We start from the raw sequence: 72,089 nt of genomic DNA, 5'->3' as shown, positions 1-72,089 counted from the left end.
CAAAACAGTTAAGTCTTGGTAGAAGGCTACTTTAATAGAAAATATAGGTTTTTCTGAGAGATTCAAACTTTTACAAACACTTACATACATTTTACAAACTTATACTTGAGACACGTTCAAACGTTTTTGATAACAAACACCGACACTAAAATACTTATGAACTCACCAGCTTAATGCTGATAAACTCTTTCAAAATAACTTGTATTCTCAGGTCATCGGTAGACAGGTACCGAGGCCAGCTTTTGAGAAGATGGAGCGCATCCAAGACTCATTTCATATTATTTTGTTTTACATTATTTTGGTGTCTATAACTGTACAGAACACGCTTGTATTAAAATTATATATTTAATGAAATGGATGATGTTGTTTGCTTATTTACATTTACTGTGTTGTGATACTTTACATGACGCCCTCCGCCCCAGAACGTTTCCGTCGTTCTTGGTTTTGGGGTGTGACAGATTGGTATCAGAGCATTGTTTATAGTGAATCAAGTATATCAACCCATAAAAGATATACTAAACTATAAACCCAAAAGGGATTAAAGCACTCTGACCCAGAGTCTATACTTTAAATAATAAAATATTTAATTAAGCATACTAGTCTGCATTCATACTAAAATCAGTGTCACAATGACAAGAACAAAAGTATTACGATTGTTAAATATCACAAGTGAGCTCGGGGATGTATGGTCAGTCCTGGGAATGGCATAGCCTGATCAACTATGCTGGTCCTAGGAGTGATTAGCATATGCCCTAGAATGGTTGTGATAGGTTAACAAGTCTAAAAACTTACCAACAATACCACAAGAAGATCAGTAGAACTTAAACTTAAAATACTATAGGTGTATTTTGTACTACTAGTTACACGTATACTATATTCTTATACCTCTCTTCTCGCGTAGATCTAAATGGCTGGATTCCATCACGACGACCCGTACTTTCCAAATGAAGGCAATGCCGGGTGGATCGATGAAGAGCCCGAAGATGAACATCCAATCCCTTTGGATGATCACCTCGCAGAAGGCTTTTTGTTGGGATTAAAATAACTATTAATCTATGAAGATCGATTAGATCTTGAACAAGTATATGAATATAAAACAGTAAGGACGCAATAATAAGAACAAGACAAGATGGAATCAAACGTGTCGAATGATTTAAACAAAATCCTCAGAAGAGATCGATTAAGAACATCAACTGTAGAGGATTGAGAGGTTACAAGAACGATTAAAGAAACCTACTTTGCTCTAGATGAATCGCTAATCGTAAAATCTCTAAAAACGTAAACCTCTATCTCCTTACCCTAATATGCATGCAAGCATTAACTTATATACAATACATAAAAGGCTCTCGGTTGGACAGGCCCAAACTGGAGTGTACATGGCTAAACTATCGAGCCCAAAAGACGCAACATCAAAATAATCTTCATCCCAACAATCTCCCCCTTTGCGTCAATTTGGAGCGAGACCTTCACTTTTTACTTGGGGCGGCAGCTGAAGCTGGTACCTTCTTCTTCACGGTGCTAAACAGACACTTGGTTATGGAGAGGATGGTCTGTCTAAACCGGATGTACCAATTGATCATATCATTGAAGTACTTGATGTCATCAGCCGAATTCTCTTTACACCGCTTGATAACTGATAAGACGTGCTCCAAGCAAGCTGTGGTGTAAAGGTGTTTGTCAGCTAAAGCGAAGAGACATTTCTGTCCTTCGGCTCTAGTGAACATTACTGAGTTACGCCTCGGATCAATCTTGCCCATTTGCATTTGGTTTAGATCACTGGCCGATCCCACAGGTGCTATCTTCGGTTTCCTTTTGAAAACTGTGGCGACCTCTTGATCCATTAGGGCAACCTCCATGATATAGCAGGCCAACATCCATTTGACATGGTCTATGATGGGACCATATTCGGTTTCATCAGTCAAAAGGATATTGTATAAGACAATCCAATCATGAGGATTTAGATTGGGCAGATCCGCCAGGGAGATAATGTGAGCAGTTCTTGCAGATCCTCGAATGAGCTTGAACTTAACGTTTTTGAATCTCCCCACGGCATAAGGCTTCAGCACCCGAACGTTTACAATCTTCTGGGCGCTCCAGGTAAGATATTGAGGACGAGCAGCCTCCAGGTAGAAGTCAATGAGCTCCCTGTCAAGCTCATCGTTCGGATGCGGGACTTCAAAAATGTTAGAGAAGGCGTGGAAGATGAATGCCTTTCGAGTCAACGGCATATCAAACTGCGAATCGACAGTGTTGTTGCAGTCGAATGATATAACCGGCTCGAGCCATAATATGCTTGGAGTTTCTATGGCCTCTTTTATCATACGTTCCCTGGTCCATGCAGGGAAGAGCAGCTTTCGGCTCTCAAGGAGATCGTGGGCTTCTTTTTGCTTGCGTTTGGCTTCTTCAGCCTCACGCGCCACACGACTGGCATCGCCTTCAGCATTGCGACTGTTCTTTCTTTTTAACATGTCGGCAATGGTCTCCTTGTCTTCATCTTCATCTTCATCTTCCTCAGCTATGTTTTTACCCTTGTTCTTCACACCCGAACCCGAAGCATGATCAGCAGAGGGTGGTTCGGTTGCGTGAGTAGCTTTGGAGGAAGGAGGTGGTTTCGATCCCTTCTTCTCATCTCCCCCTTGTTTCGGAATGGACACGAAACTCGGTAGGCCTTCAATCTTGCTTAAAAGGGCCATGGCTGGAGAGAGCTTTTCAGCGAGGGTACGCCTCACCGAATGGTTTAGGATGGGGTCGTGTGCTTCCAGGATGTTTGATAACGCTGCGTGGACATCCGAAACACACGTCTTTATTACCTCCCTTTCGGATCGAAGAGCTTCCAATTGTTGTTGGGAGTTGGAAAGTTGCGTGCTCTTGACCTTGAGGGCGGTTGTTTTACTCGCCAAGACGTCCATCAGAGAATTCTCGGCTGCAAGATCCTCTTATAGCTTTGCCAGGCGGGCATCGATGGAGGCACGAAGTGCCGAGTTGTCATCGCTGATATGTTGTCGGAGTGTAGCGAACGAAGACAGCTCCGTCGAGACAAACTTGGCCAATTGTTGAACAATCGGTTCTAGAGTTGTCTTGGTGGCGTCGGCGCTTTCCTGCAAGGACTTCAGCAGGACGGAAGCGTCGGTGAATAGTTTATCGACTTTTTCGGTCGCCGCCTCACAGGCTCGGTTGGAGGCATCGATTGCAGCAGTTGCTGAGGCCACCGAATCATGTTGAGTCCTTGAGAAGGCGTCAACAATCTTCTGAAGGGCAGCTTCAGAAAGGGATGACTGCTGGTTGGTGGAGGAGGCGAGAAGTAGATCAACCTTCTCGTTTAGCTCTCAGAGATGCTTCTTTGTCACTGGAGCATCATCCTCCTCGTCACTTTGAACTTGAAACGGACTATAGTAGACCGAATCGAAGTTCATGTGATCACCACCAAGGTATTGGTTGTCGCCATCGGAGGCGTCTTCTGGAGATGGAGGGGGTGGTGAAGCTGGGGGTGTTGTGGGTTTGGTTGGTTCAGGTTGAGTGGGTGGTGGGTTAAATTTGGGTGGTGGTTGAGTATGGGTAGTTTGGGTGGTATGGGTTTCGGTTTGTGGTGGTTCGGTTACTGGAGGGGTTTCGGTAACTGGTGGTGTTTCGGTTGATGTGGTAAAGATGGGTGGAGGTATAGGGAAAGAGGTTGGAGGAATAGTGGGGTTTATGGTGGGAATGGAAATAGGAATAGTTGGTGGAGGTGAAGGAACTCGAGATTGATGAAGTTCCATCTCTGGGGTTGGGGACCGAGGTGGTGTGTTGCCTCGTTGAGGAGATTTGTCTCCTTGAGATCCTTCAGAGTCCGAATTTCCACCCTCAGATTCGCTTGAAGAGGAGGGAATAAGTAGCTTTCGCTTCTGTTGGGTCTTCCTTCTCTTCGGCTGTGGGGATGAAGCAGCCTTCGGTTGTTTCCTCTTTTTGGGAGAAGGTCCCTTTGGAGCTTTGGACACTTGCTTCCCCTTCTCTGCCTTTTTGCCCCTGCCCACCGGTTTGTCGGCATCATGAATGGACCTTAGCATGTCCGGTGTCAGTTCCCTCGGACCAGTTGGCCTAAACTCCTTGATCGTCCGGATCAGTCTGCTGTCGGAGGGCACATTACCATACATTGTCTCCGGGATGGAGCCAATGAAGGAAAATTTTGATGCATCTGAGACGATGATCTTCTTGGTATGGAACGTACCGATAGAAGACATCGATGCACCATCAGCAGTTGGAACATCAAACTTGTCCATGGCCCATCTTGTTATCAAGATCCAGAACCGGGCCAACGACACCTCAGAGTGTCGGGATGAGGAAGAGAGGCTCTGAATGAGCTGTTGCCATAAGACAAACACATAGTCCAGGTTTATCCCGTTGTATACCCCATACATTATCGACAGGAAAAGACGACTTGCACCGTCAGATCCTGAGCTCCTCTCCGACAGGCCCTTGAAAAGGACTGTAAATAGACCATTCCACTGGGGCGGCAGGCAAGACTTCTTAAACTTGGCGACAGAGGTGAGAACCTCTGTGTATCCCATGTTGTAAAACATGTTATACAAATGGCCGATCGGAATCGTATCCGGATGAACTCTTGAAGGGTCAACGGCAAACCCCAGTATAGTGCAGAACCTTTGGCGTGAAACGGAGGTCTTGTGTTCTGCAAGCTCGAAAAATACCCTGTAAACAGCCTTGTCGTAGTAAGCCGTCGCGTAGACCTGCGATAGGGCCACCATTGGCACAGTTTCAATTCTGGATAGTGCAGGTGCAAGCTGGGAATACTTCAGGCATTCAATGACCGGCGACATGTAGGAATCATACGCCAGCGGGTTAAGATCAATGACTAGACATTGTTGAGGTCGGATGGGAAGAATCTGTGAAGTTGCATGAACAGAAGAAGATTAAGCCATTGTTGCAGGTTTGGAGAAGAAGATGAACGGGAGAGTGTTTGGGAGTATTTGTGCTTTGGAAATTTTGGAGGCAGTAAAAAGGTAAATGGTGGTGTAGACGGCTTTTTATAGTGGGTGATAGGAGAGAGAAAAATCGTTTCAAATCTCTTATGGAAATACGAAACGGGTTTTTGAGTGACTGATTGGTGACAGTTGGGGCGTGCGATGATCACGTAGGAGAGAGAGTGTCAGTATCATAGGATTACGCCGCCCAATAAGCGCCGGTTCAGAGAGAGGAACCGTTTCCATTTCCACACGCGCCTTTAATGCCAGAGAGATGACGCTTCGATATCGCACACGCGTCCATAAGTGTCAGGAAAAGCGCGGCCGTTTCAAATTCACGCGCGCCCCCTTTTTACCGTCGTTTGAATTTTTATCCCTTTAACTCCCGCCGAGTCAGCAACTTTTCGTCTTATCCCTTTTAAACGGCAGTTTTGAATTAATGACCCACGTGGATAGTTTTTTGACCACAACTTCATTATTAACCATCCAGTAATAATCCAGCCTGTAATTAATTAGTAACGGAATTTTGGAAAATCTAGGATTTTCGTGCAAAGAGTGTAAAAGAAAAAGAAATAAAGCAACTCTTTGAAGGATATTCTGTGATGTCAATGATGACACGAAACTGATGATCCCGGGCACGAATCTCTTCCTTCAAGGTCAAGAGAGACCTCAAAGTGTTAGTGTGGAATCCCGTTGAATTACGATCAAACACTTATTAATAAATGTTGAAAGGCTTCTTTTAATTAGGCTATTTAAGGGTGGTTTCGCTTTGATTCATCAATTATATTCTTGATATAAGAAAGAAAATGAACAAAGTACTTGTGAGACCGGTGTAGCCTGTTGAACAAGTAGGTAGGAATTGATTTTGTATTGGCTTGGATTAATATAAAATCTTAGATAAAAATTTAAAACTGGATCCCTTGGGAAGAAATGTTATGGTGTGTAACAATTTCATGGGAATCACGCAAAAGAATAATTGAGATATCATGAAGGTACATTCGTCAATTCATTGGTGAAAACTTGAGCAAATTAATTGGTCACCGTCAATTCGTTGGTGTTGAATTTTGGGTTTCACTCAGCTCGTAGTGGCACGAAACTAAGATCATAAACACAGATGTTGTGTAACCATAAACCTCAGTGGTAGTTTCTGAGAGTCTCAAGGGTTACGATAATGAAACGAATGTAGTGGAGAAGAGTTATGGAGATGGTGTAAGAAAACATAGTACCTCTGCTGTGAAAATAAGGACCAAGCAGGAAACTCTTGACTCATGTGAGAAAAGAGTGAGGTAGCTCACGATGTGAATAAATGTGTTAGCCTTATTGGGAAGACAAGGTTTGTGTATACCAGGTCATGAAGGCTATTATTCAAAATCTTATGAGGCTTGGGACACATACAGCAGCATGCTTCTAGGGACGTTTAAGTAATTCAACAAATATATCCTCACAAACGAAAGACCACACAAAAAAATAAATAAAAGATTTTTGGAGTTTTTGAAATGTATAATAAAAATAAAAAATAAAAAAAAATTAGTTAGAAAAAAAACTGTGGAAAAAATATGAAAAACCGAACCCGAACGTTCGGTTGGGAAAAAGTTGAAAACCCGAACCCAAGCGTTCGGTTGGTTTCGGTTCTAGAAAATTTTGAAAAACCGAACCCGAACCTTCGGTTGGTTTCGGTTTAGGAAAATTTTGAAAAACCGAACCCGAACCTTCAGTTGGTTTCGGTTCCACAAAATTTTGGAAAACCGAACCCGAACCTGCGGTAGGTTTCGGTTTTGGAAAATTTTGAGAAACTAAGGAATTTAGACATACAAGAGATAAATACTTTTAACACGAAGAAAAACAAAATTGTACAAGAAATATACAACAAGAAAAACTACCTTTGAAGTAATGAGCGAGTCAGATGGTTGAACCGAACCCGAACGTTCGGTTGGTTTCGCTTCTTACGTTTGAGGTTGAGAGGTAGTGTGAGGTACTGACTCTGATTCCATCATACCTAGCCCTTGCAAAATTTTATTGAATGATGCTTCAGGAAGAGCTTTGGTAAAGACGTCGGCCAGTTGATCAGTGGTTCTTACGAAGTGAACTTCGACGTTTCCATCTTCCACATGATCTTTGATGAAGTGATACCTCAGTGCTATGTGTTTGGTTTTAGAGTGTTGCACTGGGTTATGACAGATCCTAATTGCACTTTCAGAGTCACAATATAGTGGGATCTTCTTCATATTGATTCCATAGTCTCGAAGTTGACTCTGGATCCAAATCACTTGGGATGTGCAGGATGCAGCGGCAATGTATTCCGCTTCAGCAGTAGACAACGACACACACGTTTGTTTCTTAGATTGCCAGCTGACCAACTTCCCGTCAAGGAATTGACAGCCACCAGTTGTGCTTTTACGGTCGAGTCCACATCCTCCAAGGTCAGCATCAGAATAGGCTTGAACGAAGAAGCCTGAGTTGGATGGATACCATAGACCTAAGGAGGTGGTTCGCTTGAGATAGCGTAAGATGTTCTTCACTGCAAGCATATGAGGTTCACGTGGGTTTGCCTGAAATCGAGCACAATAACACACTGAAAACATGATATCAGGCCTGCTAGCAGTTAGATACATCAGTGAGCCTATCATTTGACGATAGAGCATGATATCGACAGCCGGTTTGTCTAGAGATGGGGTAAGCTTGGTGCCGAATGCCATTGGGACTTTGACTTTTGAGTCTCCCATCATGCCAAACTTAGCTAGGAGAGTCTTTGTGTAAGCTTCCTGATTAATAAAGATGCCTTTGGGTCCCTGTCTTATGTTTAAAACAAGGAAAAAGTTAATAGGACCCATTGAGCTCATTTCAAACTTAGTCTCCATCAACTTTCTGAATTCAGCTGTTAAGCTGGGATTCGTGGAGCCAAAGATGATGTCATCGACATAAATTTGAACTATCATAAGGTGGTTACCTTCCTTTTTGCGAAAGAAGGTTGGGTCAACCGAACCTTGTTTAAATTTAGACATCTTTAAAAATTTTGTAAGCGTTTCATACCAGGCTCTCGGAGCTTGTTTGAGGCCGTACACAGCTTTATCCAGAATATAGCAATGATTTGGATACTTTTCGTTCACGAACCCAGGAGGTTGCTCCACATACACAATTTCTTCGAGTTCTCCATTGAGAAATGCACACTTGACATCCATTTGGAAAACCTCAAAGTTTTTGTGAGCAGCATAGGCCAGGAATATTCTAACAGATTCTAGCCTAGCTACTGGAGCGAAAGTCTCTTCATAGTCTATCCCTTCCTCCTGACAGTATCCCTTAACAACCAGACGAGCCTTGTTCCTTATGACATTACCTTCCTTGTCCATTTTGTTCCTAAAAACCCATTTGAGACCAACAACCGAAGCATCTGGAGGAGTTGGAATTAGGCGCCAAACTTTGTTCCTTTCAAATTCGTTCAGTTCGTCTTGCATTGCTTGAACCTAATCAGAGTGATCGAGGGCAGTGTTCACTGTCTTCGGTTCAACTTTTGATACGAATGAATTAAACATACAAAACTCAACCTTTGAAAATAAGGATGTCTGTTTTGCCTTCAGTTGAGATCGGGTCAGAACCTTTTCAGATACATCACTAACTACTTGAGAGATTGGATGATCTCTGGTCCATTTGGTAAGAGGAGGGTAATTCGGATCAAAGGTTGGGTCTAGTTCAGCGTTGATCATTTCTTCTGGATCAGATTGGCTATCGTAATCAAGCGTCATATCATCATGCTCCCCCTCAATTGATGAGTCTTGAGAGACATGAGGTTCAGGGGTTTCTTGTGGTGCTGGACTTTCAGGCGTTGAAGCACCTTCGTTTGGAGGGGTATCTTCGGTTGGAGAAGCACCTTCGGTTGGTGAAGGACCTTCACTTGAAGTTGTAGAGCTTGGCTCCCCCTGGACTTGTGAGCTTGGCTCCCCCTCGACATGAGAACTTGGCTCCCCCTCGACTGAAGCATTGTTGGATGGAGATTCATCAGTGGGCGATTTTCCTTCATGCATTCTTCTTGCAGCATCTTCGACAATCTGCTTCATATGATCAACTTTGTTGTCAGCTGCACTTTCTTCTGAGAGAGAAGCTTTTTCCGGTTCGTCAAAGAGCTCCAGAAATTTCTCGTATAAATTGGCGATCGAAACTGTGACTTGGCCAGTTTGAGGAAAGATTTCCCCGGCAGTGTCTTCTTTGGCCTGTAGCTTCTTGACATAGCTATCGTCAAAGGTCACGTAGTATGTCTCTTCAATTCTTCTCGAACGCTTGTTTAGGACCCTGTACGCCTTGGATGTGAGCGAGTAACCCAGAAAAATTCCCTCGTCGGCTTTGACATCAAACTTGTTGCGGTGTTCTTTAGAGTTAAAGATGAAACACCTTGAGCCAAACACATGGAAAAATTTCACATTGGGCTTTCTATTGTTTAATATCTCATATGGTGTGAGCGTGAATCGCTTGTTGAGATAGGACATGTTCTGTGTAAAACAAGCAGCAGAAATAGCATCAGCCCAAAAATAAAGAGGTAAGGAGGCGAAACTTAGCATAGTTCGGGCAGCTTCACACAAAGACCGTTTTCGCCTTTCGACTATTCCGTTCTGTTGTGGTGTGTAGGGAGCTGAGAAATTGTGACTAATTCCCTTTTCTGCAAGAAACTCTTCAAACTCCCTGTTCTTGAATTCAAGACCATTGTCGCTCCTGATGTTGCGAACGACCTTCTTGAGCTGGACTTCAATTTGCTTGATAAACACTTTCAGCTTTTGAGTCGCTTCAGATTTGAGCTTTAGAAAGAACACCCATGTAAATCGTGAAAAGTCATCAACAATAACAAGAATATACTTGCTACCACCGATGCTTTCGATAGATGAAGGACCACACAAATCGATATGAAGCAATTCAAGTGGTTCAACAACTTTTGTGTTGATTACAGATGGGTGACTTTGACGACTCTGCTTCCCCATTTCGCATGCAGCACACAAATGTTCTCTGTCGAACTTGAGCAATGGAAGACCCCTAACATGACCTCCAGTGACAAGTCGGTTGATATCTTTAAAATTGAGATGAGAGAGTCTTCGGTGCCACAACCAGCTTTCGTCGGATTGAGCTTTTGATAACAGACATATGGCTGGGTTTCCTTTGATGGGTTTCATGTTTAGAGGAAACATTTCACCCTTTCGCTCTGACTTGAGAATCACTTTCTTTGTCTTTTTCTCTATGATTTCAGAACCTTCATCATCGAATGTGACTTTGAGACCTGTACCTCCAACAAGCTGAGATACACTGATGAGGTTGTGTTGGAGTCCTTCCACATAAGCCACCTTCCTTATAGTGAAGTCTCCATTTGTTATCATTCCATATCCCTTTATGGTGCCGAAAGAGTTATTTTCAAACTTGACGTTGCCACCATTTGCAAGAGATCTGTATTCCCTGAGCTCCTCTTTCCTCCCAGTCATGTGACGCGAGCAGCCACTATCGATGTACCATTCTTTGTCAAACTGCTCGTCACTTATAACCTGCAAAAATTAAGCAGATTTAGGAACCCAAAGTTTCTTGGGTCCATGTGAGCTTTTCATGGGAACGGGAATTGTAAGAGAGATGTCAACTAGATATGTTCGTTTTATGAGAGTTGTTTCATCTTTCTTTTTAATGGTAAAGACTTTTATTTTGTTAAGATTAGGAATGTTCGTTTTGGACTCTGGTTTGGATTCATTGACCTTCTGCTTTCCCTTTTGTTCAGCTGATGAATGAGATTTTTGAGAACAAGCGGATTTAGCTTTAGAGCAAGATGGAGATGAATCGGAGGAAGTAGAGGAATTAGAAGAACGAGAAGAATTAGAAAGAGAGGATTTGGATTGAGACGACTTCCTGGCTGGTGACTTTAGGTGACCCTTTTGCTTTTGATCATTGGAGGGACTGACCTTAAAGTCTTGTTCTCTTTTGACTTCAGAATCGAACCTCTGCGTTCGGTTGGAGTTGTTCTTGGAACCGAACCTTTGGTTTCGGTTGAAGTCCTTTTCAGAACCGAACCTTTGCCTTCGGTTGGTATTTTCTTGTGAACCGAACCTTGGCTTTCGGTTGTTGGAACATTCAGGCTTTCTTGCAGGATTGTTTTCATACTTCAGATTCTTGTCTTGGTGTGAGTAGTATGCATTCTGGGAGTGCCAGAATTGTTTCCTTTCAGAAAGGTTTTTCCTGTATCTTTGGTTACTTTCTATCTTCTTATTCCTCATCTGCTTAGGTTGATGATGAACGTTCGCTTTCGTTTTCGTTGTCTCCTTGGCTGGTTCCTTTTGAACTTCAGGAGTTTTACTTTGAGCCGAGGGATCAGAGGGAATATCTGAAGAAGATCCAGTTTGCACTGAGGGAGTAGAAGGAATATCTGAGGAAGTTCCACTTTGAGCTGAGGGAGTAGAGGGAATGTCTTCTTTTCCCGAACGATCATCTTCCTAAGGAATATCTTTCGTACCACTGGTACTTGGCTCATTGAAATTATCCGGCTTGTTCAATGGTTCAGGGATGTATCTTCCTTTGCTCATCCAGGAGGTTCTTTCAGACAATCCAATGGTTTCGTTTGCATTATCAATTGGAGCTTCCCAGAAGTACTCATCACAGCCATCAGCATTGTCTTCGTTAACAATAGCTGTGAGTTCAGCTGTTTGATGTTCGGTTACTCCAGTCACCTTGTATACTTGATTCGGAGTGGTCCTGACCTTTTGATACACAACAACTTTCTCTACTAATTTCGGGGACTTTTGTTGGGACAATCGAGCGAACTCCACGGAATTTTCAGAAATTAGATTTTTGTGGTTTTTAGCTTCGCTTTTAACAAATTTTGAGCAGTCAACCGTGTCCTCTACAGAAATTTCACTCATGTTTTCGTCCTCGTTAAGCTCAAATGAATTTTCAACATCGATTTTGTTTTCTGAGCTTACGTTGGCGTTTAAAGAGTCAAATTTTTGCATGGTTTCGGTTCTCAGTTTAAGTCTGTCATTTTCATCCAAAAGATTTTTGAGCATGTCCTTGTGGTCTTTGGATTTAATGAAGGACTCAATTTTGTCCAGTCCATACATGTAGGTCGGATTGACATCATCAGACGATATCACACTCTCACAATTGTAGGCTTCGGCATCGATTTCATCCTCCTTAAACTCTAGGAAGGGCAAAATCATGCGATGGATCCTTTGGCCTATCTCACAATCCAAGTGAAGTTGAGTAATATTAGAATATAAACGTTTAGCAATTAAACAAAAAACATTTCGCTGTTTTAACAATTTTAAATTGTCTCTCTGCAAATAAATGTTTTCGTCTTTAACTTTAACTAATTCCGACTCCTTTAACTCAATCCACATTCGCCGCTCCTCACTCTTCGACGCCACCCTGCTTAATTGATCAGTCAGGTTAGAATTGGTGACTCGAGTTTGAGTTAAGCTACTATCAAGATGAGAAATTCTTGTATTAACGTTTTTTAGTTCTTTCTCATATGAGGATGGTGGTACTTTAGATGAAACAAAAACAGATTGTACCTTCTTTATCAGTTCATCGAGCTCATTGAACTGCTGGCTGAGTGGTTTGGCCGTAAAGCACATATCCTCCTGTACCTTCGGTCCATCGCTTCCTCCATCGGTGTTGTATCCCCTCATTTGAGATACGTCAGTCACCATGAAGCATTTTCCATCACTGCTTTCCTCCTTAGCCAAATATGCCTTTCCATGGGTAGGCTTCCTCACTTCTTCGTCTTCTAAGTCGGTAGACCAAACTTCCGTGCTACCGAACTCGTCATCATTAACCGAACCCTGCACAATAAGAGTATTAATAGAAGGGTTAGCGGTAGACTTCTTCTTTCTTAACTCATCCAATCTCTTCTGCAGCACGGCTTCCTCATCATTTCCATCGTCCTTTTCAGCCATCTTCTTAAGAACACAGTCCTTAGCATAGTGGTTTTTGCCACCACAGTAGAAACAGCTTACTCCGGAATCGCCATCTGCCTTCGGTTCCTTCTTGGGCTCCTCAGCCTTCGGTTCATTGTTCACCTTTTCAGAGCTGTAACTCCCCTGCCAGTTTCTGTTTTTGTTGCTGGGGAATCTCTTGTTTATGAACCTCTTGGGATTGGACACCATCATGGCATAATCCTCAGACGTGAGGTCATATTCCTCCAAATTGAGCTCTTCATCCTCCATTACAGCTTTACTCGCTCATGCATGACGTACGCGTACGCGCTGCGTACGAGCGTACGCCCCGCGTACCGAGGCTTCTCAGACCCCCTATAAATAGAATGCGAGGGTTTCCGGAAAAATTGCTCATTTCTCTCCTTTCTCTCACGATCTTGCCTCGATTTCCGTGCCCGTTCAAACCCGAAGCTCTGGTCTTTTTGCTCAAGTCCCAAGGGTCGATTTTACTCCCGAGATTCCTGAGAATCCCGAGAAAAATCCGTTTCCCAAGACGAAACTCTGCCCGGTTTTCCATCTTGCTATCTTCAAACTTTCAAGTGAGTTCATACCCCTTTAATCAACCTTTGAAATGATTTTAAATGTTTTAAATACTTATGGGGGGAATACAAGTTAAATACTTATAGTTATTGCTTCAATCACATGTGATTGCATTAATCACATGTGATTAATAACTAGGGAAACCAGTGATTTTATCACTGTTCAAACTGTCTATCAAACTGTTTTACTTCAAAATGTTTTACAAACCCTTTTACTTTTCAAACTTATTTACAACTGTGATTCAAACAAATGTTCCTTATACTTAAACTGTTTTATCAGACCTATGCCTTCAAATTGTTTTATAGATTGACATCAAGTCGATCTTTTCTTAAAATAATACTTATGTTTCAAATGTCTTATAAAAACTTATTTATGCTTTTATATTATAAATTGCATGCCCATATATGTATAGATGTATAAATAATGTTTAAAGGGCTTAGGAAGGCCATCCGCCCTATTTCCTTTTTCTCGATTTGGATGTGGTCTGGTGGGATTTCGGGTGACCATCCGAAGGTCGTTTCAATATTAATTATATATCAAATATACATATATAGACATAAAAGTACTTCCATATTCATACGTACTAGACACACCATTAGTAAGTTACCATCGGGGTAACACAATATCATACTATTACAACTGCTAGATCAATGAGTCAGTTCATTCATGAGTCCATATACAACTATACTAGGAAGAGAACATATACAACTATACTATGAGAACATATACAACTATACTAGGAAGAGAACATATACAACTATACTAGAACGAGAAACATTACCCTTACATTAATACGTTAACAATTGTGATCCACTGTATCGGAGCATGCCTTAAATGTCATGGCCCGAGTTGTAGCCAGAATTCTATCGGAGGGAGAGCGTGAGTTTGCGTATAGATCTATACTGGATTGACTATCCTACACCTTGCTGCTAGCTACAGCCGGACCTGCGGGTCTGCGGGTGCCAAACGTCATTCTGTTATTACGACCATTCGTATGTCGTTGTTACCAGTCGATAGCATGGTGCAATTATCACATTTTACCTTAATATAAATCCGGTTTAAGGTAGTTAGTACAGCAGTAGTTACTATAAAACTAAGCTACAGTACTACAATGATTTACCCATTACATATTTTTAGTGATAACTTCACTTGAACTTTAATGTACAAACTATATTTTGTTAAAAGATAGTTGCACTTGGGAAATTACACACTTTTACAACAAACGAACATACAAAACAGTTAAGTCTTGGTAGAAGGCTACTTTAATAGAAAATATAGGTTTTTCTGAGAGATTCAAACTTTTACAAACACTTACATACATTTTACAAACTTATACTTGAGACACGTTCAAACGTTTTTGATAACAAACACCGACACTAAAATACTTATGAACTCACCAGCTTAATGCTGATAAACTCTTTCAAAATAACTTGTATTCTCAGGTCATCGGTAGACAGGTACCGAGGCCAGCTTTTGAGAAGATGGAGCGCATCCAAGACTCATTTCATATTATTTTGTTTTACATTATTTTGGTGTCTATAACTGTACAAAACACGCTTGTATTAAAATTATATATTTAATGAAATGGATGATGTTGTTTGCTTATTTACATTTACTGTGTTGTGATACTTTACATGACGCCCTCCGCCCCAGAACGTTTCCGTCGTTCTTGGTTTTGGGGTGTGACAGATTGGTATCAGAGCATTGTTTATAGTGAATCAAGTATATCAACCCATAAAAGATATACTAAACTATAAACCCAAAAGGGATTAAATCACTCTGACCCAGAGTCTATACTTTAAATAATAAAATATTTAATTAAGCATACTAGTCTGCATTCATACTAAAATCAGTGTCACAATGACAAGAACAAAAGTATTACGATTGTTAAATATCACAAGTGAGCTCGGGGATGTATGGTCAGTCCTGGGAATGGCATAGCCTGATCAACTATGCTGGTCCTAGGAGTGATTAGCATATGCCCTAGAATGGTTGTGATAGGTTAACAAGTCTAAAAACTTACCAACAATACCACAAGAAGATCAGTAGAACTTAAACTTAAAATACTATAGGTGTATTTTGTACTACTAGTTACACGTATACTATATTCTTATACCTCTCTTCTCGCGTAGATCTAAATGGCTGGATTCCATCACGGCGACCCGTACTTTCCAAATGAAGGCAATGTCGGGTGGATCGATGAAGAGCCCGAAGATGAACATCCAATCCCTTTGGATGATCACCTCGCAGAAGGCTTTTCTGATGGATCCGACTCCGAGCCTGAAGTCAACAACCTACCGCTCTTAGGTCAAGCCCCGAACAACAACCCTCGACCAGCTTTTCCAGGTCCTACTCCCCTGTGGGCAAACAACTTGAATCGTTGGAGTGATGAACAGGGTCAACCCTTACCATACTTTGGGGACCGAAGCTTTTACAATGTCAGCGATGGTGGCTCTGCTGACCGAGCTCTGCCTGTCATTATCCGCAGAATAGCTCGTAATGTCGAGCAAGGTCGAGCAGCCATCGACCGGGTCATGGAGATTGATGCCAACTCAGGTGTCAACACAGTCCGCATCCGCCGTCTTGAAGAAGACATGGAACGGACCCGGAGAACCAATGAAACCCTGCAGCAGCAGCTGGCTGCCTCACGAGCTGAAATCTTGGAACTTCGAGCTCATCAGAGGGCTCAGGATCGACACCTTCAAGAGGTGTTTCGTCAAGTGTCCGACCTCAGGGCTCGCCCGGGGAATTCCCATCGCCGTTAGATGATGTCTAGTACATCTCTGTCTTTTGATTAAAGAATAGCCTTTAACATCTGTGCTCTAAGTAGCACTTGTCTGTAAAATATTCCTAACTTTCAGTACTCTAATTAGGAATCTAAGAACTGTCAAACTTTTCTATATGGTATGATGTAAGACCTACTGTTAGGTCGATTTTCCCTGAACTTATTACATCAGTAATACCAGTATTATTGAAATCTATCTAATCTGTGGGAAAAATCTATACACTTGTGCTTCCCTACTAATATTTCTTATTGTGATTTCAAACACTCATTCAACTGTTGGGCTATGGTTAGTTAGTCCATGTGTCACTCTCACGTTGCTTACAAATTGATTCTTACCATTTTTCTTATCTTTATAAACTTATAGCTGAAAGATGCCTCCTCGCAAATCTCCCAGGAATAACCCTGCACCACCACCTCCTCTGCCTCCGGTCATCGATACTGTAGCCCTGAATGCTGCCGTAGCTGCAGCAGTGGCGACTGCCATGGCTCAGTATCACTCAACTGATGCCAGCAGAGGTGGAACCCCTGTGGAATCAACCCCGGTTGAAACCCCTGTGCGCTCGAGAGAGTGATCCTATAAGGATTTCACCAATTGCAAGCTGAAACCTTTTTACGGCACCGGCGGAGTCATTGCCCTCTCGCAATGGCTCGAGAAGACTGATTCAGTCTTCGAAATTTGTTCATGCCCTGCGGCGAGTAAAGTCAAGTACGCCGCATGCACCTTTGAAGGAAAGGCCCTGACATGGTGGAACGGCCATGTCAAGGCACTAACTCTCGTCGTAGCCAACGACATAGGCTGGGAAATAATGAAAGACCTCATGACTGAGGAATACTGCCCGAGGGGCGAAATCCAGAAACTGGAGCAGGAACTTTGGAACCTGACGATGAAGGGCACCAATGTGATCGCTTACATTGCCCGATTCAGCGAGCTGGTGGCCCTCTGCCCCAATATGGTTCCCACCGAGGGGAAGAAGATCGAGAGGTACATATGGGGGCTAGTGCCTCCGTATCAGGGGAGTGTTCTAGCATCAAACCCCGCTACCTTCGACAGTGCCAAGCGATTGGCACAACGACTCATTGACCATGGAGTCAAAACCCCTGCAACCACAACCACCCTAGCCATCCCAGAACCCTCCAAACCCGCTGATACTAAGCATAAATTCTGGGATGAAAAGAAGAAGCAACAGGCTGCCAAAAAGCAGCAAATTGTGGCAATGCATGTCGCAATAACCCCTTCTGCTGCTACTACTGTTCCGGTGGGTCGGTATGCTGGAAGTTTGCCCAAGTGCAACAAATGCATCTTCCACCACAACGGCCCCTGCCGTGAAATGCAGTGCTCAAACTGCAACAGAAAAGGACACACCGTCCGTTTCTGTAAGTTCCCGGCATAACCTATCAACCAAGTCCCTGGCTCTGGCGCGAGCCCAACCTGCTATGGATGTGGCGAAGCAGGCCACTTTAAGAGGGACTGCCCCAAAGCAAGGAATGTTGGAGGAGCAGGGAGGGTACTAGCTATAGGCCACGGGGAAGCAGTTGCTGACCCGACAGTGGTGACTGGTACGTTCCTCCTCGATAACTCCTATGCATGCATTCTGTTCGATAGTGGAGCGGAGCGAAGCTTCGTAAACCATAAATTAGCTCGCATGCTTAATCAACCACCGCACGCACTCAAAGAACTATTCACAGTAGAAATGGCTAATGGAAAAACTAAAAGTACGAGTTGCATATACTTAGGTTGTACCCTAACTCTAGATAACCATTCATTCCCAATCGACCTCATGCCAGTCTCAATAAAAAGTTTCGACGTTATCATTGGCATGGATTGGTTAAGCCTTCATCGCGCCGACATCATGTGCTACGAGAAAGCAGTCCGTCTAAACCTTCCGTCTAACGAAACCCTTATAGTCTATGACGACAAACCCGGTGCAAGTCTTCGTATTATATCAAGTATTCAAACATAGAAGTATCTGCGTAAGGAATACCATGCATTCCTTGCTCACGTCGTCGACATAAGCCTCGAAACGAAAGAACTAAAGAACATCGTTGTAGTGAGCGACTTCCCCGACATTTTCCCAGAAGAACTACCCGGGTTACCCCCGCAACGACAGGTCGAGTTCAGAATCGACTTAGTCCCAGGAGCTACCCCAGGAGCCAAGTCGCCCTACCGTTTAGCACCAGCTGAGATGCAGGAACTCTCTGGTCAACTTAATGAACTGCTCAGCAAGGGCTTTATAAGACCAAGTTTCTCACCTTGGGGAGCACCGATCTTGTTCGTTAAGAAGAAAGACGGATCATTCCGTATGTGTATTGACTACAGAGAACTCAACAAACTGACGGTCAAGAATCGTTACCCTCTGCCTCGCATAGATGATCTATTCGACCAACTGCAAGGGGCGAACTATTTTTCTAAGATTGATCTAAGATCCGGATATCACCAGTTACGAGTGCTAGGGGAGGATGTGCCGAAGACAGCCTTCCGAACTCGTTACGGACATTACGAGTTCATGGCGATGCCATTCGGATTGACCAATGCGCCCGCACTCTTCATGGATCTGATGAATAGAGTATGCCGACCTTACTTGGATCAGTTCGTCATCGTTTTCATTGACGACATCCTGATCTACTCCAGAAGTAAGAAAGAGCATGGCGATCACCTGCGACAAGTTCTAGAGACATTACGAAAAGAGAAGCTTTATGCGAAGTTCTCGAAATGTGAATTTTGGATCCGGAGAGTCGAATTCTTAGGACACGTGGTAAGTGAAGAGGGAATCCACGTGGACCCATCCAAAATTAAAGCCATTGAGAACTGGTCAGCACCTAAGACGCCTATAGAAATTCGTCAATTTCTAGGTCTCGCTGGCTACTACCGCAGATTCATTCAGAACTTCTCTCGAATAGCGAAACCTCTTACAACCCTAACCCAGAAAGGCGTGGCCTTTGACTGGGAAGAGAAACAAGAGAGAGCGTTCCAAACGCTCAAGAGAGCCTTGTGCACCGCGCCAATACTATCCCTTCCCGAAGGAATAGAAGACTTCGTAGTCTATTGCGACGTATCAAATCAAGGACTCGGATGTGTTCTGATGCAGCGAGGTAAGGTCATCGCCTACGCCTCGAGACAGTTGAAGACACACGAGGTTAACTACACGACCCACGATCTTGAACTAGGAGCAGTAGTGTTTGCTCTGAAGATCTGGAAACATTACTTGTATGGAACGAAGAACACTATCTTTACCGACCACAAGAGTTTACAACACATTTTCGATCAAAAGGAGCTCAACATGAGAAAACGACGGTGGGTCGAGCTACTCAGTGATTACGAATGTGATATTCGTTATCATCCGGGTAAAGCCAACGTAGTAGCAGACGCCCTAAGTCGGAAAGAATATTCTGTTCGCAAAGTCAAGTCATTGTCAATAACCAGCCATTCACACTTGTCTAAGCAAATTCAGGCGGCTCAACTTGAAGCCATGAAACCTGAAAGTGTGACGAGTGAATCCCTTAGAGGAATGGACAAGAAATTAGAAGCCAAGGGTGACGGAGCCTTATATTTCATGAACCGGATCTGGACACCGAAACGCGGTGGTTTCCGAGACTTGGTCATGACCGAGGCGCACAACACTCGGTATTCCGTCCACCCAGGTTCAGATAAGATGTATCTGGATCTTAAAAATCTATACTGGTGGCCTAATATGAAAGCAGAGATTGCTACCTTCGTAAGTAAATGCCTTACTTGCACAAAGGTTAAGGTCAAGTACCAGAAGCCCTCTGGTTTATTGCAACAACCAGAGATCCCGGAATGGAAGTGGGAGCGAATCACTATGGATTTCATAACCAAGTTGCCCAAGACAACGGGTGGACTTGACACCATATGGGTCATCGTTGATAGATTGACCAAGTCTGCACACTTCCTGCCTATCAAAGAAACCGACAAGATGGAGAAACTTACGAGAACATACATTAGGGAAATCGTACGGCTACATGTTGTACCTATGTCCATTATCTCCGATAGAGATAGTAGGTTCACCTCAAGATTTTGGCAATCACTACAACATTCCCTAGGAACAAGGCTGGACATGAGCACAGCCTACCATCCTCAGACCAACGGACAGAGTGAGAGGACCATCCAAACACTGGAAGATATGTTGCGAGCCTGCGTGATTGCCTTTGGGATGGCATGGGATACTCATTTACCCATTGTCGAGTTTTCCTATAATAACAGTTATCACACGAGCATCAAGGCTGCTCCATTTAAAGCTCTCTACGGTCGAAAGTGCAGAACCCCTCTGTGCTGGGCTGAGGTGGGTGATACCCAATTAGCCAGGGGGCAAGCTTCCGACAGTACTCTCACCGGTCCGGAGATCATTCGGGAAACGACAGAGAAAATCGTTCAGATCCGTGAACGATTGAAAGCCTCTAGAGACCAACAGAAGAGCTACGTTGATAAACGAAGAAAACCTTTGGAATTTCAGGTGGGAGACCGAGTCCTTCTCAAAGTCTCACCCTGGAAGGGGTTGATACGCTTCGGCAAGCGTGGGAAGCTTAATCCGAGGTACATAGGGCCTTTCGAGATTCTTGCAAGAGTCGGCCCCGTAGCTTACAAGCTCGACCTACCAGACGCACTTCGTAACGTACATTCTACATTCCACGTATCTAACTTGAAAAAGTGTCTATCCGACGAGACTCTTGTAATCCCACTCGACGAGATCGAGATCAACGAGAGCCTCAACTTCGTGGAAGAACCTGTAGAGATCATGGATCGTGAGGTCAAGCAGACAAAGCAAAGTTGTATCCCTACCGTGAAGGTTCGCTGGAACGCCAAGCGAGGACCGGAATTCACTTGGGAACGTGAGGATCAGATGAAACTGAAATACCCTCACCTTTTTGCTTAGTTATTTGTAATTTCTTACTTGCTTAAATTCTAATTTCGGGACGAAATTCCTTCTAACGGGGGGATGATGTGACAACCCGATATTTCGAGACAATGTAATGTAAAACCAATCAAATCTAGGTCAAAATATAACTTTCCTAAAATCTTATTTGGGTTAAATAAAGTAGTAGGAATCGTATCAAGGTTTTCGTACATATAAAGAACCCTGAAATCCGAGTTATAACGAAGAAGTTATGACCAACCGGAGATTCTCGGCAAAACCGGCAACAGCGATTAAACGAAAAACGCGAAGTTTCAATACAATAGTTTTTAGCCTTAAGTATCTAAATGAAAGTTATAGATAACCTCAAACCGTGAGCGTACATAAAAAAAACGTCCAAATCTGACTTCGGATGAGGAAGTTATGATTTTCCAAGATTCGGGTATAGCAGTAGACAGCTAAAAAATTGAAATAGAGCTCGAGATACTTTTGACCGAAACAACCTAAATGAGAATCTAAGGTCTTAACAATACTAGCGCAACGGTAAAAAGTTTGACGAAAACGGACGTCAGATAAAGAAGTTATGAATTTTTGAAGAAATTCCTTAATCACGTCATTTTAATAAATAAATAATAAAAATAATTTCATAATTTGCCAACGGAATCTAAACGAAAGTTGTAGATCTTAGTCTCACCTACGCGTGGATATAAAGAACGTCGAAAACGGAGTTCGTATGAAGGAGATATGAATTTTAGAAGTTTATTTAAAATAAATATAAATTTAAATATAAATTCTTGGTAATATCCGAAGGGGAGTCAGCAGATAGGACCGGAGTACGCCCTGCGTACCCTCGTACGCCCCGCGTACTCGAATCAAGGGCCTCGGATCGTCCACGTCGCCCCTATAGGAAGATACCGACCCGCCCCATCCGACCCGTCCCATCCGATCCGTCCCATCCGAAGCCGAGGCAGTCGAGGACTCGCTCATGCATGACGTACGCGTACGCGCTGCGTACGAGCGTACGCCCCGCGTACCGAGGTTTCTCAGACCCCCTATAAATAGAATGCGAGGGTTTCCGGAAAAATTGCTCATTTCTCTCCTTTCTCTCACGATCTTGCCTCGATTTCTGTGCCCGTTCAAACCCGAAGCTCTGGTCTTTTTGCTCAAGTCCCAAGGGTCGATTTTACTCCCGAGATTCCTGAGAATCCCGAGAAAAATCCGTTTCCCAAGACGAAACTCTGCCCGGTTTTCCATCTTGCTATCTTCAAACTTTCAAGTGAGTTCATACCCCTTTAATCAACCTTTGAAATGATTTTAAATGTTTTAAATACTTATGGGGGAATACAAGTTAAATACTTATAGTTATTGCTTCAATCACATGTGATTGCATTAATCACATGTGATTAATAACTAGGGAAACCAATGATTTTATCACTGTTCAAACTGTCTATCAAACTGTTTTACTTCAAAATGTTTTACAAACCCTTTTACTTTTCAAACTTATTTACAACTGTGATTCAAACAAATGTTCCTTATACTTAAACTGTTTTATCAGACCTATGCCTTCAAATTGTTTTATAGATTGACATCAAGTCGATCTTTTCTTAAAATAATACTTATGTTTCAAATGTCTTATAAAAACTTATTTATGCTTTTATATTATAAATTGCATGCCCATATATGTATAGATGTATAAATAATGTTTAAAGGGCTTAGGAAGGCCATCCGCCCTATTTCCTTTTTCTCGATTTGGATGTGGTCTGGTGGGATTTCGGGTGACCATCCGAAGGTCGTTTCAATATTAATTATATATCAAATATACATATATAGACATAAAAGTACTTCCATATTCATACGTACTAGACACACCATTAGTAAGTTACCATCGGGGTAACACAATATCATACTATTACAACTGCTAGATCAATGAGTCAGTTCATTCATGAGTCCATATACAACTATACTAGGAAGAGAACATATACAACTATACTATGAGAACATATACAACTATACTAGGAAGAGAACATATACAACTATACTAGAACGAGAAACATTACCCTTACATTAATACGTTAACAATTGTGATCCACTGTATCGGAGCATGCCTTAAATGTCATGGCCCGAGTTGTAGCCAGAATTCTATCGGAGGGAGAGCGTGAGTTTGCGTATAGATCTATACTGGATTGACTATCCTACACCTTGCTGCTAGCTACAGCCGGACCTGCGGGTCTGCGGGTGCCAAACGTCATTCTGTTATTACGACCATTCGTATGTCGTTGTTACCAGTCGATAGCATGGTGCAATTATCACATTTTACCTTAATATAAATCCGGTTTAAGGTAGTTAGTACAACAGTAGTTACTATAAAACTAAGCTACAGTACTACAATGATTTACCCATTACATATTTTTAGTGATAACTTCACTTGAACTTTAATGTACAAACTATATTTTGTTAAAAGATAGTTGCACTTGGGAAATTACACACTTTTACAACAAACGAACATACAAAACAGTTAAGCCTTGGTAGAAGGCTACTTTAATAGAAAATATAGGTTTTTCTGAGAGATTCAAACTTTTACAAACACTTACATACATTTTACAAACTTATACTTGAGACACGTTCAAACGTTTTTGATAACAAACACCGACACTAAAATACTTATGAACTCACCAGCTTAATGCTGATAAACTTTTTCAAAATAACTTGTATTCTCAGGTCATCAGTAGACAGGTACCGAGGCCAGCTTTTGAGAAGATGGAGCGCATCCAAGACTTATTTCATATTATTTTGTTTTACATTATTTTGGTGTCTATAACTGTACAAAACACGCTTGTATTAAAATTATATATTTAATGAAATGGATGATGTTGTTTGCTTATTTACATTTACTGTGTTGTGATACTTTACATGACGTCCTCCACCCCAGAACGTTTCCGCCGTTCTTGGTTTTGTGGTGTGACACCTAAATACCTTGTATCTATGTTTTCTCTATTATACATACAAATATGAACATCCAAGGTATTATCCTAATCTAGCATACAAGACAATGAATATAACAAGATAGAATACATACCTCTTTCATGTAGAAAGTCTTCATGATGATTGAGTGCCTAGTGCCTCAAGTGTGACACCTCAAATGGTTCACACAACACCAAATACACTTGGAATAACTTTAGAGAATTCTACACTTCTTAAGAATCGGCTATACCTCACACTCACACATAGTGCATGATTTCTTGAGCCATGGGATTCTTTTATATGGTGGCTATTAGGGTTACACCATGTAACTCTTGACTTTACCCATTCCTTATGCTCCATGGATTTTAACCTCCGTGGAGTATCCATGGGTCACCCCATGGACTTAGTCCAACATAAGGAATCTTGGATCACAAGCCCACATATATAAGAATAAATGATTTACACAATCAACCCATATATTTAATTAGTCTCCTTTTGATCACTTAATTAATTCCAAATTAATTCTTGATCAATACTAATTAAATAACCTTATTAATATATTAGAACTTATAATATATTAACAAACCTTAAGTGTTATTTCTCTCATTATAGTCTATCCAAATGCATGATGCCATGCAACCCAAATGGACCATGTCGGGTCGAGTCAAGTCTTACCAATTATAGTTATGGACTTAGACATTAATCCAACAGTAATTCCAATTAGCCATCACCTGAATACCATAACATGTGATGAGGCTCAAATAATCCTTCGAGTAACAGACTCGTCCCTACAACGGTTAGACTTAGACAAAAGCTGTGCAATAGGGCCAAATACAACACTCTGAGATTATTCAACCCTGACCACATGTGATGTGACGTATTCACCTAATGGCTAACTCCCATCACTCAGATTCCTACAAAGCACAAAGCAAGCAGCATTCGGATGCAGGTAAACTACTCAAGCAAGTCTGTTCTCATAGAGAGAAACGGTACTAGTATACAATGCTAAGCTCATACTATCAGGCATAACCTAAACAGGATATCCTACAACTGTCTACTCAACACTAGCATGCAATTCACATAAGATGAAGCACATAAATCAAGAACATAAGGCATCACTCCTAGATCCTTAGTCCTATTCTAGCATGTTGTTCTACCGGAACTGATAACATAACATAAACTTGTATGGGTACTTTGGGGAATACTTACTTGAGCTCGGCCGGTCGCGCACATCACACACTTCGTTCTTTCTTAAAACTCTTTAATTAATCTTTTAGAAAACTTTTTTTTTCGAAATCTTTTAATCCCTCGGTTTGAGTTCAGACACTCCCGAAGGTGTGTCCGAATCCCTCAAACCAGAGCTCTGATACCAACTTGTAACGACCCAATTTTCACGTCCAAAAATTTCATTTTTAAATCATTACTTTGGAAAACATTTGTGAATAAAAATCGTTTGATTCTATCATTTCATAAACATATTTCGTTTCTAAAAACCAAAACATAAAAACAACCATAATGTCAGAGTATAAAATCCCAAAATAACTCATGGTGTGGAAAACAATGTGCGTGTATGATGTGCCGCTACCGCGCCAGCTCCTTCCCCTTCGAAGAAGAGGTACCTGAAAACAAAAGTGTAAATGGTAAGCACGAAGCTTAGTGAGTTCCCCCATCGTAGCACATACCATACAATCACATAACATACAAATACTGTCAGGCATATCTGGGTGCCCGACCTACCCCTTCGGTCCTTTCGACCTGGATACTACCTAGCATATCTGGGTGATGGCCTCCCCTTCGGTCCTTTCGACCGGATACTGCCTAGCATATCTGGGTGCTGGCCTCCCCTTCAGTCCTTTCCACCGGATACTGCCTAGCATATCTGGGTGTTGGCCTCCCCTTCGGTCCTTTCGACCGGATATTGCCTAGCATATCTGGGTGTTGGCCTCCCCTTCGGTCCTTTCGACTGGTAACCAGGGACTATTTCACACCTACTACTACCACATAATATCATATCACACATATCATAATCTGGCTAGCATGGATGAGTACTAAACTACCCCTTCAGTCCTATCGACCGATAACCAGCGACTATTCCACCCCTACTACCACTATCACATAACATCATAACATGCTAGCACATAAACATATCAAGTAGTAGCAAACCTAGATGAATATCACAAAGATAATCATCTAACATACAACTCTTACTGGTGGGCCGACATTGTGGCCTTAGACCCACCGCTACTGGAAGGTAACTCACCTCGAAAAGTAGTTGCTGATAGTCTGCTTGCTAGACGACCGACTGCTGCATCGGCAATCCTCCGGCTATAAATCCATAAACATAGATTAGTCACTCCTAAATACCCTTAGGTCAAATGACTGACCTACCCCTGTTCCAAGGTCAACTCCTTGGTCAAAGTCAACTTCCAGTTGACTGGACTCGCCGAGTCATGGCACAGACTCGCCGAGTCCTTCTCCTACTCGCTTCCAAATCCTCACCATAGCATCCATCTTGAGGATTTGGGTTTCTGGGACTATTGATACACGTTAAACTGCTCATCCCGTGTGCAGCTACGAAGGGTTGGACCTTCTACACTTCAACCCCTCTTAACTCAGTAACAGTTCATATGACTCGTCGAGTTTGAAGAGTGGATACCCATTCAATCGCCATTTTATAGGCAATTTCCTTAAACACCCCTTATAGACCAGCTTCGTGAGGTTAACTTTCAGAAAAACAATGCCTATTGAATTTCTTTAAGTTCATATTTCTAATACCTAATGCTTTGATAATCTTTTATCAAGGCTTCTTAAACTTATACACCTTTGCCTTAGATAGTTTATATGTGTGTCTTAAACAATTTAGACTAATTGCCACATCTCATAATTCGAATCATGGAAAGGGATACCGTAACCATAATCGAATTCGAGAATACAATTTCACAATCACTATCTTCTTAAAATCTTCCTTAGTGAAAGCATTTCCTCACAATCATTTTAATGAGGGAGGAAATCTTATGACACTTAGATTTTAATGGTGTATGTGTTCCTATCCATGTGAATTTGTCAAAACCAAAGTTTACGACAAATTCAAACTCATATGGACCGAACTTCCTTAATCTTGATTTCTTGCCTTATGGTAACACAGCTGCCCACCATGTCTTCCAAGTAGTTAAGCAGCTCACCCTTTCCTATCAATGTATTTTCAATTGATCAAGGTCCTTGCCTTTTATGCATTCAAATGAGAACTCATAGGCTCACATGCATAATTAACTCAATTGGAACGGCACAGAAACAAGGTAATGTCAACACGATAGGTTGTAAACCTCTACTCGTGTGCTAGTGATGATTGATAAGGTTTATTCTTGATTTGTTCTTAAAACCTTTGAAGACCATTAAGACTCCCACTGACTCCTTGACATATAAGATTCTCTTGTCAATAAACATTTCTTGACAAACAAATATTCAAGAGTTAGTGTAGCCTTTATCAAGACAAAACAATTCATAAAATTGGTCCTAGTTGGTCTTTGTCTTATCCAAGACATCACAACTTTCGAATTTCAAATGTGCGAGAATAGGAAAGCCCTTTTCCAGATTCTACATTTGATGAATGTTATAAACCTTCTTAAGACTTGTCACTCAATATTACAATCTTAACTCTAAGACTTGTTTTGGAATGAAGTATGATTGACTTCTTGATTTAACCATCTCTTCAATTCTTGATTCCTCTTCTTATACATACACTTGTACTAAGACTTATTTAGAGGATCAATTGAAATATGGTTCTTAATCATTAAGACATATCATAAAGTATAGAAAGGTACTCTCCCTTCTTCTTAGAATAGAGAAACTTTTATCTTTCTGCCTACTTGATTCTTCTCATTCGTTGTGCTATTGATTTAAACCTTTTCAATCAATTCAGAATTACACTTAATCTTGTAAGTATAATCATATTTACTAAGCCTTTAGTAAACCATGACGAATGTCTTGTTACTCTTGTGGTGGACTTGATCAACACACAACTTTGTATACTCGATCTCCTAGTCCTTCACTTGACACTTTGTCAACGAATTAGTCTAATTTTCAAATATGAAATTTGTCATTCATCGTGCAACCAAGTTGCATGATTCCAAGTTTCTGTCCAATTGAAACTTAGGCGATGAGAAACTCTCCCTATTTGGTAAATTCTTGACATTTCCACAATTATCGTAATTAAGAATCACATTCACTCGTTGTAGAAATATACGAACATCAATTTTTCATAATGATTTCATTGCAAGGAAAATAAATAAATAAATAAATGAGTCAAACCAAAATTTATTTTATTCATAAAAGCAGCGGAAAACATTTGTCCTTATAATGCAAAAGCAACTGAAAAACTAGGTAGCTAAAAAGAAAAATTCCTAACAACTCTATCATAACTTCCTAAGCTCAAAATCTAATCTTCAAATCCATGCGATCGAGATCCATTTCTTCGTGATTAGACTTATCTTGCTCTTTTATCAAGCTTCCTCTCTTTTCACTGATCCTGCAAAACATTCAAATGCAATCTTATCACATCATGTATTAAGAATCAACGAATAGGAACTTAATGGAGTTAGATAGTTGATTTTACCTGAAGCACAACCATACTCTTTGACTCTCCCATCTTCTGGACTCTTCAGGCTCTTAGGACAGACTTGTATCCAACGCCCTTTCTCTTGGCAGCAAACGCAGCTCGGTTCTCCTAGAACGTCCTCGGAAGCATGGTTGGTTGACTTTCCCAACAAATATGCTCCATTTCTTTGCCAAATCATTTCTGATTCAGCAGGAATCAGCATGTAAGTTATGTTAATGAGGTTATCGTCATGATCCATCATATAATACTTTCTTTTGAACTCATTATATGATTTAGGAAGTGACTGCAGAACCCAGTTCACAGCCAACTTATCCGGGAATGACGCACCCAACATTATCAACCTATCGATGTTTGATTTCATTCCTAGAACGTGGGCACACACGAGTTTTCCATCTTCATGTTTCATTTCCAATAGGGCTTTAGTGACATTGAACCTTTCAATTCTTCGATCTTGTGGGTTAGGGAGAATAATTGGAGGAGGTGGAGGAAATGAAGCATGATTTCTTGTTCCTCGATCGAATCGTGGAATATCATCTTCATGTGGAATGCTTGTTCCACGGGATTTAGGAAGACCATAGTTGTCGAACTTTGACATCTACAATACGGGAGAAAACAAATTCAAGTTAGTTGATTGATTGAGTCCTTATAAGTTACCCAAATGAGATATTCAGGCTAGGACCCAACACAATACGCTACAACCTAGAAAAGGGATGCCGTAATCTACTTGCAAAATATTTGAAGGTAGGTAAATGACGATTTACCAATTTCCACCATGAAAAACGAAAAAGAAATTTAAGTTTTAAAACTATGAAAACTCCTAGATCCTTTGAGATTCATTGAACTTTTCAATGGCATGTTTAAATCTCGATATGCCCCTCTAGTTTGTGACTGGGATGCCGAGGATCACAAAGCGGGTGTGAATAACCATGCAAATCTACATGGTGCCCTCACATGTTACAGTCACCTATTCGATGTGCCGGTAAACCACACACGCTCCACCGAACTATTACAAACATTGAGTCACCCTTTGCTACCTTTGCTTAGAACCATTTAGTGTACCGGTAAACCACACACGCTCCACTAACTTCTTCGCAAGGGCACAAAGTGTAATTTCATGGAATTGCATCAATTCACTTTTGCCTAAGTAACTAAGATTGGGAATTTGTAAAACATTTAGTTACTTTTGTACTTCATTATACTTATAATGGAAGGTTTTGTCCTATCCTACCCGTTCGGCTAACGACCCTCCACTAGTCAAGAGTGCAGTGGGTAAGAGTGGATAACCATTCAATCGCCATTTTATAGACAATTTCCTTAAACACCCCTTATAGACCAGCTTCGTGAATGAGGCCTACTAACGGTAAGACTGACTTTTATTCATACATATATATAATGTCAGACTTTTAATGTTATATATAGTATAGGGTGTATTTTACACTTTTAAAATACTAGGTGGTCAAGTTTAACAATTATACTTTTAATTCAATTAAATTGTAAACCAAAACTTTATGGATTTATTAAACCTCTTTTAATTATACACCTTAATTAATTAATAAAACCATAAGGGTGTGATATGAACTTTTTCAAAAATCACTAGGGTTTTAGAATTTAACATTCCTAAATTAAACTTTTAATCAACTTTTAAATTCCAAAACTTGAGGGCAAGTTTTGAAACATTTCAAAACATTAGGGTTTAGAATTTAAATATACATCAAAATTAAACTTTTAATCAAAATTTAAATTCCAAAACTTGAGGGCAAGTTTTGAAACCTTTTTCAAAACAGTAGGGTTTCAACTATTTAAATTTCAAAACAAAACTTTTGAGTTCAAATTTAAACTATAAAACCTAAAGGGGGAAAATTGAAACTTTTCATAACACAAGGATCAAATAACAAATAATATAAATTAAACAATTAGTTTCATCATTATCTATATTTGACCTAATTTCAATTTCTTGCAAAATAAGTTACCCAATTAATACAAATAATCAAACTTTATCATATATGGAAGTTATTATCTAATCAATTGGTAATTATCTTTTGTTTAATCAAGGATATACTCATAAATATGTATAAAATCGGATTTTAATGATCTAAAACAGATAAGGCAAGTATCCATGAGAAAAACAGCAAGAAATCCTGAAATCCCCTCTTTCTGACGCTCGAACTCGCCGAGTACCACACTGAACTCGCCGAGTTGAGGCCTACTCGCCGAGTACACTGTGGTACTCGCCGAGTTCATCAGGCAGGTTGGCCAAAAATCGATTTTGTAGCTTGAATAAACACACAAGGCATCAATACAATAGAAACCAATCAAGGCTCTGATACCACTGATGGGTTTTAGCCATAAGAACATCCTATGTGCTCATACAAACCCTAATGCTTAGATCTAGGTTTCTCTATTGTACATGCAATTCATCCAAGACTATAAACCCTAGATCTAGTATATGATAATCAATATTACATATGAATTAGAGTTTAGATCATACCTTGATTGTTATGTAGCAATAACAATCTCAATTCCTCCTTGTAATGACTTTAGAAGGTTAGAGTCACAAATGTCACTCCTCTAATGGTTCACAAACACCAAGAGCAAGAGGATGAAGAAGAGAAGAGAAGGAGGCTGCCCAAAACATGTGGAAACCCTAGACAACAAGTTCACCACGTTTTTGGGGCATAAGGGTTCTTTAAATAGTGAGGCTATTAGGGTTATCAAACAAGGAAACCCTAATTTGGATGCTTAAGCCCTAAGCAACCCATGGGCTCCTTCCTTAAAGGCCTTTGGACGATTTCTAATGGGTTTCCCCATAGAATTCGTCCACCCCTTTAATATGGAGTCCATTAGCTCAATATTCAACTATCATACAATTGACAGTTCTAGTCCCTTAAGTTTAATTAATGTCTTTTAGTCACAAACTTAATTCTTATTAATTCTTGACTAATATTAATTAAACAATATGATTTCTCCTTTAATATATTATTCTCATAATATATTAATAAATCATATTTAATCCTTTCTCTCCATAATTCATCCTATCAAGTTGCTTTGGTGAAGGCAACCCAAAAGGACCATGCACCATCGGGTCAAGTACATACCAAAATAGTTATGGACTTAGACACTAATCCAACAATAAGTACAAATAGTTGTAAGAAAATACTTGTATGACCATAATAACGAAGAACAAGTAAGCTTTAGAAACATTTTAAGTAACAAAAGATCAAAACAAATGTTCATATGGAAATTTCATTTCATAAAAATAAAGAGCTAGATCTTTTGGGAAGAAATGACGTAGGATGAGTACATTTCATTAAGATCACACAAAAGAAATAAAAATGCGATTTTGAACATCGAAAATGATTCATTGAAACATAAAATTTCGTTAAAATATTGAACAATAAATGTTCATTGTCAATTCAGAATGTTGAATTTTATTGGGTTTCACCCTCATCATGAAAAAATGACTTTGGATCTTAAACACAAAATTTTGACATACCTACATCATAGTTGTTTTTAACCGGGTATGCCTCATTATATATATATATATATATATATATATATATATATATATATATATATATATATATATATATATATATTAGGGATGAGCATAGGCGGGTTCCCGGCTCATTTGGCGAGAACCAGAACCGGAATCGGAATCGACAGTTCCTAGACAGTTAGAACCGGAACCGGAACCGCTCTAGGCAGTTCTTAAATGTTTGGAACCAGTCCCGGAACCGGCGGTTTCGGTTCTGAGAGCGGGTAACCCGGTTACATTAATTTTATTAACTTTTGTCGATAAAACCGCAATTTAGTTCGATCCAAATCATGTCAATTCGGACCAAAGACGGACAAAATTAGACCAATATATATTCTAAACCGGTCTAAGTAACACACATATTTATATGAATGAATCTCCATTTTTAATAAAACACTCCTATAATCGCCACATGACAACTTTTTATACTATGTTTCTACCACGTGGCAGATTTCTACACCCTCACCTTATGGTTTTCCCGCTCAAAATTTCTTCTATGTCTATCCATTAATTAATTCCTATTTTTAGGGCTATAAATCATGTTTGTAATCAGCAAAATTTGTGAATTGATTACGTCTATCCATTCCTATTTCTTTTGGAGTTCGCATAAAGTCAAACTTCCCTCGGTGTTATCACCAATATTCTCCTCGAATTCCATTCCATATTGATTTAATTTTTAAAATTTGAATTCTGCTTCCCCCAGAACTCGGCACGTCCCTTTAGGGTTTTGAATTCACCTTGTGCAGTCCCTTCTTCCTTGTTGGTCTTCTCATGTGGTTTTTTAAGGGGGTTTTGGTTGTGGTTCAATATAATGTTGGTTTTTCAGTTTCTCAATATTCTGTCTACCTGTGTCTGCAAGTTTGTCTGCTTGGTCGCCTCATTTGATTAAGTTAGTGTAGGTTTATGTGTTCATTCCATTCGTATACATGTACATACTATGATATCGATCTATAATTTGTTTTTCTTTTACATTTTGTTTTAGCATTTGCAACTATCAGAGAGATTTCTCCTAAAAATGACGGGATTTTTAGCAACTTTCAGGTTTGTTTGACATTTTGGTGAACTTGATTTCATTTTGTTCTTAACGATTTATGAGTAGATTTTGAATTTTGTTCCAGTATCTCTGCACATAACCTATTCATTTTCTTTGGCATCCCAGAGGTATTGTAAATATGGGGACGTTAAATATTTTCCGATTTTGAATCTTGGCCTTTGGCCTCTGTTCTTGCCTCTATTATTATTGCAAACGACTATCAATCCTCATTTATTGATGCTTGCTAAGAAAAAAAAAGTAAATTATATTGATACTTACTGAGAATTCCGTCTTTTCCTAACTACAAAAGGTTGGTGAAGTTAGTTAATCAAATCTATCAATAGATGCTCAAAAGATGCTATTTATCGCCCTTGATTTCACAAATTATAAGGCATAAAAAAAGAGATAAATAGGCCATGAGAGAGATGAATAGAAGGAATCATGTTTCAAGTTAAGACTTACAAAGCAAGTTTACTTGCATTTCAAAGATCATGTTTTGTGTTTGGAAGTTTTGGTCTTTTTTGCTTTTGCAATTCAAATTATTAGTATATTTTGCTCAATTTAGTAAGTTAACTTGCATTTCATTTTAAGTGATGGGTATTTGTAGTGAGATCAGAGAGGATTGAAAGAAAAATGATGCAATTGTATGACTACAAGTAAAAATGAGGTTTGGTTTTATTTTGAAACTAGGTTATAATCTGTGTGTTACACGGTTGAAGATAAAAAATTTATTTTATATACAACATTAAACCAATATTTATATATAATAATTGGTGTATATTGGTATGTTTATAATTATTATGTATAGATAATATTTAAAATGATTAGAACAATTAAATAATGTTAATTTGATCATCTAAGTTAACAACCAACATGTTAATAATTTGAAAATACCATTTTGTCCTTGGACCAAAACTGGATGTACTTTCATTTAATAATGTATTTAAGCATCTTACTTTCATTAAGATTTTTTGTGGTTATGTGTGTCTGTAAACGTTTACAGGTTCAAAATATAGGAGGGCATTGTGGTCGTGCCTATCATATTGAGAACGGTTTTGATTCGGATCTAGAAACACCATAAGGAGTTTCAGATTGTTGTTGGTATTTTAGTTGTTAATTCTATTTGTTTTTCTTTTGTTGTAGCATGTAGCTGTCTTGATGGGCATAATACCTTCTTTTTTGTTGTTATTAACAATTGTATGAGTCTGATACAGGTTTCGACGGGGCAAAAAAAAATGAGTAACAAAAAAAGAATTTTTGATCTGGTTTCGTGGTAAAAAATGCCAGGTTTGATCTCTGATGTAAGGTCAAGTATGATGCAATATCAAAAAAATGTTTCAAAAATAGCAAAGTTGTTTTTGAAATGGTAGTTTTAATAGCAACATAGTTTCAATTTTTAATTTTTTTATGTCTATTAACAGCAACATACTTTCTAAAATGGTTGTTTTTATAACAACGTACTTTCAAAAAAATGTTTTTTTTTATTCTTAATGTTTATTTATAGTAGCACACTTTCTGAAATGGCAATCTACTTATGTGGTTATGTTATGTATTATTGGGTTAATTTCGGGACTTTGATAATTTTCCATATAAGGTTACCTCTCAAGGCGTCACTTATTTAGTGGTCTGGCTCAGTTCCTGCTGCTTCGAGAAAGCATTTTGATGTGGTGGTTTGCATTATCTTTTGGATCATATGGAAGTATTATAACGAGTTTATTTTTGGAACGATGAAAAGCCTAGACGAGATGTAATCTTTTATGATATTGTTTCTATTCTTACTTTTGGATATCACAAAGAAGTAAGTCTAAAACTTTGTTTTGAGATTGTTAGTTGGATAATCCCTGTCATGTAGCTCTCTCGAAACTTTTTTTTGCTCTTTCTTAGAGCTTTTGTTTATATAATTCCACTATTCCAAAAAAATATTATTATCATGTAAAGTTATTGGTTTTTTTTTCAGTCTATTAAAATTTATATTTTATTTACAACATTATGATTTTATCATTAATCTTCGTTTAAAAAATGTTGTTGTTTTGAAAACTCATAATATATATATTAAAAATAGTGATAATAGACTTACAAACAAAACATCTAATATTGTATAAAATAATTTTTTACAAAATTTAAATTTAAGATTATGTTATTTATAATCTTTATGTTATTTTATTTTGTCAACCGTGTAGTACACGGGTTATAACCTAGTATGTATATATATATATATATATATATATATATATATATATATATATATATATATATATATATATATATATACCGGTTCCGGCGGGTACCCAGCGGGTAGCGGTTCCGAAAAACGAAAACCGGAACCTGAACCGCTTAAGGCGGTTCCAGTTTCAAAACTGTCAGTTCCGAGGCGGTTCCGGTTCCAAAAACAGGTACCCGGTTCCGATGTTGGGAAAATGACTCTTGAGGGTAATTAACTTTTGCGTTTGTACTCATTTGGTCCCTTTTCTTTTTTTTGTATTCAATATACCATCGAACTTGTTGTTGGTGTTTACCATAGCCCTTTTGACCGACTTTTGACCTGTGATAGCCGGTCAAAGGGTTATGGTGAACACAGACAACAAGTTCGATGATATATTGAGTACAAAAAAAAGAAAATGGACCAAATGAGAACAAACGCAACAGTTGGTTACCCTCCTGATTCATTTTCCCTTTACTCATTTACAACAAATCTCATATCATCTCCTACTGATATTAATGACTTTTATGAGATTTATTCTTGCTTCTCTTCAAAACATAACTTACGAAAGGACATTATTCATACATGTATAACTTTGTAATGCACTTGAATATTTATTAGGGGAATCTTGACTAAGCGAGCGCATTTCATGACTACATTTACATTTCCAATCAAATGATTTATCGTATCATGGATTCTAAACAAGTCTATAAACGAGTGGAATCACAAGTGCTATGATTTTTGAGTTTATTTAGCTTTAAGATCGAACTCATGGGATAAGATACAATATCAATATGTACAATATTATGGTGTATTGTACATATTGATGTTGTATCTTATCCCATGAGTTCGATCTTAAAGCTAAGTAAACTAAAAAATCATAGCACTTGTGATTCCACTCGTTTGTAGACTTGTCTAGAATCCATGATACGATAAATCATTTGATTGGAAATGTAAATGTAGTCATGAAATGCGTCTGCTTAGTCAAGATTCCCCTAATAAATATTCAAGTGCATTACAAAGTTGTACATGTATGAATAATGTCCTTTCGTAGGTTATGTTTTGAAGAAAAGCAAAAATGAATCTCATAAAAGTTATTAATATCAGTAGGAGATGATGTGGGATTTGTTGTAAATGAGTAAAGGGAAAATGAATCAGGAGGGTAACCAACTGTTGCGTTTGTTCTCATTTGGTCCCTTTTCTTTTTTTTTGTACTCAATATACCATCGAACTTGTTGTCTGTGTTCACCATAACCCTTTGACCGGCTATCACAGGTCAAAAGCCGGTCAAAAGGGCTATGGTAAACACCAACAACAAGTTCGATGGTATATTGAATACAAAAAAAAAGAAAAGGGACCAAATGAGTACAAACGCAAAAGTTAATTACCCTCAAGAGTCATTTTCCCTATATATATATATATATATATATATATATATATATATATATATATATATATATATATTCTATATTGTTTTTTGTTTTGAAAAAATCATTTTCTTCTTAAAAATTATAGGGACCAAAAAAGGAAGAAAAAAAAACTATAACAAGACTAACAACAGTAACATTTTGATAAATGCTATAAAAGCATAATCATATTTTGTTATAATGGTCATTACTCATTAAAGTAATTTTGTGAAATTAATTTTATACAATATATAATTATTCAAACATACTTTTTACAACATAATCATTTCATAATGAAATACTTTATATTTTGATTATTTTAATGAATTTTGATGAAACGAGTTCTAATTTTCTAAATCTCTTAATTAAAATAATCAAATTATAGAAAATGAAATTACCTAAAAGGAAAAACCACCAAAGTGAATGGTATATGGACCCGACCCGACCCGATCCGATCCATAAGTGGACTGTTATATCCCAATATCCTTATCTCCAACAATCCATCGTGCAAAGGAGACTGGTACCATAACCACAGCAACAAGATGCTCACACTCTCCATTGCTTCTTCTACTTCCGCCATTACAGCTACTCCCAAAACCACCTTCATTTCTTCAACCAAATCTTCCTTCAATGGCATACGAATTGCTCACGTTCTCCCCTCACCTGCCGTTCGAGCAACAACACCAACTCCGCGACAATCCGTTGTAATGATGGCCAAAAAAGAAGAAGAATTAAAAGAAATCAGAGCTAAAACCACTGAAGAAATCAACGACGAAATCGTTGATCTTAAAGGAGAGCTGTTTATGCTCCGTCTTCAGAGGTCTGCTAGGAACGAGTTCAAGTCCAGCGAGTTCCGTCGGATGCGAAAAAGGGTATGATAATTTTCAGCTTCGTATATTGAATTTTAGGGTTCTTTTTAAATACCTGAGAATTTTCTTCTCGTTCCTGACCAATTGTTTGAACAAACTTGGGGTTTTGTTCCAATATTAGAGCTACATTTCATGGTTTGAAGTCAAAATTTGAAATTATTATACTGTGATTTTCTTTTACGAATTGGGAATTGTTAGAATGTTTATAATGGTCGATTTGAATTGATGCCCATGTATTCTCTCCCAAAAGACCGATCATAACCTGGAATTTTGGCGTGGATAACTTGATTGTTTATGCTCCTGTTACCTTATGAATGGATCTACAGATGTTAATAATGGGTTCTTTAAACTTCACTTATTGAGACAACACTTTTGTTTAATGGGAAAAGGAAAAAAAAGAGGGCCAAAGTGATGTCAGGATAAATGATGTTTAAAAATTATTTTTGGAAAAATGGAAGCACATTTCCAGAAATGAATGGAAAAAATAAAGGGTTAAATGCAAGAAATAACAATCATACTTTCATTTATTGGTGTAATGTAATACAGTATCTGTTACAACAATGTACAATGTACTTTAAAAAAGTTACCTAGTTGTAGCATTAGTACTTTATATATTTTTTCTTATTAGGACATTATACTTAAAAAAATTCTATTCAATTATAGCAATGAAATATGAATATTTGTATTTAAGTGACGTTGCTATAAAAATACAATGTTGTAATTAAAATAAATGAAAGTAGAATGTTAAAAGCCACTATATTTCAGTTTCGTCAATGAAAGACACCCACGTTTTGCAAATTTTTCTATGTCGACCATAATAGAAAATTTTTGCAAATTTTTCTATGTCGACCATAATAGAAAATTTTGACAAAATTTTCTATTATGACCACTTTAACATGCTATAACATAGTATAGCAGGTTAAAGTGGTCATTGACGAAACTAAATAAGTGGTTTTTAAGTATATTTTTTTGTTTGTTTGTTTATTTGAAATTTATATGGTGGAAGGTTGCTCGAATGCTGACTGTTAAAAGAGAAAGAGAAATTGATGATGGTGTTGGGAAGAGGCAGTCAAGGAAGCTTGACAGGCAATGGAGAAAAAGCATTGTGCCAAGACCACCTCCATCTCTTCTCAAGTTACAAGAAGAAGAGGCAGCTGAAGAAGCTAAGGAGTCTGCATCAGCATCAACCTAAGTAGTTAAAAATTAAAATCCCATTGTGTTTCCTTAGTTTTAATTTGATAAATGTGTAATTTTGTTATGAATTTCAAAATTTATGAGTTTTTTTTTTTTGGAATTGAAGTGGATATATTTTGGTGTTAGCGCCTATATTGATGATGAGTACAAAGGGGATAAGAAAAGAAAATCTTGTCTTACGAATCTAATATAAAATTTTAGATTCAAGTTTGTGAAAGATTAGTCAATATAATACAGTTTTTATCTTTTTGCGAAAAAAAAGTATTCATGTGACAAAGTATGGGTAAGTTGCCAATAACGCTATTAAAAAAAAAAAAAAAAAAAAAAACAAGAAGGGCGTGCTAGCTTTGCATATTAAAGTTTTGGCATTAAAATAAAAAAAATGCAATGAATTTGAAACTTATTATTCGGTAATCAATTTAGATTTTTTTTTTCTAGAATGCCCTACTATTTGTTTCAAAGCTTTTATGGGAAAATGCTTCAACTTTACAAGATCTTGATTTTTATAAGTAGAATTCGACATTTGAATTCAAAATTCCATTCTATTTTATGATGTGTTTGATTGCCAAATACAAAAAATTCAATTTCTATTTCAAAATTTCATTTTATTTTAGGAACTTCGGTTGTCAAAAAAAATTATAAAGATAGTTGATTGAGACATGGAATTTTACAACTTCTTTCCTGTTTTGGTTAGATAGGTTAGGGATTTCAAATTGTTAATGCATGTTGAATTGTGTTTTATTCAAGAAAATTACACCATAAGAAGGTCAAAAATCACGAGTTTTTTACTTGATGCTTGTAAGCGGAAAAAGTAATTACCAATTAGTGGTATTTTAAAATATATTTACCAAGTAATTGTAGTTTATTAAAAGATTAATAAAAATACATATTTAACCTTTTTTCCCTTACGTGTTCATTGTCACGCGCCAGATCTCATATAAATTTTGCTCTCATGGTTTCTCCGTCCTTCGCCGGAAATATCTTCTTCTCGCTAAACATAAAACACTTCCATGTGCCTGCATAACACAGGCAACTGTTATTTTCTATGTTATGATACTTTTGAATATTGATTTTCTTCAATCAAATGGGTTAAGACATTCAATTTAATGTTATCACTTATATTTTCTTCATACGGTGTTTTACATTCAATACATCGGTCTTCCCGATCAAACTTCAAAGACTTCTCAATGTCTAAGCATTGTGAGGGATAACTCTACTGCAGTAAAGGAAGCCTGCATGGTTGAGATGAATAACAAATCGTCAACCTCATTGTTGGTGGTGCAACCGGGATTTGGTTTAGTCGATTGTATAATACGGATTCTCCGGCACTACGCTCGTAGAGAAAAAGTTTCATTAGTGGTTGGGGTTTCTCCAGCATTGCAGAGAAGGAGTTGGACCACAATCATATCGTTCTCATGCATTTTTTAGATTATTAAACTTCAAATCGATGAAAAACTCTTAGTCCTAGCTGAATCGAAGTCTCCGACAGCGGTTGGATCTCCACCATTGGCATTCATCCAGAGCTCGAGTGGGAAATCCAGAATATTGATTATGTGCAAACTACACTGATTATGTGCAAACTACACTGGGAAAAGACGACTACGATAGGGGTTTAATAATGCTTATGGTGTGTCGTGAAGAAGATGTGAGGGTCTGACTTTTATTTGGTTAATCCTTTAATGGTATATAATAGTATTAATGGATTCAAGGGGAGATTCAGTGACTAGAGGGAGTAGGTCTATAGAGGATAGATCACTGTGTTTTTGCTGGAGGAGAAAACAAACCGTCAAAAAATTATGGGTCATTGGATTTTAATTTGCTTTTTGATTTAAAAAATCGGTTCAAACAATTTTCACCATCTTTTGGTAATTATCTTTTAAACTACTATTATTTGGTAAATATATTTTAAAATCACTACCCCTCGGTTAAAAACTCCAAAAATCACAAGAATTGTAGAAAGATAAGTAATATAGAATCCACAAGATTGATTTTTCTATTAAAGTCAACATGAGCTAGAAATACATTCAACATGTAAATGATAAAGATGATAATGAAAGCATGCTTATTAGTTATTAGTATATCAATACACAAGAATGAAAGAATGATTAAAGTTAGGTCTTGTAAGTAAAGGTATCATTTAAGATGGAAAAAGGATCAAACTACAGATTTACTTGGTATAAAATGAGTTTAAAGTATGGGCCTAAAGTTAGTATACATGTAGTATAAAATAAGTTATTATAATATATTTTGGACTTTGTGGCTACAAAACCCAATGCTCAAAGATGTCATCGGATTGTTTTGTTTTCTAGCTAAGTTGGTGCTCTTCAAAAAAAGTATAAAATGTAGTAGGAAACATGTTAAGAACCTATGAAAAGTAAGAAAGAAATGGCATTAAAGTATGATTTTTCATATTTAAGACCTAAAAAAGTAGCTTGTATAATTTTCCAAATTGAATATAAAGTATAAAAATATGAAACTTTTGGCAATCTAAGCGTTCTTATGAACGTATAAACATATTATGATATGAAAATTACATGAAAGATGTGATATGCAAGTAAACACCCTACAAAAAGTATGATGCCTACATAAAAAATTTCAAGAAGTATCAAAATAGAAATTGGTTTTAAAAAATTAAAAGACCTTTAAACATAATCAAAGTATGTAAAGAGAAAAATGCACATATTTCTTTGATGGTACATATTTAGCTAATGAAACATGTTAGTGTGATATCGAAATGAGTAGAATGATATCACGAGACACAAAGGAAAATGCATAAATGAGTTATGTAGTTATAAAAAAAAAAAGTAAGTTATTTAATTAAAAGAATCGTAATAAAATTTAAATTTTGGACAAAAAAATATAATATTAAAAAGTAGAGTATGTAAAAAGAAAAAAAATTATTAACTTTGCATATAATAAATTTTGTTTACAAAAAAACATTGTTAAGTTACAAAAAGGAAAATCTCCGGAAAAGTCCCAATATTTTACCCTAATTTACGAAAAAGTTTTAAACTAAAATTTGTTTACGAAAAAGTCTCAATTACCGATAAAAATGACAATTTGACCATATTTTCCCGGTTTTATTACTTACCCGGTTTTAATAAAGTCCCATTATTTTACCATAATTTACGAATAAGTCCCAAATTATTGTAAAATAATGGGACTTTAATGAAAATTATGGTAAAATAGTAAGACTTTAATAAAACCGATAAACTAGAAAAAAAAGGGTTAAATCGTCATTTTTTCCGACAATCGGGATTTTTTCATAAACCAATTTTAGTTTGAGATTTTTTCGTAAATTAGTATGAAATATTAGGGTTTTTCCAAAGATTTCCCCTAAAAAACAAAAAGGGATTTTAATTTCCAAGTTCCAACAACCCCGAAGAGTGTAACGTACACCGAATCAACCCACCTACCACCTATATCACCAAACCCCCCATCAACTCTTTCTTTATAAATTTCCTGGATGAGTCGCCATCGGATTCCAAACACAAATTTGGCTCAACCATGTCTGCTCAAATTTCTGGCATTTCTTCCACATGCTCTACTGCCTCCTGCAAAGATCATTCTCTCAGACTCGGGTTTGATTCACTGAGCTCCAACAGATCAACATCAATCTCGTTTTCTTCTCAGCTGAACACCAATTTGTCAATCAAGTATGTTGCTATTGGTATTCACTTGATACTGTTATAATTTTGCTTTGAATTGGCATTTTAACGTACTAAAATTTGTGTTGCAATTGGAAGTATCTCAGTTAGGTTGTTTAATCACTCGGATACATATTTTTGGTTTGTTCGGGAAACGAATTTGTTAGTTGATCGCATATTTTTGGATAATTTGAATGGATTGCATTTTATTTATAAACAAAAGGGCATTCCGGTTTGCTATACAATAGAGAAGCAGGGCATATCGCTTTAAAAAAAAAAACCTCCCATTAATGTATTCAAAGCTCCAAATCTGCTGTAATAACTATCTTAAACCTTGAATTTATGCTTCTGATTTGGATTTTAAAGCTCCAATTTCGTAGTCGTAGTCCCACATCCCCTATAGGGACGAGCGTTTTGTTCGAAACACATAGTTTAAGGTCATCATTCATCAAATCTGATGATCAGATTCCTGGAAACTGCTAATCTGCTACTAGTTCTCTTGAAGGATTCAAATTTTACATTTATAACCAGAAACATATCAATTACTGTGCTTGAATTGTTGTTATCGAAAATCATGATTCAGGTTGCATAAATTACTATAGAAAACCTTCATTTAGGTGCTAAACTTAATGCTATTAACAGATGGCGATATTATTCCAACTTATTTGTATATTTTTTGGTTCTATTTGTATTTTTGAATAGATCTTTGGAGAGTAAAAGAAGGCATAAGACCTCTAAAATCTGTTCAGCAGTAATAGTAGAAAGCAACTCTGAACAAATGGAACTTGATACAAGTCTGAGCCCTAGAGTCAACTCTGTAAAGCCTTCAAAAACAGTGGCTATAACTGACCAAGCAACTGCACTTGTTGAAGCTGGTGTTCCTGTCATTCGTTTAGCTGCTGGAGAACCTGATTTTGACACTCCAGCTGTTATTGCTGAGGTAGCTCACTCAATGATATATCTGTCAATTATTAATCCAATCTACTCCTTACATTGCTATAAAGTTTAAATCTTTATATCCTTTTCATTATAAATAGGCTGGAATAAATGCAATTCGTGAAGGGTACACAAGATATACTCCAAATGCAGGTACCCTAGAACTACGAACAGCAATATGCAAGAAACTAAAGGGTAAGTTTTAAATGTAAGAAACACAACTTAAGGGTGGATATGGACATATACTTCATAATTCTTAAGTATTTTCCTTCATTTATTATTGCAGATGAGAATGATATTTCCTACACAGCTGACCAGGTTGTGGTTAGTAATGGGGCAAAACAGAGTATACTACAAGCAATCCTTGCTGTTTGTTCCCCAGGAGATGAGGTTAAGTGCTGTTTACTTTTTGCTATATAAATTTTTTTATAAAATTATGTAAATAAACTACTTGTTTGTAGTAGTTGTGAGATTATTTACGCAACTTAAAAGGTATAGTTTCATAAATCATAATGGATTTTATCCAAATGTTGGAAGATTATGGTTTCATAATGCATTTACAACATTGAACTATGAAAAATCTACCAATGTCATACAGAATAAAAGCAATTTTCATTCCTATAATAGGGTAGTTTTTTCAAATTAGAATGTTCTTGCATCTAGCCCTTTATCTTACAAGCTTTCAAATTTTTACAGGTCATAATTCCAGCTCCCTTTTGGGTGAGTTACCCAGAAATGGCAAGGTTGGCTGATGCGACACCTGTCATTCTTCCTGCAAGCATCTCTGAAAATTTTCTCTTAGATCCAAAGCTTCTTGAATCCAAGCTTACAGAGAAGTCAAGACTGCTTATTCTTTGCTCTCCATCTAACCCAACAGGCTCTGTTTATCCTAAGAAACTTCTTGAACAGATTGCTCAAGTTGTTGCAAAGCATCCAAGACTCCTGGTAAAATGACCAAATTACCCTCAGCCTGAATTTGCTACACAGGACTAGACTATATCACTAAACAAGCTTTGTAGGGCTATTGACATCAGTCCTAGTGTGTAACAAACAGAGGTTTTAATTTTAAATACTGTGAACCTTAATTTTTTATTTGTTTCTTTTCAGGTGCTCTCTGATGAAATATATGAGCATATAATATACTCGCCAGCTGTCCACACAAGCTTTGCATCTTTGCCTGGCATGTGGGAAAGGACACTAACAGTCAATGGGTTCTCTAAGGTATATATATATATATATATATATATATATACACATATACATATACTGATATACATATGTATATGCATATGATAAATAAGGTATGGCTCATTTAGTGTGCATATTTATTTGTTGTAGGCTTTTGCAATGACTGGATGGAGGCTTGGATATATTGCTGGTCCTAAACACTTTGTTGCTGCTTGTAACAAAATTCAAAGTCAGGTAAATATTTATATAATTGTACCTTCTTTATACATTTCCATTTCTATAATCTGAAACATAATCAAGATTATCTACTGTAAGAACAAAAACTGTTTCCTTTTGGACTGAATGAGAGTAAATGACCATTTCACCCTTATGTTTGGAGGACATGCTGTATGAACAAAGAGTTTTTGTTTTAATGGACCGAATGAACTGTGTGCTGTATGAACAAGGACTTTCTTTTTATGAGTGAATGACAATATTATCCTTCTGTCTGGATGAAGTGCTGTATTAATAAAGACTGTTTCTTGTTTGGACTGAGTCAATGACCACTTTACCCTTCTGTTTGGAGGAAGCGCTATACGTATGAACAAATAGTAAAGACTTTTTGTTCTTTTGGACCGAATGAACTGTCTCAATGAGAATAAATGACCATTTTATCCTTGTGTCTGGAGGAAGTATTCTATAAACGAAGAACATTTGTTTCTTTTTGTCTGAACGAGAGAGTGAATGACCATTTTACCCTTATATTTTGAGGAAATGATATATGAACAAAGACTGTTTCTTTTCTGGACCAAATGAACCGTCTGAATGTGAGAGAGAGTAAATGACCATTTTACCCCTCTGCTTTGTTGATTCAGTCAACTTCAGGTGCGAGTAGTATAGCTCAAAAAGCGGCTGTGGCTGCTTTAGGAATGGGACATGCAGGTGGAGCAGCAGTTTCACAAATGGTCAAAGCATTTCGTGAAAGAAGAGATTTTTTGGTCAAAGCTTTCGGGGAATTAGATGGTGTCAAAATATCTGAACCTCAGGTATAAGATTAAGAGCATCTCAAATCATTGACTTAATGTGTAGCTTTTTAGTTTTGCCATGTCATCTTTCCACTCACTTTATCAAACAAAATGCTGTTAACTTAAATCCTCTCCAATCATTGACAACTTTTCAAAAGCTTTTTTTTAGAAATTAACAACTAATCCATCGTCATCTTTGTGAAATATTTGTAAATCTCCTCATCTAATTGGTTATTTTTTTACGCATGTAAAAAGTACATAACAATAACATTACTTTGCAGGGTGCTTTCTACTTGTTTCTTGATTTCAGCTATTACTATGGTAATGAGGTGGATGGCTTTGGTTTGATTAATGATTCTGAATCTTTGTGTCGGTATTTGCTTGAAAAGGGCCAGGTAATAATAATAATAATAATAATAATAATAATAATAATAATAATAATAATAATAATAATTTACCAAAAACACCTTCTTAAGGGCTATTTTCAACACTGAGGATGAGGACATTCATGTCTTTTGCACTAACAAGAGATCCGGAGAAAGTCCTTGTTCTATTGACATCAATCTCGGTCCCAGTCAGTTTGCAATAAATTGAAATTATTATTTAAATTGAGTTTTAAGGTGAAACGGACATACTGAATTTCCCAGGTTGCCCTTGTCCCTGGAGATGCATTTGGGGATGACACGTGTATCAGGATCTCATATGCAGCATCTCTCTCCACCTTACAAGCAGCTTTTGAGAGAATCAAGAAGGCTGTTCTCACTCTCAAGTCTTAAATCCCCGTTATCAGTTTAAATCTTTACATTTATTTGCAAGTCAGGGGCAAATTTGTTGCTTTTACATTCATAATGGGTGTTTTCGTAATTTGCATGAAAATTTGTATTTTTCTTAGGTGATTGGTATGATAAAATTTTGTGATTTTTACGTTGTACCATGTATGATATAAGCTATTAATTCGCAAGCGATAAAGAATAAAGTTGATAATTTCGGTTTAAATTGTAAAATGCGTTTGGTTGTAGAAATTGATTTCATTTTTCTAGAAAATATTTTCAAAAAATAGAGTTGAGTTTTCAATGAAAATTTTAGCAAACACATTTGGTTAACACCGGTGGAGTTTTCATTTTCTATTTTAGAAATTTAGAAAACTTTGGAAAACTGTAAAAATCACTTATCTAATTTACATACAATTTGGAAAACAAAATTTTTCATTTTCTTGGAATTTTTTTGAAATCTGAATCTACCAAAAGCCTTTTCAAAATTTTCATGGAAAAATGGGAAATTTTTCCACAACTAAACGCACTCTAAGCTACGTTTGATTGTGGAATTTTTTTTTTCAGTTCTCTTTGAAAAAAAGGAGTTGAATTTTTATTTTCATTTTTCGGTGAAAATTTTTAAAGATGTGTTTAGTTAAAACTTAAAACTCAAGAATTTTTATTTTTCATTATAGAAAAAAAAAAAACACGTGTTTGGTTATGTATCTTCCATTGGTTTTCATTTTTCGGTTTGTTATTTTAAATTGTTTTTGGAAAAGAAACTATTTTTTTCAGTTGACAACAAACCCGAAAAAAATATGTAATAAAATGACATTGAACTATGAGTTATTGTTTTTCTATACAGGTCACATTCTAATTTTACACTTTTACCATAGATTTTAAAATTTGTTATAAATTTTATCCAAATGTTAAATTTTGTTACTAATATGGTCCAAACATTTTAATTTATAAATACGCCCCAAAATTGTTTTTTGTTTTTTTTTACAAATATATTATTTTACAACCTTTTTAAAGGTTTTTATAATTTTTTTACAAATGTGTAACCTGCCTAGAAAAATAAAACTCATAGTTCGTTACCATTTTATTACTTTTTTTTTTGGGTTTGTTGGAAAACTGTTTCTTTTTCAAAAACAATTTAAACCCTATTTAAAATAACAAACTGGAAAATGAAAACTAATGGGAAATACATAACCAAACACGTTTTCTTATTTTTGGGTTTGATGGAAAACTGTTTCTTTTTCGAAAACACGTTTTCTCATTTTCTAAGAAAATGTTTTTAGAAAATAGAGTTGAGTTTTCATTTTTAGTTTTCAATGAAAATTTTAGAAAATGTGTTTAGTTGGAAGCGGTGGAGTTTTCATTTTTCATCTTAGAAATTTGGAAAACTGTAAAACTCGCTTGTCTAATTTACATACAATTTGAAAAACTGAAAATTTTCATTTTGTTAAAAAAACTTTGGAGAACTGAATGAACCAAACGCGTTTTCAAAATTTCCGTTTTTCTTGGAAAAATTTTCCAACTTTACATGAAAATTTTCAAATGAAAAATGAAAATTTAAAAACACGTTTGACTGATTCAAATTTCAAAAAAATTCCAAGAAAATGAAAATTTTCTGCTTACCAAATTGTATGTAAATTAGAAAAGTGATTTTTACAATTTTCAAAGTTTTCTAAATTTCTAAAATAGAAAATGAAAACTTCACCAGTTTCGCCCAAACACGTTTTCTAAAACTGAAAATGAAAATTTTAACTCTATTTTCTAAAATCGTTTTCTAGATAAATGAAAACAAGTTGGAAAACTAAAAAAATGTTTTAACCAAATGCATTTTCTAAATTTTCTACTGAAAACTGAAACTAAAAACTCCAACTCCTTTTGTCGAAAACTTTTCTAAGAAAACTGAAAACAGTTTTCCACAACGAATTATTTATTTATTATTTTTTTTTTCTAGAATTTTTGCCAGCTTCATCATTTTAATCAACAGATGAAAGTCGAGTGTTTTATGCTGATGGCTTAGAGCAGTTCCTCTATCCTTGATTCCAGTGACTTTGTCTCTATGAATCCTGATGGTGAGACCTTTATCAATTGTCACAGTGCCTCAGATCCCTGCTATCAGTTTAAATCTCACCTTAAATTACTTTCACATCCCTCCCAAACCTTGTGCTCATGTTAGGGGTAAACTTGTCATTTTCACTCTAAGTGATGTTCATAATGGGTATTTTGTAACTTTTATGGAGAATTGTATTTTTCTTAGATAATTATGATGGAACTTTGTGATTATTACATTGTACAATGATAGAACTTTGTGATTGTTACAATGGACCTTGTATAATACAATCTTTTAACCCATAGAAACAACACAAGGAACTTAATGATCCAAGTCAAAATGGTAATAGTTAAATTTCTATCAACTGATTATCTGACTATTTAGAGATTTATAACAAAATTATAGTTAAGAGAAAATAAATTGTCATATGCGATATACAAATACTTCTACGAAATATAAGAATATCACTTGGGTTTGTTTGACGGCCTCTGAATGATTAAGAGACTCTGAATGATACAACAACATTGAATCAAATGAGTATAATCAATTTTGTCATACATAATCACTTTTGAGATGCACGTATATGATACCCTCTTAATGGGTTGGATAAGAAAAAAATGAAGTGTTAACAATAGAGTTTGCTAATAACATCTATTTTGCCAAAATTTCTTATATATTGTTAGGTCTATTACAAATCTAGAAGAATATACAACTTTTCATGCATGAAGTACAAGTCATTGTAGCATGATTGTACATCTATTTCTTGGTATACAACTGTTCATGCATGAAGTACAAGTCGTTGTAGCATGATTGTACATCTATTTCTTGGTAGTGAAACCAGGGATTGCGTCATTGGTCATCACAAAGTCATTACCAAGGCATGGGGGCTTTGCTGCTCCATAGTAAAAGAAGGCCATCATCTTTGACAACTCGTCAGCTGTTCGAATTTCTGAAAATTAACAAAACAAAAATAAATTAATAGGGGCAAATCTGTAATTTTGGTCAAAAGCATCTTTTGTCCATTGATCTCGCTTTTTAGCCCAAAACTAATAATTTTGGACATGTTTGATATCCCATCAAAACCACAACATTTTATTTGACATAGAGTAAGTTACATTTTTGGTCAATTTTTGCGATTTTGGTCCTAGATAGTTTTCTTATGCAATTTTGATCCTTATTTGAGGCTTTTGTAATTGTAACAATTTTGGTTCCGGTTCCAAGTGACTATATTTTCGGGACCAAAATTGCAAAAATCGGCTATATTTAGGGACCTTTACTAAAAACATGTACCAAAACATTACAAAGAACTCAGATAAGGACCAAAACTGCAAGAGAAAACTTATTGGGACCAAATGAGCAAAAATCAACTAGACTTAGGGACCAGTACTGTAATTTACTCTGACATATGAAATTGTTTGTCATTTTCATAAAGGACCCTAAATGCAAGAAATAGCAAATTACAAGGACTAGTATAAAAGTTAACGATTTAAAGTACAAGATCCTCATAATAGATAATTTCAAAGTACAATGATATAATAAGAAGAAATGAAAGTACAATGCTATTATTAAAAAAAATATAGGAAAATACATGGCTATTTTTTCATTTAACCCGTATTTACAATACTTTTTATCTTGTCTTGTGGGCATCTACTTCAGCCACGTAATCAAAAAGGGGTAAAACGGGAAACTCAGCAAATCATGAGCATCTTATCAGTAGAGGGGTAATTTAGGTATCTTACTTATTTAGTTTGTTGCAACAGAGTAGTACTTAAGGGGGGTAGAGGGGAAGGGAGAAGGTATTTTTTATGTCTTTGGTAATACAATGAGTCTTTGTTTAATTCTATTCTTGTTTTTTGATTTTATATAAAAGTCAGTTTTTAGCATGGGCCCACATCTAAATGCAAGAAAAAAGAAATAAAAGTAGGATGCTATAATAAACAAAATCTTTATACCTTTTTCACGGTGTAAAATCTTTCCAACTTTTGTAAATATGAGCTCAGGAAAAACAGAAACTCCAAGTGTTGACACTAAGTCACACTCCACAACAGCATCAATCGCAACACACTGTTAAAAGTTAAAAAGTTAAAACAAACAATAAATGTTAATTAATATACACACATATCAGTGAAAATGATGAAATTTTGGTTACCCTTGGTGAAGGTATTCTACAATCCCATATAATTTGTATTGCTTTTTCCAACTGATCACGAGCCATTTCATTTTCTTTTGGTCTGAAAAAAATAAAAATGATTTAAAAAGGTAAACAAAAATGGTTTTAAAAAGCTATAATTAGATAGATTAGGTAACCTTCTATAACGATTATGAACAAGAACAATCAAGGGGCTAAGATCTTGAAACACAGTGTCCTCCCATTCTTCAGACTTAATGTCTTTAATAGCCCTAATATCTTGCCAATTAACTTCACCATCACTATCATAATCTTCATCATCTTTTTTCACGTTTTTAATTGTCATTTTATCAAAAAATTGACTGAAATTAAAACCCCTTCCTTCTGCATCTTCAGGCCAATCTGGATCCTCTTCATCTACAACAAGTGGATAATCAGATAAAAGTTTTTCCATCATTTTTTTCTTTTCTTCAGGGTCAACGTCTTTGACTTCAGGGTTCATTTCGATCATTTGTCTTATCTTTTTCCTGAATTCTATCCTTTCATCTTCATCCATTTCAAAATCACTATCATCATCATCATCATCATCATCAATCTTGCTTGATTTTGTGGATTCTTTCTTTTTATCATCATCACAATCCAGAATTTCAACTTTGGAAGCTCTTAAAAAACTTCTTTCTGTCTGTTATTGCAAGGCATTTGCGATTTATTATAAGGTTAAATGCAATAAATCGCTGTCTTAATAGAAAGAAACAAAAGTAGGATACTAATGTATATAGGGTTCTTCTATAATAAACAAACTAGATAAAAACGTAAGTTGTTATATCTTGCATTTTGCCCTATATAGTAGGGGCTATTAGCATAATATAAGCAGTTAACAAGTAAATTCAAATAAAAGAAACTAGTAAAATTATACCAGAAACATCGACCTTGGCAAATGAATGGTTGTAAAAGGCATCTTGTTGAATGAAATAGAAGCTTTTAATAAATTCTCCTTTGCAAATAAAGGTTGAGAAAATGGCAGCATACTTAATAAAGACATTTCCACGATGTTTCCAATTCCCAATTCCAGTGTTTTGAATTGAAACCCTAGAGAAATAATCAAAGAAAATAAAATTTAGTTAATTATATAATCTGAATGGAAACCATGCCCGAAACCCTAGCTGAGTTGAGAACAGTTCATCAATAATCAAAGAAAATCCAGAGGAAACGATAATTTGGATTGTGAATTGTGAAATGTTCCCTATTATTTCAAGTATTACAAATTTGGTCCCTGAACTATTCATTAATCTACAAGTTCAGTTAATTAAGAACTTATTTTGTTTTTTTTGGCCTGAAATAGTCGTTTTCGTCTCTTTTTTAGCACATGTGGCAAAATGGAGGGTTTGGATTGGATTGAATTGATGAAATGGAAAATGGGTCAAAATGGGTTAAGTGTTCAAATGGGCACTTGGTTATGGGTTAGAGGTGTATAATTGGGTTGACCCACTAAGCCCTTTTTTTGTTCAATTTCTTATTGAATTTTATAAATCAATATATAAAAATGCAACTCTAAAAATTATTATTTACCCAAAAAGAAAGTATAGCATCATATCAATCAAAGAAAATAAATTAAATAAAGAAATCATTGTCATCTAAGGACTAAGAAAAAATAAATTAAATAAAGAAATTTTAGATGGTTTTCTATTCAGGGATGTTGCAGCCCTAACATTTATGCAAGTTTCTCACGTGCATTTTCATATATTTCATTCTTAATTATATAAAACTTATCAAGGAAAAAGTAAAACCAATTATGGCCAATTAGGGTTTGGATATTGCCATATTGGTTTGATACTATTATGGTTTGAAGATATTGACATGTTGTACTTGTATTATCATTTGATGTCATGTTTATGAACACATCCAAATTCTTGTAGGTTGTAACGATTTCATTTTTTTTTTGTTACTTTAGCTTGTTTTAATTTGTATTGAGAGAGTTTGCATTGTCACCTGAGTTGAAAAGTTTTTTTTCTTTGATGTTAGAATTATCTATTTGTGTATTGGTATAGTTTTTGAAAGTACAGTTAGTTTGTGTGTAGCCTAAATAAGAAAAGCTGAAACGTATGCTGTTTATTTATAATATTAACCCTTTTTGCTATGTGATTATGATAATTATGTAAAATTGTAGAGTATGATGATTGCTTTGAGGGTTTTGATGCCTAACATAACATTATACTTGTAAGGGGCTGTTTGACAGGATCTGAATTTTTAAGATCTGAATTTTTAAGAGGTCTGAATTTCTAAGAGGGTCTGAAATTTTAAGAGCTGAATGTTTAACATGCTGTTTGGTTGGGACCTCTGAATTGTTCTGCTGAATTATTAAAATGACAATTTTACCCTTCTGTTTTATTTTTTTATTAAATTCAACTGTTTATTTAGAAAATAACCTAATAAAAATTCTTAATTATGTATTAAAAATATATAAACACCATATAAAATCCAAATTTAGCATAAATCAAAATTAAACACAAATCCAAATCAAACATAAATATTTTTAAATCCACAGTATCATACTAAAATCCAAATAAAATCCTACAAATTTAATTTCACCCCAATTGATTTGCAATCTGGTCACGTAAATTATCCATGTATTCATTTCCTTATGAACCCCATTCCATATCGTGTACGTTTTTGCCATCATTTTGTCCCCCTTGTGGTTGAGCATTGTTCTCCTCGAACGCCATAAATAACTCATCATGAATATCGCATTTCCTTATGAAATTGTCGACTGCAAAACAAGCAACGACTATATCTCTTTGCATTGAAAAAGGAAAATGAGCCATTCGCTTTAGGATTGGGAATCTCGCCTTCAAAACACAGTAAGCACGTTCAATAACATTTCTGAGTTGCGCATGTGCATGATTGAATTTTTCTTCCTTAGTTAACGGACGTCGCCGTCGATAGTCGGCTAACCGATACCTCGTGTTGCGATAAGGAGTCATAAATCCACGAGTGTTGGTGTATGCATCATCGCAAAGGTAATATTTATCTGTACACATGAGTAAAGGAAGTATTATATATAGAAATTTAATATCGTATTTTAGAATAATCTTAAAAAGAATTAAAAACCTGGAGGAGGGAACGGAAAGCCTGAAGTCGGGTTACATGCAACTTCTTTCAAAACTCGCGAATCATGTGTTATACCCTCCCAACCGGCCCATACGAATGTGAACATCATATCGAAATCACAAATTCCTAAAACATTTTGAAAGCATTCACCTTTTCCTCTTCCCCTATAGCGAGTTTGTTAATCAGCAGGCACGACTGCATGTACAAGAGTTCCATCTAGCGCACCTATTGCTCCAGGAAAGATTTCTTTTAGCTTACGATGCCTTTCTGAGGAATTCACAGTTGCATTAGAATTCGTTGGCACTATAACTTCTTTTGCAAAAATCATCATTGCATTTAGCACCTCATGAAAGCATCTATGAACTGTTTCTGTGGAGTGTTGAAACCTTCGTTTGATAATCCTGAACTGTTTATTATGTGCTATAGTAGTTAAGAACATAGCCATCTTCTCTTCAACGCTTATATGCCTACTACTTTGCAACCAATTGTTTCGTCTAAAATGATTGCATAAAAGTACATATGCTTCATGTGAAAGACGCATCAGGTCTTTACATTGTGTAGAAGTTCCATGTAACAATTCTTGTGTATGTTGATGACCACTCATTTCCGAATCATTATCAATTGCCCTTCCAATTCTGTTGGATGCTAGATTCAACCAATAGCAACATAGTAACAGGAAAAATGCAATTTCTTCATCCGAATCCATAAACAATCTGTTATTTTGAAAATACATAACAATTATATTAACAACATATAACATAAAAATTCATCCAAAACATCAAGTCATTCATATCATATAAAAATCTCGCAATGCAAAACATCAAGTAATCCAAAACATCAAGTCATTCATGTCAAGTAATCCAAAAAAAAAACCATCTAGTTCAAACCAAACATCAAGTAATCCAAAAAAAACCCATCTAGTTCAAACCAAACATCAAGTAATAAAAAAAAACCATCTAGTTCAAACCAAACATCAAGTTATCCAAACATCTAGTTATCCAAAAAAAACCATCAAAACATTCAAAAAATCTTCTTAGCGAAACATTCCATAATGTGCTCCAACAGTCTTGACCCAATTCTCACAAATAGCTGGATCAATGGTTAACCACACTTGCCTCTTATCCGCACCTTCACCAAAAATAGCAACAGCAGTAGTGTATCTTGGATCAAATATTCCCATCCTAACTTCTCCAATTTTTCCATACACGCATCCAAATTTGAAGAAGAATGCTTTTCCACAAATATTTTAGCAACTGTGGCAATATCTTCACCGATTTCAAGCAATCTTGAATTGGATGCATCTTTACCCTTATCTTTACTTTTATTTTGACTCTTTGCCGTATCTGTAGTCTTTTATTTTTTTGATTGAGCGGATGACTCGTCACTGAGACCTACAGTTTCTTGTTGAGTGCAATCGATGTCATCAAAGTCATGCAAACTATATTGGCTTGACTCTTGAGTAGGACGGGGAAGGGTAGAAGTTGGCCCCCAACTATTTATGTCTGTCGCAGTTGCGCCTTCAAACAACTGTGTGCAAAGGTCGAGGTAGGGTAGTGGCGTGCGTCTCAAAGAATCCACATGTTTGTTTGACTGTTTGGAAAAAATATTTTATTACTTAAATATGATAATATGTTTTTTATAACTAAAAAAATACCTTTGATTCTAGTTCCCATTCTTCTTTGGAAAGGTTGAAGGTATTGGTTGTTGAATTGTACACGTTGCCGGTTTTGTTTTTTAACTTCAAAAAAGCACCAAACTTTGACTTTAGATAGTCATAGCGGTTCTTCATTTGTTTTTGGTCCGCAATAAAGTTGTGTTCAATTTTTAATGTTTCAGCTACATTCCTCCAAGATAATGCTTTCAAACTACTCCCTTCCCGCCCATTCACCGTAACTTCACGTAAACAAGCTTCTAAAAACGTTTTTTCTACACCTTCAACCTTCCAGCTAATCCTATCCTTCTTTTCTCCCATTTCTTTGATCAATTCAACAAAAAATGCATGTTTTAACAACAAGTTAAACATTGCAAAAACACATTTTCAACAACAATTTAAGCAACATAAAAGCACCTTGTCAACAACACAAGTGTACAATTTCATGATATAACCAAGAATATATATGATTTCACTGTAATATCAAACACAAATATGGATATTTCATGATAACAACAACATAACTAATGCACATTGTCAACAACTATTTCAACAAAACAAGTGTAAAATTCAATAAAACTAATGGATATTTCATGATATAAGCAAGAATATATATGATTTCACTATAACATCAAACACAAATATGGATATTTCATGATAACAACAACAAAAATAATGCATATTAAAAATCCAACATCAACATTCGATCATATGACATTAAAATTGAACATATTACATCAAAATTTCATCATATTCCTTAAACACAATCAAGCCTACCATCAAAATTGAACATATAACTTCAAAATTTCATCAACGTTCGATCATATGACATCAAAATTGAACATATAACTTCAAAATTTCATCAACATTCGATCATATGACATCAAAATTGAACATCAAAATCAAGCCTAACGTCAAAAATAGCTTTTGATTGAACAAAGCTATTTAAATCATTATTTCAAGAAAAGCTATGAACAAGTACTGGAATTTCGTAGATATGGGCCATTAAACCCTAGATATTAAAATTAATCAACCAAGCGAAATTGAAATATAGAACGAAAAGTAAAAATATTTGACAAAAAAAAAAATACCTTGATTGAAGGCGGCAGACGAATTCTATAGAAGAATCGGCTATACTTTATACGTTTAGGAATTAATCGGTAGAAATAAACTCCAAGATAGCTGCTTCCATTATTATTATTACAATCGCTGCAAGTAATTTTGGTAATTAGTATCTCTAATCCGATGACCATAGTTCGCTGCCATTATTATTGAGAGGGAAAGAAGAATGAAACAGAAAGAAGATGAGGCGGAAGCATACCTGTTGCAGTCGGATGGAGATGGAGATGTATTGATGATGGCAGCGACGCAAGAGATGGAGATCCTGTCGATGATGGTGCCGGAGGTAGGATTGGTCGACGATTGAGTTTTCGTCGATAAGAAGAATACACGGACGCAAGCAGCGAAGTGAAGACAGAAGAGGAGGCGGTCGATTAATCTAGGGCAAATTAGGAAGCGTCCCGTTTTTTTTTTTAATTTTTCAGACTTCTTTTGATATCTGAAAAAATAAGAGGCATCTTTTAGTTTAAGTGGTAAAAATTAATACTCAAACAAACACTCTGAATCTGAAATTTTAAGACATTACCTCTTAATTTTGCAATTAAGAGGTAAACAAACGGGGCCTAACTATTTCTCATTAATTCCAACCAATTATAGCGATGGGTAGTAAAATGCCCTAAAAAGAAACAAATTAAAAGTACTACTAACAATTAAACCCAAACAGTATCGACTCTAAGTTGAACGACAAAAGAAAAGGGAATTCTTAGCAAAAACAGATTTAAAGAAAAGAAAACCTAAAAGTGTACATAGGCAGCGAAGGAGAAGAAAAGGTGGGTCGATGTTTACCTGCGTAAACTGAAGAGGGAATTCACTGGTGTGCTAATTGAGTTGAGCGTGGGTTATTGGGCGCGAAGCTGGAAAGCTTCAAGATTTATGGCGATAAGGGTTTATCATTTATGAGGGTAAACAATTGCAAAGGGTAAAGAAAACCCGAAAAGAAAGAAACAACCGTTACCTCTGTCAGAAGAAAGACGCAGGAAGAGGCGGTGAAAGGAATTGACATCTGTGAATCTATTTTAGTAGTGAGCTTTTTTTTAAATAGTAATATTTCCTAATACTTTTCATAAAATATTAACAAAATTTTTATTTTAATCAACCAAATCGTAGGTCCGTATAGCATTCCAAAAATGTCAAGTAAAAATTTCATTTTAAATAAGTTAAAATTATTCATTTATTGTTCCAAAAGACAATCAAAGTCAAATATTCACAAAGAGATAACTCATAAACATTTGGTGTGAAATAAATCTTCATGGGATGCAGTACAAGCCGGACCCTTACCAGAAATACCTGAAACATTTTAATATAAACTGTAAGCACAAAGCTTAGTGAGTTCCTCAAAATACTCCATACTATATATACATATCAGCACAAAGCTATCCGGGTCTATTTCACCCCCAAGTCTATTCCAACTCCTTCGGTGTCTATCTTTCAACCAGTACAAGTCTATTTCACCCCTGAGTCTATTCTAATTCCTTAGGTATCGTTCAACCGGTACGAGTCTATTTCACCCCTGAGTCTATTCCAACTCCTTCGGTATCTTTCAACCGATATGGGTCTATTACACATCCGAGTATATTTCAACTCATTTGGTATCTTTCAACAGGTATGAATCTATTTCACCCACAAGTCTATTTCAACTCCTTTGGTATCTTTCAACAGGTACTAGTTTATTTCACCCCTACATCTAAGCATACAGTCATATCAGCAAGAGTCATAAAGACAACAAGCACATACAGACATATCAACAAGTGTCACAAAGACAACTATCATCCTACAAACATAATCTAGTGGGTCGGAATTGGTTCCTTCGACCCTCGAGTACAGTGAAGAGACTCATCTCAATCAACTATCAAAGAGAAAACACAAGTTAGAGTTGCTGACCCTCGAACTCTTTACACTATCAATTCACCAAAACATCCTTAAGTCAAAACCAAGGTAAAAACTTTGAACCAACAAGTCCTTAGACTAAGAATAACTCTTCTAAGGGCAAAATACCATTTTTCCCTTCCCGAGACCTATTCTAACAGTTGACCAAAAGTCAACGGATCAAAAGTCAAGGTCAACTTTCATTGACCTATGTGATGCGTACTCCATCTCTATGCATGGTGTATAGCCTTACTTCATAATACGGGGTCCAATTAGGCTACGTGCTGCATAACCTTAAGTATACCCTACGTATTCCTCCAGATCTAAAACTTCATTTAAGCACTTAATACATTAAGACCTTTCACTCAAAGCTCATATCTGATTCTTACTAGCTCCATAATGGATAAAGTTTCCAACTTTATCCATTAGGATGGTCCAAACAACCAAGATCTAGTCTTTAAGTCTCAAAGGGACCAAAAATGCATTTTTCTCAATTTAATCCATTAAGTCCAAGTCTCCAACCTTCAGATCTGAATCAATATGATGTGTAGATGGATAAAGTTTTCAATTTTATCCATAACACGGTTAGAAACTTTCAAGATCTAAACTTTAAGCACTAAAATAAAAAAAGTGACAAATTTGACAAATAAATAGATCTATAAAACCAATGAGCAAGTTAAAAGCTTTTTACTCACAACGGTCCAAGAATGATGTAATCGTGTTGGATCTATACTTAAACTTTTCTTCTATACTCATTGCCACCACCTTGATCTTCAAGATTAAACATTCCAATGGAGAAATAAGCTCATAAATGATGCTAAAGCTCAAAACAAGTGAGAGGAGGCTAGGATTTCTCAAGGAATGATCTTAGGTGATGGAGGCTGGTCATGAGAGGGTTTCTCATAAGTTAGAGCCCTTAAATAGGGCTCAAAACCGAATATTTAGGGTTATGATCTGCCCAGGTTATGCCCCGCGTAATCATAAATTACTCTCTGTGTAATTCATTAAACCCCCGTTACGCTCTGCATAATCCAAAAATCCTCAATTTCCACTTCAACTCCAAACAACCATAACTTCTTCGTTTCAACTCCGTTTTTGACGTTCTTTATATGCATAAAAATGTATTGAAGAGCCCCACAATCCTATCTAATTACTTTTGACTTAAAACATACTGAACTAAAATCCTTAATTCATGAGAGAAGTCCAAAACATCACTTTTTCCATTTTACCCTTTGACTCCAAAACACAAACCAAGAGCTTGGGTCACATTATCCACATCCAATAGGGTCTAAACCCTATTCCCTTGAAGCCCAATGCCTTTACTTGATCCATTTATTGTCCATAATCCCAAAATAAGAAACTTTTGGAAACAAGAAGTTACAGTCGTGGCATGTAATTTCAGTAAATGGACTGTGATTTTACAATCTATATGTAACTTTGGTAGCCTGTTAGCTTAATTTATATATATATATATATATATATATATATATATATATATATATATATATATATATATATATATATATAAGTTATCCTCCTTTTAATATTGAAGGCTTCAAATTTCGGAAAATTCACTAAACAACTCTTTGAAGAAATAATTATTTTTTCAGTTTTTAAAAAATAATCACTTTCTTCCTAATAACTTATTTCAAATTAGTTCTTTAAATTTTAGAATATTTTTTTATTTGCAAAACATTTTTGTAAATAAATCCATTTACTTATGTCTGAAATGTCTATCTTGAATTGTTTAATATCATCGTTTTTCAAACAAATGTATTGGTTTTAAGCCCTAGTACTTTCTATTTACTATATTTGTTTAACCTTTTTTTAGATTTTAGTCTAAAACAATATATATATATATATATATATATATACACACACACACACACACACAGACATACATATATCAGAATTCTGAAATTGTTCATCGGATTTCAGACTTGTTTTTGAAATTATAGAGTTTTTTTTCGAAATATGGATTGTGCGATTTTTTTCGTTAAAAGTGTTTTTTGTCTGTCTAGAACGCTTTATTCCGGATCCATTCCCGACTTCTCGGTTATTTTGCCAAAAAAATTGTTATTTATTTTTAAATACACATTACATCATAGTTAGTTTAGTTAATTACCCTAAAAATTCTCTCTAACGGAGACGAATTTCCTATTAATATTGTTGTAGATGCTCTTATCCTTAGTTTTCTTGTTAGTATTTTATCATCTTCAAACTTGAAAGTAATATACAATTATATTTATAAAAGAAAATCAAATTTAGATGTATGACACACTTTCTATTTGTGAACCGCTATTGGAAGCCCTATGTTGTTCAAAGATCTATTCTTACCCGACTTTTCGGTGTGCCTTGAGCCTTCTCCCTTCGGTCTAAACAGAAAATGGGGCAATTTAAGGGAAAATGTCATATTCTCTGATGGTATTCATCATGTGTTCGAGAATATCGATTTTGTTGGTATGTCTTATAATGAATTTGTGGGTTTTCTTAAACGATTCACACAATAGAAGTATGAGAAGCTTTATTATTGTCAACCTGATTTAGAAACCCCAGAAGCTTTAACCTTGATTTGTAATGAACTTCAATATCAAGAGTTTACAGACATTACTTATAAGTCTGGAGTACAACTACATGTTTACATGGACCATTTTTGTACTACTTTGCACGCAACTAAGGAAAATTAAATTGAGGACAATTGTTTTATTATGTCAAACATGTCAATGGAAATGGAAGATGGTATTGACCCAAATGAATTCATGAGTCCACAACAGAGCAACATGGAAGGAATAACATATGAAGGAGAAAGTCAGACAAATGGAAATGAGGATGTGACAGAAGGTGAAAACCCACAAGATGATGAAAATGATAATGTCCCAGATGTGAAAGGAAAACCAATGTTCAATGACGACATACCTAGGAAGAAGCAGTTGCCAATTCTAGGTATAAGGGTTACCAACCCTAAACAATTAAAATTTATGCTTTGTAATCATGTTGTAGTCAATGGGTATCAACTGTATTATGAAAAGAATGACAGTAAAAGGTTATTGGTTAAGTGTTGTGGTGGTGAATTCACATTTAGGCTCTAGGCTTCATGGATGCGTGATGAGCACTCATTCCAAATCAAGTCCCTTATCAATGAGCATAATTGTGCAAGAAATTTTAAGATAGGATTAACGGTTAATTACAGATGGATTGGTAGTCATTTCACAAGGGAAGTTCTTGAGAATGAGAAACTCAATATTAGAATGCTAAAAAAGGCAGTAAAGAATAAATTTGGCATAGGGTGTAACGTCCCAAAAATATAAATAGAATTTTGCTTTTAATGTCATTCAAGTCACACGAAACTAATGTCAAAATAGTCAAAAGAGTATCATAGTAACATGTTATCAGAGTACAAATTTCCAAAACTACTAAGTGCGGAAATCTTATGGTGATGTGGTGCGATCAGGCCAGACTCTTCCCTTCGAATTAGAAGTACCTAAAACATAAACTGGAAACAGTAAGAACAAAGCTTAATGAGTTCCCCTAAAATACCACATAATAGACAACATACTGCCAATTATATTTGGGTGCTTGCCTACCCCTTCGGTCTATTTCAACCGGATACTATCAAGCATATATGGGTGCTTGCTGATATGTGCATATCTACACATATATTTTACATCACATATTAATATTTCTAGTTATTTTTCTGCCCTTTATAGAACAAAAGGTACTTAATCTATTGTATATTGTGTTATAGGGGTAAAAGACATGCTTAGAGCGAAAAGGAAGTTGGAAGTTGGAACCTAGGAATTTGGATCGAGTCTTAAAATGAAGAAAAATATACTCTCCGTGTTGTGCTGACATTCCCACGACGTGGAGTTTTGGATTGTCCCGATGGATCTAGAAGACTTGCTGAATATGGGATAACCACGAAGACCACAATGTGGTGGAATTACCACGTCGTGGTGATCTATTTTTGGGAAATTATAAATAGAAGTCATTATCCTCCGAAATTGTAACGTTTTCTGGAGGCTACTGTCGGTTTTTGAAGGCCAAGTATCCACCTTGAAGCTTGGAAGTTGCAGAAGTCGATCATAGTTTGGAATCGAGAGCATTAAGGAAATACAACTTTCCATTACGATTTTCTACTTTATTTTAATCACGTTTATTACAATGAATCTCGTTTTTTTTAGTTTGATTGCTGAAATCATGGGATAAAACCCTATGACTTTTGTTTAGTGTAGGTTGCTTGACTTTTTATGGCTTGATTTATGGTTAAGTTTAAATTTAGTTGGTTATGTGTTACTTTAGCTTATTAAAAGAACCTTATGTGCTTATGAGAACTACTTTTTGATGGGTTTTGAGCATAACAACATCCTATGTGTTCATGCAACCTTAATTGCTTTGGATCTAAGTTTTTCGTTAATTGAACATGCAAAAGAAATTCCAAAGCAATAACCCTAGATCCAACATATAAAATTTGAAATTCATATATAAAAGGGTTAAGAAGATTACTTTTTCTTGTTATATAGCAATAACAAGAATTCCTTGATTGATCTTGACTCTCGAAAGCTTAGTGCCTCAAATGTTGCACCTCTAATGGCTGACAAACACTTGTGGAAAGAGGATGAGAGGAGAGAGGAGGGAATTTGTAGAAAATCAGCTAGGGTTTCTATGCTCTAAGCATTGGCCGAAAAGCCTAAGTGAATGGGTCTTTAAATAGCCGAGGCTGCTAGGGTTTTCAAGTGGAAACCCTAATTTCCTACTTAGGCCTTAAGCAGTCCATGGACCTCCTCTTCTAGAAGCCTTGGACAAATTCTATAGGGCGTCCCTATAGATTTCGTCCACTCCATCCAAAAGGAGTCCAGTAGCCTAATTTTGTAACTATCAATGATTTGCAAAACAATCCCCGTTCTTTTATTCAGTTCCTTTAATCCCAAAATTAATTCTGAATTAATTTCTGATTAAATACTAATTAAATAATATGATTTTCTAATTAATATATTAATATATTAATAAATCATTTATTAACCGGTCTCTCCATAAGACATCCTGTCAAGTTGCTAAAGTGAATGCAACCCAAAAGGACCATGCTACTATCAAATCAAGTTCATACCAATTATAGTTACGGGCTTAGACACCTAATCCAACAGTCTCCCACATGGATAAGTCTAATAACTATAATTACAAGTACAACTTCAGAATCTAATTAGCAATCATAGCTCTAAAAATCGTTGTCGAACTCTGACCTGGTCAGTAGTGTGTCCTTAAGATAAGGGATCATATACTCCTCTGTTCTGCAAGATATCACGTGGACAAAGACATGGAATAGAATCATTCTGGTTGTCCAACAGCTTGTTTCCCAATTTCTGATTTGTATGACAAGGAACTTAATTAAACACATCAATTCAGTCTTGGCCGGGCCCGACACATAAGTCAACACAAAATCATCGAGGGACCCAAGATATCGCTTTTACCCCTTGAGTTAAAAGGAACAGATAAACTTTGACTTATATGCTTGTACTATTTACTCATCAAATCATACACGACAATGTGTTTTATAACATCAAGTTACTAATGCGTTTACGCATTATCAATGCACAACCAACTCATAAACAACAACTCATATATCTCGGTTTAAAGATTATACGATATTATCGTCTCATAATTACTCGTGATAAATTCCATGAAGTAATTCAAATGATTGTGGGTTTAATCTAATACTTAAATCCCCATTTCAAAAGTACTCATGAATGTTGCAGCAAACCATTGCTATGTCTAAACACTTAGACAATCTACAAGCCGATTCATGACAGTCTCAATTCATTACTTACTTCCAAAGTATGATCGACTGTGGATAATTCGAACAATCCAATTATTCGTGAAGTAAAACATGCAAAAGTGAAACACAAAATAAACAACTGACAAAAGATAGTAAACAATTACTTATAAATAAATCTCTATTAGTTAATCATTGAATGCCAATTACATTTATATTGTTACAAGTTTCTAAAATATCTATCTAACCACTAAAACTAATACCGTCCTTTAGACCAATGCTCCTCGCATGTTGAATGTGTTTAATCCTACTCAGATCCTTTGTGAGAGGATCTCAGGATTTTCTTCTGATGATACCCTCTTGAAGACGAGGAGCCCTTCTTCTACCTGATGTCTGATGAAATGATATTTTCTGTCGATATGTCTGGATCTGCCATGATCCCTTGGTTCCTTGGTTAAGGGAACCACTCCTTCATTATCGCAGAAAATTTTCATAGGCTCCTTTACAGCTGGCACAACTCCAAGGTCTCCATTGAAGTTCTTCAACCATATAGCCTCCTTTGACGCTTCGCTCGCAACTATATACTTTGACTCACATGTCGAATCAGTCACGGTCTCATGCTTGGAACATTTCCAAGTCACTGATCCTCCATTGAGTGTAAACAACCAACCTGAATGAGAACGGAAGTTGTTTTGGTCTATCTGAAAACTAGTGTCACTATAACCAGTGACTCTTAAGTCATCACTGCCACCAAGCACACGGACTCAGTCCTTTGTTCATCGCAGATACTTAAGAATGTTCTTTACTGCTATCCAGTGAACTTTATCTGGGTTTCCCTGATATCGACTAACCATGCTGAAAGCAAAATCCACATTAGGGTGAGTACATGTCATAGCATACATGATCGATCCAACGACGAAAGCATATGGAATCCAACTCATTTATGCTATCTCGGCATCGGTACTCGGACTCTGAGTCTTACTTAGTTTGGTATTGCTCTGGATAGGTAATTTTCCTTTCTTGGAACTCTCCATGCTAAAAAGTTTTACCGATTTATCCAAGTAAGTACTTTGAATAAGTCCAATTAGTCTTCTACTCCTATTTCTCAAGATCCTTATCCCTAGAATATAAGCAGCCTCTCCTAGACCCTTCATAGCGAAACACTTTCCAAGCCAGGACTTAACTTCCTGCAAGGTTGGAACGTCGTTTCCTATGAGCAGTATGTCATCAACATACAATACTAGAAAGCTAACGATACTCCCACTAGCTTTTACATATACACATGAATCATCCTTACTCCTAGAGAAACCAAGCTCTTTGACTTTCTCATCGAAGCAAAAATTCCATCTACAAGAAGCTTGCTTCAATCCATATAATGATTTCTCAAGCTTACACACTCTATTAGGGTACTTAGCATCTACAAAACCATCTGGCTGACTCATGTAAACATCTTCAGCCAACTTTCCATTAAGGAAAGCAGTTTTGACGTCCATCTGCCATATTTCATAATCATGAAACGCAGCTATGGCTAGCATAACCTTAATAGATTTGATCTTAGCCACTAGTGAGAAGGTCTCATCATAGTTAACCCCTGGGGTATGAGTAAACCCCTTCGCAACCAGTCGTGACATGAACGTGTTTACCTTTCCATCCATGTTGATCTTCTTCTTGAAGATCCATTTGCACCTAACTGTCTTACAACCTGGTACATTGTCAACCAAGTTCCAAACTTGATTGTCATACATGGATTGGATCTCGCTTTCCATTGCCTCTTTCCATTTAGTAGACTCAGGGCCCGCCATGGCTTCCTTATAGTTAGTAGGATCATCCAAATTTATTAGTGTACTATCACTGATAAACATATCACCATCTGTAGTTATATGGAAACCATAAAACTCAAGTGTCATCCTAACTCGAGTGGAACGTCTAAGAGGAAATGACTCGTCAATAGGTTCAATAATGGGTTGAGCGCTAGTGTTAAAGGTTCCTTCATCGCTTGACTCTTGAATTTCTTCAAGATCAATTATACTCCCACTGTACTCTTTGCATATGAGTTGCCACTCGTGGAAAACTCCTTTTCGTGCTACGAAGACCACGTTCTCACTAGGTCTATAGAACAAGTATCAAGAAGACTTTTGTGGGTAGCCGATGAAAATACATCGCTCACTTTGAGGTTCTATCTTGTCGTGAGTTTCTCGTCTAACAAAAGCTTCGCAACCCCAAACCTTGATATGTGCCAATGAGGGAACCTTCCCTGTCCACATATTGTGAGGTGTTTTGGCAACCTTCTTTGTCGAGACTAGATTAAGGATATGGGTGGCAGTCTCTAAGGCATACCCCCAAAACAATATCAAAAACGAAGTGTAACAACCAAAAATTTCACACCAAAATTTTTTACTTTTAATACTCATAAAACATATGTCTCAACATTAATTCTCAAAATCAAACAACAAGTTTTCAAAAAAATTATTCAAATCCAGGATCCACATGCATAGCTACATATCAAGAGTGTGTGTACAATCACACCGGTGCCTTCCCGCGATCCTCAGGGGTACCTGAAACACATAACACATAACACGGTAAGAACGAATGCTTAGTGAGTTCCCCAAAATACCACATACAACAATTCGCCACTCGAGGCTATACTCTGCACAACCCTCTGGTCAACGTGTCTCAGTGGGACCCTCCAGTCCCGTAGCTCGTTGGACCCTCTGGTCCGGTCTAGCTAATTGGACCCTTCGGTCTGGTCTGGTTGACGACCCTCTGGCCTCGTAAATCGTGGGACGCTCCGGTCCGGTCAGAATAGCACATAGAATACATAATCACAATACACATAATCTTAAGCAAACACGTATGACCTTCCGGTCCACACATAGATACCACCCTAGGTAATGTATAGTGAGAAAACTCACCTTGGGTAAACTCGAATAATCTCGAACTCGAAACACTGATCTAGCCTCCGCCTAATCACATACAAAAATTACCTCTAATTAATAATGACTCTCAAAGGCTAGACTAATCCCTTCCTATGCTCTCTCAGAAGGGTAAAAGACCATTCTACCCCTCCAATGGTCCAAAAGTCAATTTTTTGACTAAACCCTAAAAGTCAATGAAAGTTAACCCTAAGGAGTACGCGACGCGTATCAGCTCTGTGCGCTGGGCGTACTCGGATGCTATACAAAATTGGGGACACTCGACCCCTACGCCGCGTGTACTGGGATTACGCCCAACGTATGCCCCAGTTTCACAATCTTCATGATTTTGTTCTTAATCGATCAAGACATGAGCTCATATCCCAGATCTGGTCACTCTAATGCCTCTTGATCCATAAAGTCAGTGACTTTAAGCCTTTGCATGGCTGTAAAGGTCATCATCAGCCAAATCACACCACTTCCTTCCCAAAGGAGCAAATATCTCATGCATGGCTCACTCCTAACGTCCAAGATTGGATTTTTATGGATCTATATCACAATATACACTGAAAAGGGGCAGATCAAGGTCTATGGAGCTCCTTTACTCATAAAGTCTCCACCTTTGGGACAAAAACCCTAGATATGGTCCATAATGCACAAATCAAAAATGTTGAGAAAGCTTTGAGCTTTTTACCTCCAACTGATACTCCAACCTCATAAAGCTCAGATCCAAGGCTTGCCCTCAAACTCTAGCTCCTTCAATAGCACCTTCTTCTCTTTAAAAGCACACAAGAACACTTTCAAGCTCAATCACACACACATACGCTCTAGAAAGAGGGTTAGGGCACACTTAGGGTTTTGCTCTCTGGAAATGGTGGCTAAAAGTGAGGCCATAATGTTCCTTATATAGGGCTCACCCCCACAATTAGGGTTTCAATCTAAACCTAGTACGCCCAGCGTACACCATAGTACACCCAGCATACCGGGTAGCCTCCGCGTCAAGAACACGCTCATGAGTATGCGCACCGTACTCTCCCTTACACCCAGTGTACTCAAAAGCCATACATTCTTTTCAAGGACTAATTTTGACAACTTGAGGAAAGAAAGGGATCAAAGAGAAACACCTGAATTTGGGGATGTTACACGAAGCTTGACTCCTCATGGGACGAACCATGTCCAAAAAGGTTTGATTACGCCTCTCAGCCACACTATTAAGCTGTGGTGTCCTAGAAAGTGTCAATTGTGAAACAATTCGACATTCCTTAAGATAGTCATGGAACTCGATACTAAGATTCTCACCACCCCTATCGGATCTGAGCATCTTGATCTTCCTGCCCAATTGATTTTCGACTTCATGTTTAAACTCTTTGAACTTTTCAACGGTTTATGACTTATGCTTGATTAAGTAAATATATCCATATATGCTATAATCATCGGTAAAAGTCACATAAAATCGACTTGCATCCCTTGTGGTGGATCTGAAAGGCCCACACACATTGTTGTGTATGAGATCCGATAATCCCTCACCTCTTTCACAAGTACCAGTGAAAGGCGATTAAGTAATCTTTCCAAGAAAGAAAAATTCGTATGTATCATCTGACCTTAGGCTAAATGATTCCAACACTACATCCTTTTGGAGTTGGGCAATGCACTTCTTGTTGACATGCCCAAGACGAAAATGCCAAAAGCATGCTTTGTCTAAACCATTAGACAAATCAATTTATAACACACTATTTCCTAAATTGTATACAACCATCATAGTTTCACATACACCATCACAAGGCAATGCTTCAAAATAAAATAGACTATTATAATAAGCATTAATAGAACCAATTTCATTATTAAATGAAAATCTAAATCCTTGTCTATACAAACCATGAAAAGAAATAATATTCCTCGTCATTTTTGATGAGTAGCAACAATTATTTAAGTCTAAACATAATCCACTACTAAGCTTTAAAGAATAAACGCTGATCTTGGTAACATGTGACGATCTCCTATTGCCCTTTATCAGGTTCGTCTTCCCAAGCTCCATATTCCTACTTTCTCTTAGTCCCTGCAAGTCAGAGCAAATACGAAAACCACATCCTGTATCAAGGACCCAAGAATTAGAATGCGATGAATTTTTAGGCAGAATAGTGTAAATACCTGCCGAGGTATGCTTGATCTTGCCATCCTTAATCTCCTGCAGGCACTTAGGGCAGCTTCTCTTGCAATGTACCTTGTCTTGGAAGTAGAAACACGTTGCATCTTTTGGATCTAAGGCAGGGGGAGCAGAACCGGATTTTTCTTTGGTGTCCCTTGTCTTGGAAGTAGAAACACGTTGCATCTTTTGGATCTAAGGTAGGGGGAGGAGAACCGGATTTTGCTTTGGGTCCACCAAAAGATGACCCATCATGAGACTTTCCCTTCTAACTTTGCTTAGAGGGAGCTTTCCTCTTTTCCCCTTCCCTTGCCCAATCGCCATGATTGGAGCAGCAACAGGAGGAGGAGTGGATTCAATAGTTTTTCCTTTTAATCCACTTTCAGCAGTTCTCAACAAGCCCCAAAGATTACTTGTTGTGACTTCCTATTTGCTCTAATGATAAGTCATTTTAAACTGATCATAGCAAGGAGGTAAAGAGTGTAGGATTATGTCAATAGCCAACTCTTCATCAAAGTTCACATTTAGCTTGAGCAAACGATCCACATATCTTTGCATGCGTTGCAGGTGGCTCGTGATAGACTCTCCATCCTTCATCTTGGTGGTATAAGGGTGTATTTACACTAGATCCAAAAGATGCAACGTGTTTCTACTTGTAAGGACAATAGTCCTCATAGAATTGGTATAGCTCAGGAGTCATAGTGTCCACCATGATACACGACACTTTGGTAGCGTCCTGTCAGTGGGCCTTATACTCAGCTATCTCTTTAGGAGTAGATTTAGACTCATTAAACTCGTTCAGATCTTTGTCGAGGATGTATTCCTTGTCCTCGAACCGCAAGGCTATTTGGATGTTACGAATCCAATCATTAAAATTGGACCCATCAAATGTCACCTAGGCACAGATGCTCAAGAGCGAGAAAGTGTTGTTGGAGGAACTGACAACGTCGTTTGAGGTAGACATCTGCAAAAGAAGAAGGACAAGTATTGATTAGATAAGAAATCCTTAATATAACACCCAAAATGAAATATTAAGGCTAGGACCTAATACAATAATTCATAATTCGGAAGAGGGATGCCGTAATCCAATTGTAAACTATTTGAAGGTAGGTAACTGACGATTTACCAATTCCACCATGAAAACGAAAATTTTAAAATGAATTAGGTTTTAAATGAAATGAAATTCCTAGATCTTTGAGATTCATTGAGCTGTTAAATGGCATGTTTGATCTTGATTATGCCCTTCAAATTTGTGAATTGGATACCGAGGATCGCAAATAAGGTGTGAATAGCCATGCAAATTAGCTTGGTACTCTCGTTGTCATTTACCACCTAATCAATGTGTCGGTCAACCACACATGATCCATTGATCAATGATAATTTACGAGCTACCCATTTCCACCCTTTGTTAGTCCAAGTTAGTGTGCTGGTTAACCACACACGCTCCACTAACGACTTAACAAAGTGCAATGTGCAATTTCATGGATTAGCATCAAATTCACATTTTCCTAAAGTAACTAAGATTGGGAATTTATAAAAAGTGTTTAGTAACTTTATATTTATCATTATACTTATTAATGAAGATTAATGTCCTATCCTATCCATTCGACTAACGACCCCCCACTAGTCAAGAGTGTGGTGGGTAAGTGATATTTGCATATTTAGCCTCATAATAAGTATAGATTTTTACCATTTATTAGCTAAATTGTTGCATTTCATGGACAAAAGGTACTTAAAAATGTATGAATTATGTTTTCAGTCCAAAAGTGAAGCTCGGAAGCAAAAGGAAGCATGAGAAGCGGTTGGGAGCTCGGGAATTGATCAAAGAAGAAAAAAAACGCCAAAAACAACACCTACTCGGCGAGTAGGGTCGACTACTCGGCGAGTCCGAGCGAATATTCGAGAAGATAAGGACTCGGAGACTCAGAGGCTTATCGCATACGGGGATTAAGAGATGGACTCGGCGAGTCGGCACCTGACTTGACGAGTCGGTTCGTATATAAAGATAACTCCTCAAATCGACAGGGGGAATTCTGGAACCCTTCTGGAGAGATCAGCTGCGATTGAAGAGCCGGAAAAACCCTAGAGAACGAAGATACAACCTAGAATCCAATTCCGAAGGAGATTTGAGGCAAATTTTCATCATTCTACTTAATCTTTTGTTTTCCATTATGGCTAGACACTTAGAATTCGTTTGTTTGCTGTTATTTACCTCAATCATGAGCTGAAACTCTTTAACTTCTGTTTGGGGATACAAAATTGAGACTATGGTTTGATTTTTAGTAGGATTAATTTAATGTTGGTGATTTTTGTTATTTTAGCTTGCTAAAGAACCTTGTGTGTGAATGACAATTAATTTTCTGTTAATAGGAAGGTAATTAAATGGTATGAACATCTTTTGATTACCAACCTCATATGTTTATGTGACCACTTTATCATATGTCTAGGATTAATGAACATGAAACTAGAGTTAATAAGAAAATTAAGTAAATTCATGTGTGAGCTTGTATGATGACCATCAACAAGAAGTTAACTAAAGGACCAAATTAGTTGACAATTGCAAGTCTAAATTAATCCGAATAATTAATCTAGTGAATTTAATTAAATTAGACAACTGATCCCTGTTTGAGTTAGTTTATTCACTAAGGGTTAGTGTAGCGAACGCGAAATTAATCGCTTAAGTCGGTAGCCAACAATTGAGTTAATCCATTGCACTATTACCATAAAATCAACCATAGGATCAATTGAGTTGAACTAAACAGGAGTTCCTTCCCATTATTGAATCTAGTTAATTCTTTGCTTTTCTAGTTTTTAGATTAAGTGATAGTTAGTAAGTTTCTAGTCTTGTAAAACTAGAGAAAACCCCTACTTATTAATTAATTTAGATAAAATT

General features: G+C 36.8%; 3 protein-coding genes across 3 annotated transcripts; 2 read left to right on the top strand and 1 right to left on the bottom strand.

The window, feature by feature from the left end:
• Positions 1 to 37,331: 37,331 nt before the first annotated feature.
• LOC145097161 (Ribosomal L29 family protein) lies at positions 37,332 to 39,035 on the top strand. Its single transcript, XM_079034676.1, has 2 exons — positions 37,332 to 37,719; positions 38,723 to 39,035. The coding sequence occupies exons 1-2, from the start codon at positions 37,390 to 37,392 to the stop codon at positions 38,906 to 38,908; spliced, it is 516 nt and encodes a 171-aa protein (XP_078890802.1). The 5' UTR covers positions 37,332 to 37,389; the 3' UTR covers positions 38,909 to 39,035.
• Positions 39,036 to 42,348: 3,313 nt separating this feature from the next.
• AAT (aspartate aminotransferase) lies at positions 42,349 to 46,681 on the top strand. Its single transcript, XM_079034675.1, has 10 exons — positions 42,349 to 42,566; positions 43,260 to 43,497; positions 43,595 to 43,688; positions 43,780 to 43,883; positions 44,190 to 44,438; positions 44,601 to 44,714; positions 44,832 to 44,915; positions 45,536 to 45,706; positions 45,967 to 46,080; positions 46,333 to 46,681. Exons 1-10 carry the CDS (start codon positions 42,418 to 42,420, stop codon positions 46,459 to 46,461), a joined length of 1,446 nt encoding a protein of 481 aa, XP_078890801.1. The 5' UTR covers positions 42,349 to 42,417; the 3' UTR covers positions 46,462 to 46,681.
• Positions 46,682 to 49,139: 2,458 nt separating this feature from the next.
• MRL7-L (Thioredoxin superfamily protein) lies at positions 49,140 to 57,468 on the bottom strand. Its single transcript, XM_079034674.1, has 7 exons — positions 57,342 to 57,468; positions 57,295 to 57,311; positions 51,547 to 51,719; positions 50,810 to 51,312; positions 50,652 to 50,733; positions 50,455 to 50,566; positions 49,140 to 49,451 (listed from the first exon to the last, which is right to left on the bottom strand). Exons 3-7 carry the CDS (start codon positions 51,670 to 51,672, stop codon positions 49,321 to 49,323), a joined length of 954 nt encoding a protein of 317 aa, XP_078890800.1. The 5' UTR covers positions 51,673 to 51,719; positions 57,295 to 57,311; positions 57,342 to 57,468; the 3' UTR covers positions 49,140 to 49,320.
• Positions 57,469 to 72,089: the final 14,621 nt, after the last annotated feature.

Source organism: Lactuca serriola, chromosome 4 (assembly GCF_051521515.1).
Source record: "Lactuca serriola cultivar US96UC23 chromosome 4, Lser_US96UC23_V15, whole genome shotgun sequence".
Lineage (NCBI taxonomy): Eukaryota > Viridiplantae > Streptophyta > Magnoliopsida > Asterales > Asteraceae > Lactuca > Lactuca serriola.
Note: the sequence above shows the minus strand (reverse complement) of the source record. Positions and strands in the feature narration are given on the sequence as shown.

Bases quoted from the DNA above. Each gene is read 5' to 3' on its own strand.
- MRL7-L (XM_079034674.1), bottom strand. From the start codon at position 51,672: ATGTCTTTATTAAGTATGCTGCCATTTTCTCAACCTTTATTTGCAAAG. The intron at 50,734-50,809 runs GTTACCTAATCT...TATTTTTTTCAG, and splicing joins GTTCATAATCGTTATAGAAG to ACCAAAAGAAAATGAAATGG. The intron at 49,452-50,454 runs GTATAAAGATTT...GTTAATTTTCAG, and splicing joins GATTTTACACCGTGAAAAAG to AAATTCGAACAGCTGACGAG.
- LOC145097161 (XM_079034676.1), top strand. From the start codon at position 37,390: ATGCTCACACTCTCCATTGCTTCTTCTACTTCCGCCATTACAGCTACT. The intron at 37,720-38,722 runs GTATGATAATTT...ATATGGTGGAAG, and splicing joins TCCGTCGGATGCGAAAAAGG to GTTGCTCGAATGCTGACTGT.
- AAT (XM_079034675.1), top strand. From the start codon at position 42,418: ATGTCTGCTCAAATTTCTGGCATTTCTTCCACATGCTCTACTGCCTCC. The intron at 42,567-43,259 runs GTATGTTGCTAT...ATTTTTGAATAG, and splicing joins AACACCAATTTGTCAATCAA to ATCTTTGGAGAGTAAAAGAA. The intron at 43,884-44,189 runs GTTAAGTGCTGT...AAATTTTTACAG, and splicing joins TTTGTTCCCCAGGAGATGAG to GTCATAATTCCAGCTCCCTT.